Below are 71,324 nucleotides of genomic sequence, written 5' to 3'. Positions count from 1 at the left end.
TTCCTTCAGTGTTTTTTGGTATGGAGTATTAGATAGAAGACATCTTCTGGTTTGACTTTTGGGGTCTGTTAAATGACTGTTTTGCAATGTGAATGATTTCAGCAGACCCACCTGCCTCTTTCTGGATAATTTAGCTTCTGATGTGGTTCTTACAGAAGATGTACCCTTATAGAAATGTCTCGTAGAGGCTGAATGCTACAGGAATAGCTTTACCTAACGAATTTAACAGTGAGCAATTGCTCCCCTTCGAGGTGTGTGCATTGTTAGCGAGCAGGCTGGGGGAGGAACAGCGCTCTCAGAGACTTGGATGGAATAGCTCAGACACAGCTGGGGCAAGGTTTTCATTTTTCATAATGGCTGTATGGGAGACACAGTTTTAAGATATATTTTCACCTCCTCAAAATCTGCTTTTTGCATTTCACAGTTCTGTCAGCCTAAACCCACTAATCCTCTAATCACCTTAAATTAGCTCAAAAGCCCTTGTTTCTCTGCTCAATTCTTTTGATGCATTTAAAAAGTATTCTAACAAGAGTGCTCAATGGATTGCACTGCTATTTTGAAAGTCTGGCTTTTCTGAAAGCTCATTTTTCCTTCAGATACATCAATTTCAATTGCTAGCCTGTCAGAGCTGAAGGCTTATTTCTGTCCTCTCATGCGAGACGTGTGCGTTACACTCCCACTGAATGTGCAGGTGAAACCAAACAGCACCGAGGAGCAATGACTACGGTGCAGCCAGACCTGTCTCTAGGCCTGCAAGCGGAGAGCGCTAGCAAGAATTGAAAACAAAATACATTATTTTTACAACTGCGGGCAAAGCACACTAAATCTTCCTCAATTCTTTTTTTCCTCCTTGTTTCCTATGGCATGGAAAATCAAGCGTCTCCTGTGAGTCAGTCACTGTTGTTGTGCGTTGTTTGGTTCTGCTATTTCCTTTCACTTGGATGTTTTTTAATACTGTGAATCAATACAAGATTGTAGTTACTCCATTTTGACGTCAAGATGCTACTGCGTTACAAGAAAACCTGCCATCTCATAGAGGAATGATTGTGAACGGACTGACTGAAGTCTCTTGGAGAACTTTTAGCCAAACTAAATTTTTTTTACCATAGCTAAAACTTTTAGCACAGCTAAAAGTCTCATGAACTGTAAATCCGTGTAAGATTTGCCTGGCAGGCAGTGATACTGGTTTCCCTGCTTGCACAGAGTGGGATTAGACGGCTGCGCTGGGGCTTGCTCTGGAGGGACGTGAGAGTGAGGAGGAGCCTGGGGGGCAGAGCGAAGGGGCAGCAGTGAGCTCCGCAGCCCGTCACCCCACATCCCTGCTTGGGCGTAGGGAGTCACAGGTGCCTGCTGGTTTGGGGCATTTTACTTAGGAGAAGAAATGTGACCGGTGGGGAGAGAGCCCCTCCCTTCACAACTTAGTTTTGTCTTTCCTCGCTTCTGGAATGGCGAGATCTTACAGTTAGTTCTGGGAAGAGGCAAAGGCGATAGGAAACGATGCCGTGGTCATGCTAGGCCAAAGAGAAGGGCTCCGAGGGTGGGATGCGGGTCTGGTGGTGTCGGTTCTGCCGTAGTAACAGTGTCTGCTCGTTACGGTGTCACAGGCGGCCAGACTCTGAAACCGCCGTGATATTGGTGTAGTGGCCGTCACTGCTGTACCGTCTCTTTCTCTTTCGTGAAAAATAATTTAGAGTCAAATAAAATATTTCATTCCACCTTGGATGACTCAGACTTGAATTTTCAAAAGATCTGAAAATCTTTGAGTTTAATTAGAAAATTCCAATTGGAATTAGCTCCATTTGTCTCTGATCTTTTGTTTCAGAGAGATGCTCATGGTTTTACTCTGAAATGAAATGTTTGGACTCTTTAGACTCTTGTTATTGATTTGGCAGAAATGAGGCACCAGTTCTGGATGGTGAATGTATATTACTAAAGTACACTGCTATATTGGACTTTATGGTATTTTAATAAAAGCTTGATACCAAGGTAGCTGATGGAAAATGCTGAGGGTTGTCAATAATCTGTGGACCAAAAAAAGATGGGAATCATAATTGTAGATTAATAAAGGAAAGTAGAAAATCAGGGTTGACATGTCAGAGGTATGTTTTTTGCTCTAAACAAACATATATGTTTTATATATATTTTTTTTCAAAATTTACTGCCGTGATATTCCCCTCAAATAATTGGATTGCATGTGAATGGCAGGATAACATGTAAAAATGTTAACTTTTTGTATTTGCCAAATAGCTTAAGTGAATTTTACTATTTCCTTAAAATTTTTGCAGTCTCGGTGCGTGGGTAACAGGAGAAGAAAGGAGTTCAGGCAGCAGTGAGACCTTGCATTAGAAATAAATTGTAGCCTGGAGGAATTACGCTTTATGGTCAAATTTTAAAGCCTTTGATAATAAGAGAAGTAGAGAAAATGGATTTTACATTGCTGCAGAACGCACAGTATTCTGTGTCGATAACCTGCCCTGAATTACCCTGGCGTATGCAGGATTTAAATATTTGTAACAGCAGCAATCCTTTGGAAGTCTTGCTGTTTGTTCGGAGGAAATCTCCATACTTTTCAGCAGAAAAGAATATGGTTCATGACCCGATCTCCTTTCTTCTGCTTTTTTAAAGAGCCCTCCTGGGAGCGTGCTCCGGTTAATCAAGGCTTGCACGGCTTGCTTCAGCGCAGAATGATGAGATGAGATTTAATGTGGTGTGAAAGACATTCAGCGCAGGAGAAGAGCGGGGGGAGGAGAAAGTTTATGCTCCTTCCTTGTCAGCATAATTTTGCCCCTGGAATATCTATTTTTTTGCTGTGCACTAGGATTTAGAGCATGTGAGACAAGCGTGTTGCTTAGCAACGGGAGGTGAACAACCTGTGCAGAGGAGTAGCGGCAGGGTGAGAGGAGGGAGCGGGAATATATATGGCCCTTGTTCAGCTGCTTGCTTTAGAAGGGAGACAGGAGATCACTTGATGGGGCTCTTCTCTTCTTCTGCGTCTCTCTCCCCAAGCAAGCAGCCTCGCGGCCTTTTGCACCAAGCAGGATGCACCCAGCGTACGTTTTTTTGTGGTAAAGGAATTTGTTGGCTTGCAAACAACAAATATTTAGGATCCTTGGAGTAAATAAAATGCGAAAATGCTCTGCAGAAAGCGTGGTTGCTGGAGTGCAGGTGGTTAGGGCAGGGAGCGCTTGGGCTGACCTCTGCGACGGGTTGGGACAAGGAGGGGGGAAATCCCGCCCGGCAAAACGGGGCCGGAGGCAGTGTGAGACGAGTCCTTTTGATGTTTGCAGATACTAGAGAAGGCAAATCTTAATAGCAAAGTCTCATATTAAAAATATGGTCTCCCGTCCTGCATTTCAGGAAATTGTCTTCACCAATCTATTCTGTTTCGTGTTAAGATCCGAGAAGAGGAGCTGGGTATCACTCTGCCAGCTCCTCTGGCAGAGGAAGAAGTTTGGCTCGCCCCTTACGGATCAGTTCAGGAGAAAAGCCAGGCAAGTTGTCTGTTCCGGGCTGTTTTTTCTATAGGTGCACACAGAATCACTCAGTCCAAGCTGGCCTCTGATTTCAGAGAAGGCCACTGACCTTGAAAGCCCCCGAGGATACCTGCGGAGCAGGTTCCTCTGACGGGGCTGCGTGGGCTCTGCTGCCCACACGGTGCTGCTTGGAGCGCACATCTGTATTTAAGTGCATACGCTGAAATACAGGTGCTCTGCCTTGATACGCAGAAGCAGGGCATGGAGAAGGAGGCTGCAAACAGTAGGTGTGGGTTAGTGCAGGCAGAGCTGGTGACCAAGCGCTGAGCAGATGAACAGTTGGCTCTGAAAGTGCGTGTAGTGGACATAACGCGAGATGCTCCAACGCTGGGATCAGACTGCTTACCAGCCCACAAAATTAGCCCTTTGCTTTCTTGCCTCCTAGAAAATGTCAGAATAAATAGTTGTTTTAGGTAGTGGGTCTGGAAAACGTAACAAGCTTGTGCAAGGTGGAACGTGAGAGGAGTGTGTTGCAGAGTGGAGATGCTCTGCTTGGAGTTACTCTGTCCTCAGCTCCCCAGCCACTGGCTCTTGGATCAAAGTACTTGCTGAGCTCAGCCGCGCAGGTAGGAGTTAGGCCGGGAGTGGTTCCTGGAGGAGGTTCCACCGTGGCTTTTTAGGTGAAATCCGACATGTGAACTCAGCCCAAAACATTATATCGAATGCAGAATAAAGGTGTAGCTCCCTAGTGGGATACATTCAATGCGAGGTCACTGTCAGGTAAGCAGCCAAATGAGTTTGGCTGCCACTGCAATCCCAAGATTTAGGCCCACAAAAGTGTGTGGCTTCCTAATTCCCGTTGATCCCAGCAGAGGTTGGGCAGCTGCGTAATTCTGGTGGTGGGAGCCGGGGAACCTTCTGCTGGCAGCCCTGCGCGAGCGTGGGGGAGCCCTCGCTTTGTTTTGGGGCGCTTGAGGAGTTTGGTGGCTTGTGGTATCTGAACTGCCCAGTAGGTATTTTCACGGTTCCTTCTAAACTATATACTCATTACGTGGATAACATGGCTGCTAATGACTGTGGTGAACTGCATTCACGGGGGCTTGTGAGAGCCTTTTGTCCGGCATCATTAAAAATATATAGTGTAATCAGAGTCTGACTGGTATTGAAATGGGAAGAACCTGCAGCAGCCGGGGGGTTTCCAGTCCTCTCTGGCTTGGGGAAGCGCTAGTCGCGGCAACGCAGCAGCGCGGCGGCTGCTGGGAGTGCCCACGCGCTGCTGATGCCTGACGGCAAGGGGCGCGTGCGAAGTGTTTGCGTTGCCGTACGTCGGTCGGTGTTTCATGCCGCTGGCGTGGTGCGGTAGCGTCTGTTGCAGTGCAGGAATACTGAGTTCTGTTCCTTTCTCTCCTTTCAAGGTACTGTCCTGCAGTTAGGCAGACAGACTGCCTGTTATTTCAGTGTCTTCCTCACGTGAAAAGCTTTATGCTAGCTTTTGTGGGAAGCTTGGAAGGGCCTCTGGGGTTCCGAGTGGAGAGGCCGGCGCCTGTGCCTGGGTGGATGGCCCCAAACCGAGGGAGAGGTCCACCGTGGTATAACTTTGCACCGAGCTCCCGGTCCTGAGAAGACAGTTTCTGGAGCTGCCCACATTGCTCTTTGGAGGGGTGAAAAATTCTAGTGTCCTAAATGCCTAACAACCATAGGGAAAGGAAGATGAGGACAACGTTGTGCTAAGCACTAAATCTAGACTTTACTGTAGAAGCAGCCCTGCCTCTGCTTTGGCGCTGGAAGGCCGGATAGGGAAATGAGGGCATGATACCCTTCTGCTTTTAAGACCTTCTTATATTTTGAGGGGGAGCGGTGCAGAGCACCAGAGCGGCATGCCAGCTGAATGTCAACGACACGTCATTTTGTCTTGTCATTTGTTGAGTCATTTGTTGTTGAGGTATTTTTCTAGATTTACATATAAACAATTCAGATTTAAATTCACACAATATATTTTCACAAATAATTTCAGTATACTAGCTTAATCTCCAGTATGTTCTATTTAAAAAGATAGGTTTTTTTGAATGTTGAAGCTGGTGTGATTAAAAGATTTAGATGAGTGGTGTGATGTGCTTTATCTAAACTGCCTTTTTAATTTAAAATAATTAAGCATGAACATTTTTCTCAAAAGGCATACTGCATCTGATGAAATCCAGATGTATTTTTGTCCGGGTTTTAGAAATGTTTGTTTGCAGAGAGTCTTACTGGTGTTGTGTGTATGACCTTGGCGTGTCCTTAAGCTTTGGTGACAGGGTTGCTGGGAGGCTGGTCCAGGCGAAGAGCCCCGTGCACGTACCACGTCCGCTGCGTGCCAGGAGGCTTGAAAGGTGCAGAGCACTTTCTGGGTTCTGCTCTAAAGGATTTTCTGGAACTGTTTGTTTCTGATAAGAACAAAAATTTCTGTTGCTGTGTTTTGGATTTTTTTTTTTTTTTCAGAGAGGAAAGAGGAAATTGGTGGCAAAATGGAAACAGTGAGAGAAAAGATTGGTAGGAAAGGACTTGGCATTCACCACCAATATATTTATAATTTGCTTAGCAGAAAAGGGTGTAAAGCACAAAAGGCTTGTGATTAAAAAAAAAAAAAGATGCAGTAAGAAGCTGCCAGTGTTATTGTTTCAGATTAAGTTGACTGATCAAATAATGAGAACTAAAAAGTGTGATCTGCGCTGCTCATAAACCTAGCTTGGATTAATTAAATCTGCCACTTCTTTAAATACATGTCATGTTGTCATATTAAGGTTTCTACCTAAAACAAAAGGGTTGTCAGGAAAAACAGATTAATTTGGTTTAAAATCAAAGGCATAAGCCGTAAGTCAGTAGATTTTACAAATTCCAAATGAAGGCCGCCGGTGGTCTGCGAATGCGGGGAATTTATGATCCGTTTGCAACCTGCTGTATGGGCAGTATCCTGCTTGTCCTCCAAGCTTTCTAGGGAATTGCATTTTAGTTTAGATGAAGGTTGTGCTTGTTAATGTTCGACTCTGTGCTATCAGTTCTGGTTAGCTTCTAGTAAATAACTGCATTATTTTCCTTTCAACACTCAAACAAATTTTGATAATGCCAAAACCGTAATCTGCGATAAACCATGTGGAATTACCTCTCTCTTAATGAGCAAGACCACAAATGACAGTGAAAAAGAATTTGTGTATCTGAATTTTGTGGAGCTGGCGAGAGCAGCAAACTGAGCAGAGACCAAGGCTTTCAGCGCCGTGCAGTTTTGCTGCCCTGGATACCAACGTGAAGCAAACACAGTCTGTTTAACTGGTGCAGTTCCAGGGCCACTGCAATAAGAAGGGATGCTCAGGGCTCAGCGTGCGTATTGCAGAGACGCAGTGCACGTGTGATTTAAAGTTGTCATTATTGCATATCGCTTGGATGTGCTGCCCATGTGCACAGTAATGATGTGATGCAGATGCAGGTAGTGCCGTGTTTGGCACAGGACTTGCAGCTGATGCAGAAACCCAGTCACTGGAGGAGGGAAGGGAAAAGTCTGTCCAAACTGGAGCCCTGGGACCTGAGCTGTGGGTGCCAGGTGATGCTTCGTAAGATTACGTTGCATGAAATTCGTACTAGAGTGGGGTTTCCACGGAGCGCAGTGGTAAAGCATTTCGTAATGGGGAAAATTGATTTTAAATGTATCAGAGATATGAACTGTGTTCTGGTAGGACACTGCGGCGGGAGGCAGAGGCTGTCTGTGCAAGTTCCGCAGAGCCAGCGTTGCGTGTTTGGCAGCAGTGCGGTAGTTCACTCCACAGGTACTGACTATTCAAGCGCTATTTGGGAGTCCTTATTTCTGCAGACGTTGTCTGGTACTGAAAGAAGGAAAAACACCCTTACGGGTTTGCGTGCCTATTGAAACATCACCGGTTTACTTTTGTCTAGTTTAACTTCATCTGCATTAGAAATAACTGGTAGTTTGGGCCACTAAGACGTTTCGCAGCTGTGTGAGAGCACAAAACGCAGTTGAAAATGGGCGATAATCATGATTTTCGAGGTATTTCTGGAGGAGTTCTACAAGGGTCAATATGAACTGTGATGTAAAGATGCATGGTGGGTTAAATATTGATGAGGACAGGGTACTTGAGCAGAGTGATCTGTATTGTGTGGTTAGATGGTCCCATTCAAGCACAAAGTACTTATATAAACTCAAAGTTATGGATGAAGGGGAATGGCCCAAAAAGTAGGGCTTGGGTTACTGGGGACTAAACATGAGCTCCTAGTTTGAAGCTGTGCCAAAAATGACTGCTGCAATCTAGAGTGGATAAATATGTATGTGTGCAGGAACATGAATAATATCTTTGGAGCTGAGTGACTGGATGAAGATCCAATAATTATTGCTTGTCTGATGAACTCTGTGACAGGCCTCTGCTCTTCATTCAACCCTGATGGCCCCCAGTGTACCTCTTCTCCTGGTGTTCTTGCTGATTACGCTAATGCCAAGTCTAGGTAGCTGGATAGCTACAGCTACTCAGTCGCTCCACAATAGCTTTGGTGAGAACTGTGTAGTTAGGAACGCAAAAGCTAACATAAGCTCAAAGTCTGAAAGTGTTAAATAAATCATGAAATGTAAGGGAAAACCTGTGCTGGTACCCCCTTGAGAACTCATCAAAGTCTTTGCAGTGAGCGTGGTTAAACGCTGGAGCGAGAGGGGCAGCCGGCACTGTGGAATCTCCGTCCTTAGAGATGTTCAGACCTTGCCTGGATGCAGCCCTAGGCAACCTGACCTAACTTTGCAGGGAGCCCTGCTTTGAGCAGATTAGACTAACTGTCCTTTGGAGGTCCTGTCCAACCTATATTTCTCTCTGATAGGTTTCGGAGCGTATAGTGTGGTGGTTGTGTCATTATCCACAGTTGATCTTGGAAAGAAAGTGATGAGCATTCTGTCCTCCAGACTGTGTGTCCTGGATGCACTGCAGGAATTTTGGTGTGGGACAACACAATGGGTAATTATATGGGGTTTTGGTCTTATGTGTGAAAGTACTGAGTTTGTTTTCAGAAACATAAGTAAAGATTAATAAAATAAATGAGCATTAGCAAATATAAAATTTTAGTGGAATTCAGACAACAACTGGAGAGTCATACCGCTACGGTTGTTTCCTCGTATGTGCCCTTGGATCAGGTCACTATAAACTGAGTGTTTTATGTAAAAAATAACAACAGCTATGCGAAATAGCATCAGTAAAAGCAGTGAAGTCAGTGGTAGATTTGCTTGTTTCATGTTTGTTAGGAATTCAAAATTTTCATATTTTACTAGGATTCATGAGGTTCCCAAATGAATCTGGGCTTTCCTGTATGTAAAATTTAACTTCAAACCTGACTTTTATTTTGAATAGAGTGAAATTAATGGATTTTATGTGTTCAGCATAGAAAATAACATCAGGTGTTTGCTTTCTCAAGCCCAGCAAGTAAGAATCTCTCAAGAACAAAAAGAATCTGCAAGAGAAGCTGGATACCAAGTCATCATGATGATGCTTTAATGATAAGAGGAAGGTATGTTAAGGAAGCACTAAAGAAAATATGTAAGCAAAATGAAGCTGTCATTGCTTAGCTTTAGTGATGGTCTCATTTCATCAGAAGTGCAGAAAATACACCCATTCATGTAAATAGAAATCTTGTTTATATATCCAGATGTAAAACTTGATCTCTAACAACCTCACTAGTTTTCCCCTTTCTCAGAAATGTATTTCTGTGTTTCATACTTTGTGTGGCATGTTGCTTGGTGTCATAGATATGAAATGCAATGAAATACAGCAGAGCACTGTTATCTGACTAAATAACTGCACTTCCACTGGGAGGGAAGGCTATCATTTAGATGAAAACCAAATGACAGTTTTTGAGAGAGAGGAAGGTAGAGACAAGATAATCAATGAGTGGCTGCACTTTGATGTGTTAGACCTGCAGCATCTTGTTTGAACACTGAGCCAACTTGTGCTGTAGAAATCTATAAAGCGGTATCATTGCTTTACTTGAATCCTTTGCTACTACAGAAATACCATTGAACAGAAATATAGGAAAAACACTTTGTGTTTGTCTACAACAGCACTCCCACTCTGCTCCCTAAATGAATGGATTATGAGTTTAACCTTGTGTGTCTGAGTAAGATTGCAGCAAAATATTCTTGTGGAAAATAACTTCAGATCTCTCAGACTGTAAAGTCCAGATGTCCTGCTGAAGCTGATTATAATGCCTTGCTCAGCAGGTGTTTTAACACCAGGCTCTTGTCTTTGATCCAAGGCAGAAACAAGTGGGGTAAAAATTACATGGCTGACTGGAATTCCAGAAAATATCTGATGGTCAAAGCAAGTTCTCTGTTCTCCTGAAGAGCATGCTGTGAATGAAACTGGTATATTAATCGTCTGTAGCAGGCTAGGAGAAATTATGAGAAAATGAAAATTCTTCAGTCCTTTGACTTTTTTTAAACTCCAGGACAAAAGTGGCTGAGGCTCATACCCTCAGGAACTTCGTAGTGTTTGGTTTTCAACTCCTGCTGGTTCCCAAGACTTTAAATTTGTCCCAGCTGCAGAGCTCATGTGACATGGTTATTAGCTTGATTGGTAGACAAAACAAGATGGATCTAAGATTAAAGTAGTAAATTATGGTGTTGCAGGGACTAGTGTAACATACTTTTTGTGAAATGGATTTACTGAGCATGTGGAGAGGACGGTCATGTGAGAAGGCCTATACTTTTCACAAATTCCTACCTCCTGCCCCCCCCCAAATTTGTTCTGAAATTTAGTTGTATAGGGACCCATAACACATTTTGACGTAATAAAATCCAGGCAACCCTCAGTTTTCATTAAGAAGGCTGAGCATGGAAGGGAATATCTTGGCCCTTTGTCTGCTCACTGCAGTTTGAGAAAAGGATTTTTCATCTGTGTCCTTCAACAGATGACATATCGTGGTGACCGTGCTTTAGTGTGAACTGAGGAGGACTTCAGGGAGTCCTCAGCACAATCTGTGATTCTCAAAGAAGAGGGATGCTGAGACACGCTGGCCTTGGTTTGCAGTTTTGTGGTGGTGAGAAGGGGTTGGTGGAACTGTTACGCTCAAAATCTTGTCTGTGGACAAAGCGGAGATGCATCTTATATATAAAGCCAAGGATTTGTTGTTAGTATAATTGAATTTTAATGGTCTAATTCAAGAATCATTATGAGTCTGGATGATGTTGGTTTTGATGATTTTTTTCTTCCTCACTCTAGGATCCACTTGTGGTCATTTTTTATATGTTTGTAACATGCTTTTACACCTTTGCTCTTTTGTCATTGATCTGCAGCTCTGTGTTACATCTGAATTTACTATATATCATGCCTTTTGTGTATGTTAGATACTATTTCTTTGTTATTTTTATCTTTTTTCTTTTGCCTAAACCCAGTTTTGTCCAGCTCCAGGTCTGCATTTCTTTAACTGACCATTGGTGAGCTGTTTATAGCCTTGGGGTCTCCAGTGCCAACCCTGTGTCCCTTCTCTCACCATCCCATGCCCGTACTCCTCCACGCCTCCTTGTCCTGTGTCTCCACTTCTCAAGGCCCCTGCTGTTGTACCGCACCTGTATTTCTCTACACTGCAATATGATGTTAGAGTTATAAATATCTCGTTCTGTGTAGAATAACTGCTCCTTACTGCTATCTATCTAAAACTGTGCTTGTACCGTATGAAGATAACAAAAGTAAAATGAATTAGTCATAGACACCTGGTCAGTTAGAGAAATTGCTGTCACAGCTAAACCAAGTAAACCAAAGCTGTAGGCAGGTCAAGAAAAGTTCACGTAGAGGAAGCCTGACAAGCCTCACTCCTGAGGCCTTGCAAATTCAGCACAAAGCTTATGGTCTGTTACAAGCAATGGCAATACCATAGTACAGCGCTACCTGGTTCAGGAACGGTAAGTAGTTTCTTGCAAGCAGTGCTTGTTAGTACCACAGTAGCAGTGGGAAGACACAAACGAGAGTGAAGCACCATTGTATGAAGTGCGTTGGAGATAGGTTGGAAGAGGACAGCCGCTGACCTGAGGAGTTTAATCTAAATATTGACTCAGGTGAAAAGCAAACGAGGAGGAATCTGGCTCAAACATACAGGCGGTTGCCAGAAGTTTGCTTGAGGTCTCTGGGCTTGAATCAACACATACATGTTCCAGTTTTACTTGTTAATGGCCAGATTACATATGTGCTAACACTCAGTCTGGTGGGAGAAGTCTTGTTGAGTCAAGTCCTAAAAGGACACAGTTAGCCAGGTTAACCGGGGCAAGAATCTTTTGCTGTTTGAAAAAGTGGAACAGAGTGCTGCAAGCTGTACTACCTATCATATCTTTTCTACAGGGCATGGCTAATGTGTTTTTTATGATCTCAAGTGCAGATATTTGTAGGAGTATCTTAGAAAAAATACACTGTTCGATGTATCTTGTTTAAGTGTGAATAACCCTAAAACATATGCACAAATATGAACTCATATGTATATGAGGAATATGTGCTTGCAAACTGCATATGTACAAAGATGCATCTTCTAGACCTAGCTTAAAGGGAACTTGTGAAATTGCAGGGACAGTTCTGCCCATGTCCATGCTGGTCGGCCCCACCAGCAGCAGGAGGGCTTGGGAATTGTTTTTCACGTAGTCGGTGACTGCAGTTAGTTGTGGTGGTGTTTGGAGAAAGCGGTGAGTACACACGCAGTGAGCTTGATGATGCTAATAACGAGAGTGTTTTTTATCTCTGTTAGGCTGTAAATGTGTATCAGGGACAAGAATGGCCTGGCAAGCCATCAGGTGTGATGGAGTGATGGGCTTTTCCTCCCTGCTTAGAAACGAGGAGTATTACAAAACTGTGAATTAGGAAGCATTTTCTTGATTTCAGACATATCTGATAGAACAGTGTGTCCCTCTGGGAGTGCCAGATATCTCAGTAGTGCTCAAATAAAAGAGGCTAAAGGAAGAGTTATCGAGTGGAGAGAGAGAGAGAGATCGAGAGAAAGAAAGAGGCAGGGATTAGTTTAGAAGTTTGTGGCAACTTGTTGAAACCTGCAAATCCCCACCTGTGCCGAACAGAATTTTTGAGGGTAGGACAAAGAGCGGCAGTTCAAATGTATATTGACTCCAAAAGCAGCCTATTAAAGGTAAGATTTTTTTTTATCTTCAAAACAGAAAAACACCATGAGAAGCGGCAATCCACTGGGTGGGCAGGTGACGGCAGTTAAATACAAACACAGTAGAGTGTTATCTCGTAAAAAGCCACTTGACAAACAAGAAAGCAATGGGGTAGAAGGAGCATCTTTGGGGATGGTCCTGTCTACCAGTGACCTGGAGGAACTGCTACACATTCACATGAACAGTCTTGCACCTAGAGACCATGGACAGGAGCTGTGTAAGCAATACTGTGCTATGGGTGTCTTCATGTTGAATTGTGTCTGATACAATAACATTTCTCTTGAAATATTTTGCTTGATCCCACCTTTATTTGAATTCTGAAAGAGGCAGTTTTGGTTTTTAGTCTCAATTAGCGCAAAAAGTGTTGTTGATTGAGGGCATCCTTGAAGCCCCCTCCTCCCCCCGGGCTGTGCCGCGACGGCGTGCCGTGACGTGCAGGGGTGTGTGTGCTCGCCGCGCTCCCTGAAGCCCTATTGCCGCCTTCGCGCCCCGCTCTGTCCGCCTGCGCGGTTTTGTTGGAGCAGAGGTGGCTCTGCTGCGCCTGGTACCCAAGGCAGAGCAGGCGCCTTTGCAAAAGACAGCGCTGTGCCGTGCTTAACAAGGACTCTCAGCCTAACTGCACGCCTGCCTTTTAGGGCCTTTTCCCACCAGTGTGCCCCCTCACATGCCCTTTTCCTGCTATTTGTCTCCTCACTAGCTCGCTCTGTCTTTGCTCCTAACAAACCGTTTCCATTTTGCTGTTTGCATTGGCCATAGATTATGTCTGTGCCGCTGTCTGTGTTGTACATTCGTATTTTGTGTGCTTTGAGGTAAATGTTGTCTGCTGCTCTGGGTCTGTGTGTTGTCTGGCCTGGCCAGGCCTCGTTCCTAGGTACTGCTGTAACCAGCCGTTAATAGCAATGGTGTTTCTAGCGTGAGCATCAAACAGCATGAGGTAACGCTGCGGAAAAAGCTCACTGCAGATCGCTTTCCCCCCGTACACCTGTGGAGGCTGACAAGAAGAGGCTTCTTTAGCTGATCGTTGGTTTTAGTTTTTTGAAGTTCTCAAGGACATTTCGGTGCCAAGCTTCTTGCTCGTGTTGTGTGTCCAGCCTCACGTATTTCAAGGCGGGCAACCAAAAGGGAGGTCCCCAAAGTCTGCTGGTACCTTCTGCTATCAAAGGGTGCCTGATGCTGTGCGGGGTACGCCCCACGGGCTGCAGGCCGCGAGGGCCACCGTGAGAGCCGGGACTGCCGCCTCAGAGCTCCGCTGCTGCCCGGAGCGGCGGCCGCTGTTGCCCTGCTGCCTCCTGCAGCCGCCCGAGCCCCGGCGCGAGGCCGGAGGGCTGGCCCTCACGGCTTGAAGACCGACGGCAGGAGTAACAGAAGCAAGAACGGTTCGTACTGTGCTTAGCAAAGCAAGTTCTGTAAAGATAGATAAGTAAATGAAGGCCCTGACAGTCTGATTTTTATTGAAGGAAAGGTGGCTGAACATAAGTGCCTGCTGCCACAACAGAGCGTGCGCTTTCCCCCTGCACGCGCCCCTCGAGGGAGGGGAGAAGGCAGGAAAGCATCGCCGCAGGCCGCTTCACGCCAGCGAGCTTAGCAGTTAGTGGGGTCCTCTGTGTGTGACGTGACTTTTAACTCTGCGGTGAGTTCGTGTGGATCAGGAACATGTTTTACTCTGGTTCTTCAAGAAAAAAGAAAGTACAGTGTTTAAGCCGTTAATGCATTTAAAAATGTGTCATATGCAATGATTTATTCACAGTATTTTCATTATAATTAATTTCTCAAGTGTTAGATATAGAAGAAATATTTGCATAACAAAATCTTTGTAGTTTTGACTTCTTTAAAAATAAAATCGCGCATTCATGATCTAAGAATTTGTAAGAAGTACAAAGTGATCTAATACCAGTTCTTCTGTATCAAACTGACTTTCATTTTTAATTACAAATGCTGCCATCCTTAGCTCCTGAATAATTAGTTTCCACCAAGCTGCCTAATGCATGTGCCCGGCTTTGGGAGAGGGACACGCGTCGCTTCCCTGCTGCCCGGTAAGAGGCCAGGCCAGACTCCTGCGCTAGCGGTGGGAGAGGCGATGTGAGCCCGGCAACACAGAGGTGGCAGCGCTTCTCCCTGGGTCTTGGACGTTGCCGCTTCGCATCCTGCTGTGGCAAATGAGGACGCTGACAGCTACTACGGGGCACTGATTATTTCGATCTGCTTGCCTGCCATCCCTGGCGTGCAGACAGATAAATCACACGAGATGAACCATGCTATTTGGTGTGGGAAACAGAAGTGTGGGCCGTTACTTGGCCTAGACTGCTCGATTCTTAAGGAATGTTGCAGAGCTGTATGGTTATGCGCTCCTATTCAGTTTTGTATAGCTGGGAAGTTGAGCTAGTATTTACTTGTAGCTTCATCTTGATCACCAAATTCTCACCAGTTTTAATGACAAGAGGTTTTAGAATTAAGAGATAATATATGGATAACCACAGAAAAAAATAGGTATTTTTCCCTTTTTTTCTCTCTCTCTTCTACTGTATATGAAAGATCACATAATTTAAAGTACAGGAGACTGGAACCATCCGTGGTGGGCCTGGTTCTTGGGGTGAGCAGTAGGCCTTGGGAAACAGAGATTTGTGTTCTGGGTCTGTGTAGGTAGGTACGCAGGGAGTAAATGCTTCTGTAAGATTATTATTTCTGAAGACTCAACCCCTCATTTAGCTGGGCATTACATTATCGTAAATTCAGTAGGCGATTGCAGCTTAAATATCACCCCAGTGGATCCATAGATGCTGCTGGTAATGCCCTTCTGCTAGCGACAGCACACTGGTGAGTCCACACGGGCCAGGCGAAATTGGTCGGCTTGCGATGTCCGATAGCGATGTTTCTTAGCCTGCGTCTGTTAAACCATCAATCTGTTTTGTTTGTAAGCGCTTGCCGGAGGCACTTAGGCAGAAAAGCAAACAGGGAGATGAAAAGGAAACAAACATTAGAAGTTTAGTCTAACTTTTTTTTAGCTGTAAATGAAAACCTTTGTGCTGACATTACATACACTTCTTCTGCAAACGGTAGCTGGTCTTTTGATGTACTTTCTTGCTTGCTTGATTTTTCTTTTTCAAGCGTAAGCAGTTATAGGAGCAGGTTCAGCAGCACCCACTGGGCTGTGTAGGTGCAGTGTGCGGGCGAAGCTCGCGGGGTGGGGAGGAGGCTGGGGTCCCTTTGGAGGCCACTGCTTCCCCTAAGGTTCTTTCTTCTGCGATGGAAACACTCGGAAGGAGTATCCCTTGCACCTGCAATCCTTCTGTGTATATAAAATAAATAAAAATTAGGAGCTGTGACTGTGAACACAGCCCTCCTCTTGCAAGCATACTGGATTTTAGGATGAAAGTGAAGCCTGTCCGTCTGTGGTACAGAGGTGTCAGTTGAAAACATAGTATCCGGGCACACTCCAAGACCGCAGAGCGTTGGTAGCGGCACAGTCACAGCCCTCCCTTTTGGGTGCTAGCTATACGACTACAAGGTGTGGGGGGACCGCGTGCTGCAGACGCGATGGTGGCTGATGGAGGGAGGCCGCTGGTGCCTCCGGTGCGCTGAGCCCATGGCGCTGGTCCGTCCGCAGGCGTGGAGCCCGCTGCCGCTGCTCCTTGGGGGGGCAGCCGGAGCCGGTGCTGGGGGCAGTTGTCGTTGCCTTGTTCAGAGCTCCCTTCTCTTTGCGGTGTGCAATTTCGGGTATTTTACCTGCCTTAGAGATGCTCCTAATGCTCTAGATCCAATTCCTTTCACGCTTAGGCTGCTGCAATCGATAGGGCCGCCCCGCTGCACCTGAGAGGAGCACCGGCTGGAAGGTGGTGAGTCTTCCTGGCACGGAGACAGAGACACGCAGAAATAAGCGTTGGTTTATTATTGGTGCTAGCTCCTCATAAAGGCTTACAGATTGTACTGATAACGCATCTGTCAAAGCTTTTCATACCATCTTTTATCTTTTTCTGCAACGCTCTCACCCAAAAAGCACACTATTATTTTAGTGTTACCAGGGTATTAGTGTTACTCATAAGCAGTTCTTCAGAGTACAAGGATGGAGACTGTCGAGTGAGATACTTGAGAAAAATTCCTGTGGATTATGATGAGTTCCTCTAATGCGAAATCAGAGCCAGCCAATCCTCCCTGCCTACAGAATTGTTCAGCAAATTCAGCGCTCCGTTGGTGGACATCAGTGCACTACTTTTGAGCCCTATAAATATGTTCAGTATTTTAACTAATACAAACTTGAATGGAAACATGGGTGCAACTTTCAGAATTCATGCACATTTTGCTAGCTCTGTGATTAGATATCAATGAATAATGAATAATTTTATCAAAAGAAGAGTTAACATGCAATTAGAGCAAAGAAAATCCAACCAGCCATACTCCCTGTGCAGTAATTCAACAGTAGAGACAATGCTGTTACTTCCTTCTTTTATCTCATGTTGTGAGCTGAAGGGCATGCTGATACCGGTCTTGTATTTTGTTAATATCGTGGGTTTTTTTCTTCTAAAGGTGAGGCTTGAATGGCTAGAATTGTATCTGTGAATTAGAGAGATGTCTTATTTATTGGTGCTTCAGGTGGCCTGCCCTTGCCCCCAGAAGTCGCAGTAAGGAGATGTTTTGTGAGTGGTGGACCACTGGTGACTGCTGTGCAGGAGGAGATCTGGCCGGCTCGCGCCGAGGGGTTGCGGGAAGAAAGCAAGCTGAATCGGCAGTAGGTGCACGAGAGCCATGACCACGTTGTGTGGTTATGGAGGGACGTCCTGTTGAGTTTCTAAGGACTGGGACATCTATGTTCCCGCAATCCAGTTCTCACAGTTTCCCTGCGGGTTTGCAGAGCCGCCTGCCACCCTGTGCCTGTTCACAGCAAGACCTGCACGGCCTCTCCACTCGGTGCCGGGCAGTGCCCCTTCCGCAGCGTCTTCTGCGGTCATTGCTCCGGGTGCTGGTGGCTCGGGTGGCTTGGTGGCAGCAGAGGGGATGCTGAGGGAGTCGGGGAAGAGGCAGAAGCCTATGAAGTGGGAGGTGGTAGTTGTGCGCTTCGGAGAGTCGGGCTGTGGAGAAATGTCAGAGCTCCTGTTTGGTTGCTGTTTGACTATCTAAGCCTGGCTTGGTGTTTCTGAGCTACAGATAAGTAAGAAATCTTTACTAAATGATTTTTAACCTTCTCAGGTTCCTAACTGCACAGAAAGTATTTCTGGAAATACTTGCAAACCTGCTCCAAACTTTATATATATGTAACCACTTTTAAAAAATTATGTCCTTTGGTCAGTGCCAGGTTGTGGTTAAGGACTGCTGCGGGCCTTGCTTCGGGGTTTGCAAGAGTTCTGCGTCCTTCCAAAATTGTTCATTGTGTTATGGGCAGTTGTGATGACACAGAGAGATATCGAGATAGAGCTACTGAGAGAGAGGCATGGAAGCCTCTGCCAGCAAAATAAAATAATATATTTTATTATGACTGGATAATCTCTCTGAACTGAGCTGTTTTCTCTTCATGTAAGCATTTTACGTATGAATCTTATACCTCTCTAGAGGTTCACAAATGTTAGGAAGTATAACGGATGTTTGGAGATACATTATGTGATATTTGCCTTTCTCCACTGCCTGTTCTTTTGAGAATTTCTTGTACATACGTAACGTAGCTTATACCAGTCTAAAGTGCTGTGTTTCATGGAGCTGTAGTGTTTGCTTCACATGAAAGTTTGTATCAGCTGAATTTTGTCCCCCACACCTGTTGATAGAAACAGCTGAGCACTTCTGTTAAGGCAAAGAAGAGGGGTCATAGCTGTCATGGGGAGTCTGGCACTGACAGAGGAAAGGGGTGCAGGCTCTCTAGTTCCCCAACGGCAAGGGAAAGTCCTCAGATGCCTTCTGAATTGCAGTTGTGATGGTCTAAGTGAGGAGGTGCTTGTCGCAGCCCGGGGGCTGTGTACAGGAACGTTGTAGCTGTCCCCCTGTCCTGGATGTGCCCAGTGCCCAGCACGGCTGCTCCGGCGAGCGACCCGGCTCCCAGCTGCTGGCGGAGTGCAAACACCGAGCGTCCAGGCTGACTTTCTTGTTTTCCTCCTATTTTTATGAAGCAAAATACTTCATATGAATTTTGATTCTGAAAAATATCAAATGTCTGAATAAATTATTTGTAAAATACTCAGACTATAAACAAAGTTCTGCATAATAAGAAAAATCTTGGACTCTGAAAAGAGGCTTCATTGATGCCTTTCAAGTCTAGGTGGGCCTTCTTCAGCCTGTTAGCTTTTTAAAGACCTTGTAACGTTTCTTTGAGCAGATTATCTCTTGTGTCCCAAGACTTCATGGTTTAGTGGCAAAGTTGACAGCATAATTTAACGTATTAAAATCACAGCCTGCTCTTGCTGCAGCTGTTTTCCTTCAGCATTGGAGAAAAACAGTAAAAGCAAATAGAGCATTGCTGTGCTATGCCGCAGGCTGCCCTGTAGAGATACCAGAAGGATGACTTTGATAGAGGCGTCATTCAGGATTTGGCTGTCTTTTTTTTTAATGAAGTATGGAAATGTGTTCTGGGCAAAAAGGTTTACATTTCATCAGTGGAACAAATCACAGGTTTAGAGAGGGTTCACTCGCTGTTGCCAAAGATTGACTTAGCACTGGAATTGCATCTCAAAGAGCGAAATGGTTTTGCTGGGAAAAGCTAACAGTCCTCATCACTCCAGTTGCATACAGAAGTATGAAAATGTAATGTGTGAATTAGCTAACCATAAGACTAAACTAATAGTATGGTTTTCCATTTTAAAGTATGGATTTCTTAAAATGAAACTGTTTCACAGGAATCCCTTAATTGTTTGTGAATTTTGTATGAAAAATTAAAATTAAATCTTTGACACAAATGGAACAGCCCATGTTGAAGCTGCTTCTGATCAAAGCGTGAACATACATGCAGTAAAATTTTGATTCAGATTACTCTTTTGCTTTATATTTGTACTAGAATGTAAGTTTTGAAACAAAAACATTGTAAGGAAATGTTTCATAAGAAATACCGATTTTTCATTTATATTCTTGCATTGCATCTTTAAATGTGTGCGCATAAAAAGAGGCACGGGTGACTTGCATGCCTTCAGAATAACAACGTGAGCGAATTCGGAGTGCGATGCGCTCTCAGGGGAGCTGCACGTTTGGAAGCTGCCGTTTGGGTAAGCGGGAGGAGAGAGCAAGTGTGTTGGCTTGGCCGGCCGCCTGCCCGTGGCCCCGCGTGCGCTCTCTGGAGCTCGCTCAGGGCTCACTTAGGGGGTGCGTTTTGCTGAGCCGTTTACAAGCAAATCATTCGCACACACGGAAAATACTGCGGTAGCCCCTCGCCTCTCAGGGGAATATTTGCAATCGTAGCCTTTGCGCAGCCGTGGTGAGAGGCCAAAGGCTTCGTCCCAGCCCTGGTGCTGTGAACGTCACACCGAGAGCAGTGCCCTGCTACTGGTCCCGTTATGTGCCTCCTGCCAGACAGTCTGTGGTGTTAGAGGAAGCAGGATCAAATCTCAAGATTATATCGATTATATGAAGAACTAAAATAGCCCAAAGCCTTGATTGTTTTCAAGGAGCTGTGCCCACGCAGCGTCCAGCACACGCGCGTGCCTCCGAAGGCTGCCGAGCCGGGGCTGGCGCGTTCCCTCGGCAGGTGTGGCACAAACGTGACAGCTGGGGGACAGTATAAAACGTGATAAACGTCATGGTAATGTTTTTAGTAGTGTTAGTATCAGGAGGTTTAATTGTTTGTTTGGTGGGAGATCGACATGCTTCCGATTTATTATCATGACTTTTACTGACGGTTTCTGGAATTAATTCTTTCTGTATCTCAGCTTCCTCACGAACACACAGATCCCTGTCTTACTAAGTGATGGTATCTCCTAGCGTGGACAGACTCTGCTCACGTGGTGTTTTTCAGACAGCGAATGGACAGGGAAAACACAGGGCTTTGGTGCTGAGAGAGATGCTTTTGCTCTTGTCTCATCAATATGACCACCTGTAAATCACCTCTGCTGGCGGAGGCTCGCACCGCTCAGACAGACAGCCTACGCCGGGTACCTCCTTCAGCAGGGTTCCTGTTGCCCTTCCTAAAGCCAAAGATTTTGCGTCTGGTGTGTAACAGAGAGGCTGTAGAGCCACTGTTAGTTGCTGAAGTTAGGGGCCAGACACCAGTAGGCTTCTAACTAACTCTGCTAGACAGCCGTAGTGGGTATGATATCCACCTCTGCACAGAAACCCGATGTCCCTTTCCGAACGATCACAGGAGGGAGAAAGGGGCTAATTCAAGTTGAGCCCTCACAGGTGCCCTTTGGGGGTGTCCCTGGGACGGACAAAGTTAGCCTGGAGGTACTGTGCGGTAGTACTGGGTATTTACCATTCATAGCTGGCATAAATCTTGTGAGATTTACAATATTTGTTGGGGGGGAAAGGGGAAGAAAGGGGGAAGAAGATGGTTTCTTATCTGTGAACTGTAAGATTGTCCAGAAATGAATTTTTGGAGGGAGAAGAAAAATCATAAGGAAGGTTCCTGTGAAAACCAGAAGTGGAAGCTGGATGTGGTGGGGCCTGGCTTTAAGAGTCGCTGGCCACCTCAGAGGGAAGGATGGTCCTTTCCTTGTCAGTCCGGATGCACCTTCCGTGACCTGTGATGGGCAGGATGATTTCCCCATCTGCTGTCCCTGTAACATCGGCAGTTAGGGAAATGGTATGCTGGAGTCAAGCCCAAGTAAGTAGGTGATGGTAGATTACTGGGTTAAATACTGAGCTGGATTGGGTTTTTTTAAGAGAGAGTTTTGTTTTTTAAGACAAGTCTTCTTGGCGAAGACGGTGCATGCAGCATGCTCTCTAGCTGACTGCCATGGCCGGCGGGCAATCAGTGGAAACCAAGCCAGCACGAACATTTGTAGACACACAAGCCATCACCGAATAACTGAGCTGGGTGAAGAGTTACTCCCCAGGAGCTTTTCTGCAGGTGCTTGTCCCGCTGTCTGAGCTTGCCGCTTCTCCTATCTGCCAGCTGAGCTCCTGTCTGAGTGCTCCCGGCCAGCCTCAGCCAGAATGAGCCAGGGTGCTTTGGGGAGCTCAGCTCAGGTTTGTTGGTAAGCTGCGTCGTTTGGCCTGGCTCGGGCAGGCCCACCGGCCCGACCGGAGGTGGTCAGGGCCGGCCCGGTCCGAGCCCGCGACCTGGTCCTAAGCGAGCAGCTGGCTGACTCCTCCGCGGCGCTGCAGGAGAGGCGGAGGGAGAGGAGGTGTTTCGCCTACTCTGCCGCTGTAGCGTGACCCCGCTGCCGACACACGAGGGGACTCGTCCGGCACCGAGCGGTCGGACGTGCTGTAGGTTATCGCACCTCGCGCAGGCACGGGGGGAACTGCTGGGAGCTCGCACCAAGCAGCTGCCGCGCCGGCACGTGAGACTGAAATGTCGTCTCAGCCCCTCCTCCCGCTCCCCGTGGCAGTGGAGCTCCGTCCCTCATCACTGCTGAGCCGTGGAGCCGGGTTTGTCATTCACAGCAGCAATAAGAAAACAAATAGAAATCAGTGAAAGGACCTTTTGCCCTTGCTTGAAAGCTGTGGCGACAGGCGACGTGCTGCTCCTGGCTGTGTGTTGCACAGCGCCCAGCGCACGGAGGTCGTGGCCCGGGCGGGAACCTGGCGGCTGCTCCGGCAGCAGCGAGGGGGGAGGGTACGCTGCGCTGAGCAGATGACAGGCGACCGCTGTAGTCATAAGAAGTGATGGGACGGCAAATATCTATGACTAGCTGCTCTAACGCAATCATACAAGTTATGATTTTTTTCCTTTAAAATTCACCGATTTTGTGAGGGCCCGTTATGGCTGCATCCGCCCAAGTGGTCTGAGCAGGACTGGTTTAAACGGAGAGCCCGGTCCGCTCACTCTGAACTGGGACCCTCAGTCTCATTTTACCGAAGAGACGAGCTGGCCCTGGGACACAGGCCTATAGGCGACCGGCCACCCGGCTTTCTAGCATTTGCATTTATTGGGGATTTTAAGGAAAGTGGATTCCTCTCCTGTTTTGTCTTCCGTTACTTACATCAGTCACTAAAAAAATGTCCGTGGCTTCTTTGAAGACTTAGCCGGTTTTGGCATGTGTAGTTACCCTGACAAAACGCCGGGCAGCGCGGCGTGCCGGAGGAACATTGCTCTGACAGCCCGCCGAGCTCCGTGTCTCCAGACTCCCGGTTAACGCACCGTGGCCGCGGCCCGCGGCCGCCTCCTCCCACGCTCGTCCCCTCGCCGCGGGAAGCGCCGGCGCCCGGGCCCGGAGCCTCCGGCCGCGCAGCAGCAGCAGCAGCAGCAGCAGTAGCAGCAGCGGGACGCGCGTGCCGCCTCCTCGCCGTGCCCCGCGTGCGCCCGCAGACCGCGCTGCGGCCTGTGAAGGTGGCTGGGGCTTCGCAGGCGCCGTGCCGGGAAGCAGTGCCAGGCAAGGAGAGGGCAGCCGAGAGGGGCGAGCGTGCGGGCGCGTGCTCTCGCCGCGACCGGGCTCCTCCGAGGATGCGACGCTTGGGAGCAGGATGGTGCTGCGGGAGCGGTGTGCGAATTTGCATTTTTACCTTACCGCAAGCTGTAGCGAGGCTGTCCCTACAGCAGGAATTTATCTGGGAAGCTTTTAAATTAAATGTTTCCTCAAAAGCCAGGGATACATGCAAGTAACACCCATCTCTGTGCTAGTTTCATAATCTCGGGGGGTTTATAGATAAGATAAAAGAATTAAATAAATCAAAGCAGAATGTGGAAATACAAAATAACCATGCCAGCAGCCTCTGGAGAAGCCAGTGTGGCCTATGAAGGCAAAGATGAGCAGGAAATAAAACATTTCATAAAATATTTAATATTTAGTATGTAAAGCACTAAGAAAACTTATTTCAGCATATTTGTGGAAGCTTTATGCTTGTAAAGAAAGGGAAAGACTTAAAAGCAGCACAGTTTCTCATGCTGACAGTTGAGTAATTTTGAATGATGGAATTTGATGCAATTAGAGCTTCTCTCTCAGCAAAGCGGTTAGACGGGCGCCTGAGCGTTCGCTGCGGTTGCCTTGTTATTCCACTGGTTAAAAAGCTTTCTGTTTGTTATTTAAGTGCAGACATTTGAATTTATCATTTTTGTCTCACAAAAATGGTTCCATAAAGTAGTGCTTTGGGATTGAAATTCCTGTCACAGTGCACTCCAGTTTTCTTGGCTTCAGCTTGCCCAGTCCTTAAAAAAAAAAAAACCCAAAACCTAGGATAAAATCAATTTACCTTGCTAGTTTTTTATTAAGTCTCCCTGGGAAGACAATGATGACATTAATATGTTGTAAACCATGTTGGTTCAGAGAAGTACGAGCGAACGATCACTTCTGTGTGTGCTTTTAATGAGTTTTGAGCATGGGCGCAGCAGTAGCCAAGCGAAGGCGATGCCTTGGGTTGCGGCCCCCGAGCGCTGTCTGCGCCAGCGAGGACCGGCCTCCCGGGGACAGCTGCCTGTCGCAAGGTGTTCCTCTGTATTCCTCTGCAGCCCCGCGTTTAGGCAGAGCCATGCCTGTCTGCTGTGCTGAAATGCAAAGGGAAGCTGGAAGAAAAATGTGAAAGTGTCTTAAAGGCTAAAACAGCTGTCACCTCTCTCCTTTCCTTTGTTTTACTGAGGGATTTGCATTCATAAAGATTTTTTGTTGAAATACTTTGTTCTTTTAAACAATCTCTAAGGCATCACGATTTCCAAAATTACCATGCAAAGCACCTTATTATAAGAACAGGACACTAATTAAAATAATTCCTTTTTTAAAAAAAACCCCATGAATTACAAATAATTCATGATCATTTTGATGAAGAAGTAAGTAAATGTAAATTTTGATGAAGTAAGTTTCTGTTTCAAAAACCCGGCACCCTCTGCTACAAACTGCAGCGATTTTTTATGGCAGCGAGAGAGATCTCTGGGCTGGGGTTGAAAATGTGGCAGGCTCAGGCCTGGCGTGTTGCTCATTCCCTCCTCGTGACGGGCTTGTTTGGCTGTGCTTTTTCTGCAGCGGCGTAGCTGGCGCGCGGCACGCGCGGCCGTCCATGGGGGTAGCGCTCCTTCAGCAGAGGGCTCACGTCCTCTGTGGATGCGGCTGGTTCCGCTGGAGGGTAACATGTAATATTATTGTATTATAGACTGTAACAACTGTGTTAAAATGAAAGTTTTATTTCACAGCATGTATCGGTTAGCTGATGGTTGAGATCTTTCTCCCTTTATTTCCTCATTCTGAAAGGAGCGGGGGGTTGTTGCTGCCTTCACTTACTGCTCAATGCCGGCAGGACCTGGTTTACTCGGTCATTTTTCTGACCAGAGTTGGAAACCCTGAAGTGTCTTTTCTAACACATCATTCATGTAAATGTAATGGAAATTGTGCAGGGCTGAATGCAGCCCATGGGTTCGGATAAGGCATCAAGTTAATACTGTTTTTTTCCCCGTTGTGTTAGCTGTAGCAGGAGCGTCTGGGGGTTTCAGTGCGGTTTCAGTGTGTCCGTGCATTTGTGCTTGCTGCCGGCGTGGCCGCTGCTGGGTGTGGGCTTGAGTGTGATGTGGGACACTGGGAGGAATGAGATACCGTGAATGGTGTTGGCAGGTCTTAACTGTTGGCACTTGTAGTGTGCCTGTTGTACAGGATGCTGTTTGCTGCTAACGCCATACCTCGGGCAGATATCGTGTAAGTTAGTAATGCAGTGAAACACTTCAACGCAGCCGCTCGAGTGAGTCCCCAGGGAGCACAAATTCGTCTCTCTCTCCTTGTGAACAGATGAGCCTTAATGGACCTGCCTGCAGCCCTCTCCCACAGGTAAGCTGTAGTGGGGGAGATTCAGCTGTGCAAAAAGGAAGCTTTCTTTTCGGGCTTGTTCCCAGGTTGCGCTTTCTTATTTCAGAGAGGACGTTGGGCCTGATGAATCATTGGGGTCAGCGGCAGAAGCTGGATGTCTTCCTTGGAAAGTGGAATAGAGCAGAGGTTCCTTTAGTCTAGCTAGTCTGGGAAGGCTGAGCTAGAGTGGTGTCTAACCAAAAGCCAAGTCTAATTGAGTAATTCTGAAGCAGAGCCTGGCAGGCAAGTTGTGCGTGCCTTTCGGAGCCGCCACGGGATAGCTGGTTAACACGGGAGCAACACGGGCTGGGAAAGGTCAGCACTGATCCCTCCTGCACGAGGAAGAAGTCCGTGGAAAGATCAGAAGTAAAGGTCATGCGTTGCTGGCGTATGACAACTGATAAAGAGCAGGTTAAAAATGGTGAGCGTTGTCATTTTTAGGGCAAAGTTAGTTGCCTACAGTGTGAGTTGGTGTTTCTCTCTAGTGTTTTGATTAATTGTTTCGGTCATTCATTCAAGGAAGCGTGTGCAGGGCAGTGCAGCGAGCTGAAATGACCTAGAAATTATTCCCTAGCAGACCCTCATGCTCCAGCTTATCTCCAGCGAGAGATTTGTTGTTTTACTGATAGATCTTCATCAAAATGCTCCTCAATCATTTCCAGGGTAGTTGTTTCAATTCCTACAACACTAGATGGTTTTATATTTACAAGCAAATATTTAATGACTTCCTGCTTCAGAAATTGAGCGTGCCGGGACAGATATTTTGCTCGTAAAGCCCCAGAGGAGACCTGCCGGCGTGCTGCCCAGAGAGGCGCAGCCTCAGCAGCGGGAGCTGCTGCGGCTTTCCAGGGATCAGCTCCGGCAGCATCGCGGTCTGGGGCACGGCCGGGCTCTGCGGCATCGCTCTCAGCCTCAACAGCCCCTGGTGCCCCTCTGAGGTGGCCGTTGTTTGGGAAGAACCGACTGGGTAAAAAAGAAACAAAACCTTTCATGTAGTCAGAAGCCCAAGACCCTTTTTACTCAGCCTGGAGGCCCTTCTTCTTCTTTGGGGAAAGCTTTGGGGCCCACTTTTTTGGGCCCTGACTTGTGGTGTTTAGCCTGTCTGCTTTATCGAAGTCCTCAGACATTTACCTGTAACAAGTTCTCCCACACTTGGCAAAATCTACCTTCCTGTGGTGCTCCAGTGCCTTCCAGAGCCCTGTGTTCATGGCTTTGGAAGTGCCTGGCAGGTAATCGAGGAGGGAGGACACTGCCTCTGGTTTGGTGGCAGAGCAGGTGGCAGAGCAGGAGGTGACGTCCTGCCTTTATTGGATGTAGTGAGTTCTGAGCTTTCTCTGTGGTGGTAGCTCTTCATCTGCAGGGGAGATGCAGAGGTAGAAGTAACTGTGTGTTTGGGTATGCTGGGAAATATGGAAGTGCCAGAGATGGCTGGAAAACCTTTTTGTAGAATAATTCTAGCCTCTTTGGCTTTTTGCTCTTAAATCGTGTAGATGTCCCTGGGTTGCTTTAGCGTAGTTACAATATATAGAAGTTGTATTGCTGCAGTGTAATAAGGAAGTGACTTGCTCCACCCAGTGTCATCCCCCTCCCGGCACCAAGTGGGTATCCAGTTTGGTCAAGTGTAGAGAAGACTCCAAACACAAATTCAGCTTGTAACTTTTAGTCATTTTCTGCTACTTTTAGTCATTTCACTGTTACTTTAAAATGTTGCATAAATACCCAGCTTCTTAGGAACTTATTTCCGAAAAGAGATGAGGCAGATATTTCGGGATGACTAAAGCACCGTTGCTGCCGAAACACATTAATTTGTGTCCTTGTGACGATGCCTCATCCATTCTGCCCTTCTCTCGGGCAGTCTTGGACACATTTAGCATGGTCGTGTACTTATGACTCACAAGTAACTCACCAGATTATTTCAGCCTGTTTGATATTCAAAATAATAACTGAACATTTGCTACTAATTTTAATGTGAAACCATTTACAAGCCTGGAAAACATCAGATGTTAGGCTGAAAAATAGTGCAAGCCCTCCATCACCAATTCATACATTTTAAAATAGGAGCTGATTTATGAATGAATGTGTTTGCAGAGTGTGTGTATGCACAGGTACACCGATGGCTGTGTACTGCCTGGGGCTGGCAGTTAGGGTTATTGGTTCCCTGTCTTGCAGTCTGCATGGCGAGGGGCACGGTCGTGAGGTGAGCTCTTGTCCCAGCTGCGGGGCCCCTGCCGTTGACTCGTGAAGTGTTCAGTCGGAAGAGTAGAGCAGAATGCAGCAACACCGATCTGTAGGCCTGAAAATGCATTGGATTTCTGTGAAAATTGAAGAAAATTGCTCAATGCCCAGTAAATGTCAGCAGGAAAGACTGGCCGAATTATAGACTGGCCTTAAAACTTGCTGGGAGTATAGGAAGGAAGGAGAAGTAGCAATACTTGATTACATCATCTTCATAAGAGAGAACTAAGCTCTGTAGCTATGACTAAATATTGTTTCACTTGACCCTGTTTTTTTACTTCCCCTTTGTTCTCTGATCTTCTGATCTCTCTTTTTTCTTTTTTAATTTACAGGAAGAAGAGAGACAGTGAGGCATATTTAGAATGGAGAAAAAAAATGGAAAAATTGTTTGTATTTTAAAAAAATCTGTTTTAAATGACTGTCTAATCAGTCATCAGCTCAGCTTGTCCTTCTTACTGTTAAACAGAGAGTACTCACGAAGATAATTTTGACTCTTCTTTTTTGCCGTCACTTCCTATCTGCTGAAGAGCTGCTTAGTCTGCCTGGAGAAGTGAAGTATACCTGCCTCTCTCTTAGCCACCCTGCAACCACTCTAACTGTCAGAGGAAGTGATGAAGCAATGAATATCCAGGCCTGAAGATACAGGCCATGTGCAGTAGGTAGAGCAGAATTTACCACTGCCTGTTTCAGGGCCATCTCCTTCCTCCCTCGTAGCAGACGGCCGTGCGGCAGGGAGGAACGGACTAGCTCAGCCTGGCCTAGGCGCTTCCCGGGCACCAGGGCTGTTGCAAGTCAGAGCATTCAGGTTGAGGAAGAGAGACTAGGACTAACTAACTGGCCTAAATAACAGCACGTGTGGATTTTTCTTTTTTTCAATTTACTATCCTGAACAGCACGAGAAGTTGGGAAAGAAGTGGGGAAAAAATTAAAAAGAACCTTTGGAGTATAAAGCTTTGTGCTTGCTTTCTTGCTCTGATAACTGAGCTGTGAAACTGGTTAATTTTTGGTAGTTTGGAAGATTCATAAACACTAAGGTAACAGTAGCCATTTACAGTCAGTTGGCAGCTCCTGTAGCTTGCACTTAGCTCCAAGTTCATCAGTTTGCATTGCTGAGGAACACAACTTCTGTGTCATTTTCCTCATCATATTTGTCTTTTTTTGTTTGCAGGTAGCCGTCCAACGGCCTCTGCACTCCTCCTCGCTGGGAACCTCTCCTGAAGTGGCAGGACCAAGATAAGATTGTCCCACTGTTCTGGTGCAGTTCCCTTCTGCTGCTCCCAGGTGGGTTCAGTTGCAGCTGCCAGATGTGGTCATGGAACGGCAGTCAGGAGATACCACCTTCTGCTTACTGCCAGGCTAAGGTAAGCATGAGATTGTCTGTACCTCACACCCCATGCCATGTACCACAGCCATGCCTCAGGGTTTAATATCCCCTGAGTACTCCCCAACACTTGAATTTAGTTTAAAGTTCAGTAATCGTAATAGTTAATTGTAATAATGCTATTGTGGCCTAGGCAAAACAAAACAGAAATAATCAGGCTTAAAACAAACAAAAACCCAAAAGCAACATAGTGTTATTTTAGAAAAAAAAGCACATGTAGCTGAACTAATACTCCTGACGAGTGAGGACATGGATTTCTCTCAGGGCATCCTGCAGTCCTGTAGGGAAGAAGTGACCTTATTTGCATTTTTCTTGTTGAATTGCTGTCAGGATTTCTGCAGAACGGCAAGAGAAAATTCCTCCAGGAGACCATGGAAATATCACAGCACTAACTCAATATCCTTCAACTAGGTTCCTTTTCCTCAGCCATAATTTCTTTGCCCCTTGCAAGGCTAGCTGGCCAGCCACCCAGCACTAAGCATTATGGCCACTTCTCTCAAATGCAACTGTTGTCATTTTTCTTACACTGGATCCTGAAAGCAGCAGGCCATGAATGCAGTGTGTAACTCCCGTGATATAAACATTAAAGATTGACAATTTTGAAATTACAGGAAAAAAAAAAATTTAAACTAAGTTGGTTTTTTACCCCATTTACATAAATGACAATCTGTGATTTCCCTACCTGCTCGTGCCCTTCTTCTCCAGCCTTTTCTCAAAAACAGAGCAAGGATCCTCCCCTCCCAGCCTCCCCCATTAGTACTTGCACATTTGCGTGTGCAGCATTTTGAATTTGAAGTTTATGATTTTAGACACTTTTATTGGGAGCATTTTCAATTCTAATCACATCCTCTAAAATTATTTAGAATCTTTCCCAGCATGATGTCCTGTCCCAATTTTATAGCTATGTATCGAATTTAATTATCTAACTCCTCAGCAAAAGTATTTCATAGACCCAGATGTAAGAGAGGCTGCTGTAGAACTTGTTTGAAGTTTTCTCATGCTTTAATGACAACTGATACAGGGGAAAAATGACTTCTGTAGAAATGTATCAGTTTAGTTTAAGGTCTCTGTTTTGCCAGCCCATTGGATTCAGCTAGGACTGGTAACCTCTTCAGTAGAGGCTTAGAAATCAGAAATTTGAGGTGCTGCAGTTCACAGCCCAACTCATTAGCAGAAATGTTATTGATGGAGGTTTATATTAAAATCCAGGCTTTTCACGGTGACTGCTCAGAATTCCTGGGCTGCTCTGTCCCTGCAGGGTAACCAAAGGGGCAGGATGCTGGGTAGGGGGTCATAACTAACTAAGCGACTTTTTTTTTCTTTTTTTTCTTTTTTTTTTTTTTTCCTTCTTCTTAATGAACAGGACAATTCTCTGAATCAAAATCATGACCTGCTTGCAGCAGATTTCGGGGACAGGAACAAGCGTGGGCCTGACCACGAACACTCAGAGGCACTCCCTCTCGCTGCAAGACAAGCTGTGGTGCGAGCAGGTTCAGGGGCTGTGCAAGACCTGCAGGTAAGAAGCTGAAATGCTGCAGCGTGCTCTATTAGATGCTACATCTCCTCTAGCAGTGTAGCTAAACGAACAGATGCGTCAGGTAGCCTGAAACATATCAGTCATATTCTGCTTGCAGGAATTTTCATGAAAACCAGACAATTCTGACAACTTCAGCCTGCTGATCCAGTCATGTTCTAGTTGCTCTGCACAGCTTTGATTCTTGGTGTTCTCAACCACACTGATACTTCTCATACGAGCAGTGGCTCCAGTCTGGAGACTTGTCTACGCCAGCTGCCCTGCTTCTTCCCCCGCTTGCCTCACTCATTCCTGTGTTTTTCCAGCAGCTTCCACCTTGTCTTGTCATTCTAGCAAGCCAGAAACAGTGCAACTGCTTTTAAAACTTTTTTTTCCTTACTGCCTGGTGGAGTAATAAATGTGTTTGATCTAGACTTTAGGTCTTAACTCATCAGTAAGTCAAACAAACACGAGCTAGCATTCCTACTCACCCCAGGGATTTAAACGCAGTTAAGCCAGCACTCAGTATCTTTCAGATTGCAAAGCAAATCTGATTAAGTTTAATGAATTAACTTTTTGCCATCTGAATATTTGCATAATTATTGGTGGAGTTATGAAATTGTTTTTTAAATTGTATCACCTTCCACTGAGAGGCGGCAATGAGAGGGGCAGAGCTGTAGAAGTACCTCTGAGATAGATAAACATCCGGTAAGTCTTTCTCCTGCTACAGCCCATGTTTACTGTTTCAGGTACACTCTCATCTCTGCTTTTAAACTTGCTGTATAATAATATGTGCATGCCAGCCAAACAGTAACAACATTATGCATAAATAGGTCTGATATAGGGCTTTGATATTTAAAAACATTATCTATATGATATTTGAAATATTTAGAACTTGTTTCACCAAAAAAAAAAAAAAAACAACGTTGGGTTTGTCCAATGAAACACTGCATAATTCTGAATTTACTGTATAATATAACCTTTATTCTTTTTTGCTCTAAACTCTTGGAAACTTACATAACAATCGTGCTTTAATTATGACACCATTTATAGACATTTAAAATGCATCTTAATTTATAAATATTTTACATTTGGTCCATAGAACAGGTTGAAATTTACTAAATTATACTGTACTCTTTTAAACAGGCTCTGTATATATTTTTGAATATGTATATATTACATATATATTTTATATAGAGATAGATTTGCTTGGTGTTCAGATAATTCCTTATTGCAAAAAGCATATATGATCATACAATAATTTTTTTTTTCAGGGCAAGTACTACAAAAAAAGATACAGCTATTCACAGTTTACACACAGTAGTTCTACAACACTATTTTGTGCTATATGGTACGTTTGTACAGCTTTTTGCTAAAGAGCAGGTCTGTCAAACATCTGTCATAATTGTTTACAATCAAACATTAAATACTGCATTTTTCTTAGAACAACATGGGACTTGGTTACATTAAACAATAAAGAGAAAGCTGGAATTTTTATCCTTAGTCTAATGAAATTCACAATTATAATGTGTATGTATCATGTATAATGTGTGTGTAGGATGTATGTTTTTCCTCTAAATCCCAAAGACTTACAGGACTTTTGCATTTCAGCTATAGCCATTTAGGATGTAGCTTAGATTTCAGAATATTTTACAATTGATCTATGTATGAAACAGTTTAGAATCTACCAAACAATACTCAGAGATTTTATGATGTAGTTTGAAATACATGTATATTATATATATATTATTTCTACAATAATGTGCTTGACATTCTGAGAATACCTTATTGCAAGAACATATGTTTGTCACCTTCAGACAAAAACAACAAAAAACCCAACATTCACAGTTAACATGTTTTTCACGTAGTAGTTCTACATAAATTGTGCTATCTAACATTGTACGTTGCACAAAAATTTGCTGAAAAGCATGTTTCATTGCACAGTTCTGTCAAAGTCATTTACAATCAAACATCAAATACTGCATTTTCCATAATCCTTTGTGTCTGTCTTATAGCTGCCAAACAAGAAATACCATACAGGGCTAACTATTGCATTTTCCACACAGGGAAAAACTTCCATTAGCTGAATGGGCTTTCCAGCTATGTGGCAGATACAGAGAGAGCCGAGAGTGGAGATTTTTATTGAAATAGCTTTTCCTCATGCTTTCATCATCACAAATAATACGTAAATAAAAATAAAACTGTTTTCAAAGTGCTAAAGATCTATCTTTTATAATTTGCTTATTAGAAACTGTTAAAGTCCTTTAACAGATTAAACAGAACAGTCATGAATTAAACCCTAAATTAGAATTACAAGGATAAGCTTCAATCTTTAAGCCGTTGTTTTGGTTTCTATTTTGGTGGCAATGTAATACTGCTATAACAATAAGAGTACAGCTCAAGTACTCTGAGCTTGAACTGCAAATACTTTCTATTACTTTTTTCCTGGGAATCTTTAGGAGCTCTTAATAGTTGGATACTACTATTCATTTTACTAAAAAGTTAGAATTCATATTTTTGCCTCTAAAATCTGCAATTCATGTAGTATTGATTCACAAACAAAAATATGTTCTTTTTATAAGAAATAGTATATTTTAGTTTAAAAGAAATTCATAATCTTATGTGAAAATTATCCTGAAAGACTAAGTATAGATATTGTTTATAGCCATTCTATGCTGTATTGCTACAAATAGCCATATAACTTAATTTGCTCTAGGAACATTTATAAAGGCTGCATCTTCCATGACTCCAAGTTAACTGAAAGAAGTCTCTTCCCCCCAAATGGCATTTTTGGAACAAATTTTAAGGGCAGACTTTTTCCACTGGAAATCACCTGTTTACAAAATAATTCATTCTTGTGTACAAAACAATTTCAAATTTAATTTTACTCCTGCAAAATCAGAAATAACAGTCTTGGGATTCAGCGGTAAGAAATACTGATAAACTACTAAAAATCAGCAGCACAAAACTTCAAATTGTTGTGCTAAAAGGTAGATTAAAAAGGTCTTGCACATCAGTTTACAAATTCCAAGATATGCAACTATTATTGTGAAAGGATAAAAACATTAACAGTCTGTGGATTGCCAGAGAACACAAAACACTGTCAACATCTGAGCTCACGCAATGGTTGGATCATACTCATGGCGATTCCCTTACAGTGGAGATGACCTTTTTTTCTTTTTTTCTTTTTTTTTTTTTTGCCACTAGAGGTAGGTAATTATATTCTCAGACATAAATTTGTGGTCATATTCAACCATATTTTTTGTTTTTCTGGAGTAGCATTGGTACTTTTACAATACAGAAGTTTAGATATAGGCTTCTTTGTTTGCAGAGTTGCTCTGTTGGGCCTGATCTGGCCCATTTTCAGGATGACTGATGTCTTCGCTTGGCTGAATCATTACTTGGATGCGCTGTTTAAAGCAAAACAAAAGAAGTAAGTGAAGCAGTCAACAAGTGTTTCTAAGTTTTTGTGTGTTTGTTTGTTATTTTTAAAGGCAACCCCTAAACATTTGTCTCTAGGCACTGTGGCTACAGTGAAGATTTTTGTCTATTCCAGGGGCCTAAACGCGTAAGGCTTGGTCTGTAAATATTTTTGGACAGTCCTAGCTGTGTTCTGAACATGACATTTTGCTGAAAGAGCACAAAATGGTAGATGCCACCAGGCATTAAGAACGGAGCATGGTTAGGGGAAAAGTTTTGCCAGACTGCAGCATAAGGCAGGAGAGGAGGAACGCTGCTAGGAGCCCACAGGTCAAGCGTAGAGGCTACAGGTTTGCAGCAGGGAGCGCAAATCTCAGAAGTGACAGAGACCCTCCCCAGGGAGCAGAAGAGACTAGACAGACCTGGCAGCAGCTTCTAGGAGTTACTACCTCCGAGGATACAATAGGTAAGGTAGACTGCTGTTTTAAACCTTTCATTTCTATTTGTCTTTTCTAATCCTTTTGAGTTTTCCATTCATGAAGCTTATCTGCCTAGTTCATATTCTTACCAAGAAAGAGCACCCAGTTTGGATCGCCAAAGCCCACAAGAGCTGTAAGCTCTTCCTAGTATCTAACGAAAACCCTGCTATGTTTCACAGCAACAGTTCTCTATTTGTACTTAAGTACTTGCATCAGAAGAAGGGAAAGATATTCAAAGAAAGAGTATGAGCTAAGAGCAAGCATATTTCAACACAGAAAATGTTTTCTAGACTTTTGTGAAGTATCACTTAGTCTTTTAAAACTTGCTGAAGACAAGTGTTTGGATCCAGATCTGCGCAATTCATGAGGCATTACTAGTCAATTCTGCTTAAGATCATCTGTCTCTTTGCAAGGACGGCTGTGTCAGCTGATTTCAGAGTATTCCAGAAACTCCGACAAAATCATTTTGACAATCTTTGGTTCCCACAGTCATAGAGGACAGAGATGCATGGTTCAACGCTCATGCTGAAGAAGTGTCTCATGCACAGGATGGGATTATTGTCTGGAGAGGGAAAACTGAGGGATGTACCCAGATTTAAAAAATTAAGCATGGCAGTGGTATGTGATAACTAAAGAGTGAACTGATCAGTAATCTTGGTAACATTTCACACTACTTTAGTATCATCTGCCTGAGGACCTTAAGATGGATTTAAGCCATACAAGAACGCCTGACATGGGAGGTATCATCTCCTTTTTAACAGATGGAATAAGGAAGCAGAGAGAACCTAAAAACAAATGCAAAGAGAAAAAGGCCTCAAATGTTCTTTTTTAAAAAAACAGTTAAAAAACTATTCATAGAAATTCCTTAATTAGAGACTAAAGGAAAGGATAGTATAATCAATCATAAGGTATGCTCCCAAGATTTACATCGGCTTTCTCTCAGCTGCAATAGAGCAAGGCAGCCATTGCCATCTAGAACATTTTTGGCTGTAATGCAGAACTGGAGCTCAAATCTGGTGACTTTGCAGAAAGATGCTAAATAGTTTCAGTGTGGGTAGACTCATGGAAACCAAGAGCTACGCTGGTTTATTTGTGAAAGTCTGACTCCAATTCCTTAGGAGCATCACCTGCCTTGATATATGACAGCAGCCTTCCTGCCTTTATAAAATTTACATATTTTACATTTTTTATTTTATAAAATTTACATATTTTATAAACTGCTACTTTGTTTTCTAGGTATAAAAAACTGGAATGTAAACTGCCAAAACTGTCAAAACCTGGAAATAAGGGCCTCATTTAAGGCAGGGAACTCAGTTTATCAACAGATGGTACAGACACTGTCTTGTCTTTTTTCTGTTTGGTACCTGTTTTTTATATTTTTCAGCTTGATGCAAAATAACTGGGCTAAGCCGGGGGGGGCCACAGTAAGTATATAACTGTAAAATTACTTCCCAGCATCTTTTTTTTTTTGTCAGTACACACAAGTCTTGCAAAATGGAATCATGCAGGCAGGAAAGAGAGACTTACCTGTTTTAAGGAGCCTTTCAGGGTAAGGAACATGTATGCCATATAGCCTGGTATCAGCACCATAGAAGACAAAGCCATGAACCAGCCAACCCCTTGGCCCCATTTCGGGAAAACGTAACTTCCCATTGTGAGAGGAGTCATTTGGACAGCACTGAAGATAAAAACTCCCTGAAAAATACAGTGGCAAAAAAGGGTTTGGATGAGATTTCCAGTGTTCTGTGTTCAGGAGTTCTTTGGGGTTGACTTGGACCTCGGTCCCAAGACTGCTTCTACATCTGGGTAGAGAGAAAACAGTTCTTTTGCTCCCTAATGATAGACCCCTAGGCACTAGCTTGTAGAGGGGGCCTACAGACCAGTCTTCCAGGTGGAGGATTGCAGAAAACAGGCAAATGTCAGCCCCCTGCGCTGATTTGATTCCCTACTAGCTTATTCTCTAATGTGGGAATGTGCAGATAACTGGATTGTAAATTCTGTAGTTGTGAAATTGTTTAATGTTTCCTTAAGAAATGTAATGGAAATCAACAGATTTAATAATAGTTTCAGTACAGCTCTACCGCACAGGTCAGCACAGACTCCTAGACGCTCAGTAGAAGCAGCGCTCTTCAAAGCCTGTGCCTGTGGTGACCTCTCTTGTGTCACCACCTCGGAGTGCTTGGCCCAGAGGCTTTGACAGTGTTCAGCTCCTCTGAGCACTCTCATAATGGGAGATGAGTGCAGCCAGAACGCAACCTGCAGCTAAGTAAGTGGCTACAGATTTGCCTGTATAACAGAACTTGTCTTATGAAATGCAAGAACCACTTTGCATCTTTCAATAACAAGAGATGAGAGGATAATTTCCCAAACAGCTTGTTACCAAAATTAATATTTTCGCTGCATTTTCACATACATAACCTGCCTCCCAGATTATCCATGTGTGCTGGTACTTGGAATCCACTGGTACTAGTAGAGTCCTCAGATAACCTGCACAAAATCAGAGGGAAGGGGGCTATTGGGAAAGATGGGGAGTCTAGGGAATACTTCCCCAAAAATACCTATATTCTGTAGCATTGAACTGCATCAATTGTGGGTTGCCTTTGAGTTGTTTTTCAAACAGATTACCTGAAAACATGGTATTTTTTTCCTTCAGGTTCCCCAGGGAGACTTCTGTCCCAGTAAATGTCTAAAACAGCTTGCATCAGAGAAGACCTGCTTAACCGAATCAGCAAAAAAGAAGCTCACTCTGATCCCAGGTTGAACCCTTGTGTGGAAGACTTTCCCAGAGAGGAGAATGTAAAGTGTGTTTTTTTTATTATCATATCATCACCACCTTTGAATTTGTACTGGAGAACAAATTCTGTTGAAGACTTTACAACACAGGAAAAAATTTGCTAAGTTTCACATCCAATATCTTCTTCCTCTTCCTATGATACTACTGAAATAAGCAAAATATGTTTTTAATTTTTTTCTGAACAGTTATTTTCAGAAAAATAAAAGGCTTCTTCATTTGGGTAGAGATAAATCAAGGAGCCCTCAGTAGAAACAGAATTCTGTGCCTCTGTTTAGTGCTGTTTGTTTGCTTTTCTATGATCTTTGGTGACTTATAAGAGAATAGTAGAGAAATATCAGTGGGTGAGAAGTATTGTGTAGTGTAACAGTGTCTATTTAGTTACAATTTTTATAGTGCATTTGGGTTTGCTACATTATGTATAGTAAGTTCAAATGTCTTTGCTTATTATATCCAAAATATACTATATGGACTTAAGTGGATAAAGCTTAGAATCATTGTAAAAGACTGAACTATAGTTCCCAGTGCACAAAATCCTTGCAAAGTTTGCTGGAAAATCCAATAGCAATATAGTGTAAACTGGGTAATATGTTCCACAGAATCCTGTGAAAGCAGAATCTCAGTTTATAATCCTAACGTCACCATAATAGTGCCTGTGGAGGAATTTGGTTTACAAGAAGTGAGCATTTTTGTGCATTAGGCTTTAGAGAGGTTGCTAAATCCTCAATTTTGACCATTTCTTGTATATTTATATGTCCCTTACAGTTTTCTATCTCTGCTAATCAACTGAGCTCTTGGTTAGTTACCATTTCCAGCGGATTAATACAAATCTTGAAATTGTGCAAGGCTTCTTTTCTTTTTCTTAGTGCACAGGCTTCCTTTGTTGATACCAGTTTTTGCCTATTGCCTTCAATGAAATTGCTAATGTCTTTAAATAAGGAATGAGGCCAGAATTAGTGTGAACCTAATGGGATGGAAATTGCAACACTGTAGTACATGGTCCACACCATTTATATTGTTCAAATCATATAATAACAGTTTGTTTCTTACTGCCACAATGATAGGAGTAAAGAAAGACCAGCAGAGTTTCCACCAGATGCAGGGTCTGTATCCCACCATCTCTTGGATGTTGTCATAAAATCTGTTAACACCTAAACATGGAAGTTAGAAACAGTTTAGAAACTCACCAGATAACTGATTCAACTGAAAGTTGAAGGGGTTTGAGAGACTGTCCTAAATGTGCCTGTACAGGCTCTGACATAACTTTTCACCTATATGAACAGGAAAGAGCTACGCAAACTCAGTAGCACCAAGAATCATTTGCATTGTTCTCATCCGACCACATCATAATTCATTCTAGCTACCAGTAAAATATTCTCATGCCAAGGTTGAGCAAGTCTGTATATCTGAAGGTCAGATGCAATAAAATACCCTGGGTTAATTTCAGCTTTAAGTCTTTTTAATCTTGTCTAATCTTGAGAAACTTAGAATGGTATTTTACAGAGCAAATTAAAAAAAATAAATCCATCCCTGCCTTAACCAGCAGCACAGTCTTCACTCTGTATTGGTATATACACACAATATGCATGCAGAAATGTGTCTGAAGGCAAAGAGTAGTTCTACTATTTTTATTATCTACCAACCCTCCATCATCTTCCAAAAGGTATGTCTATCATATTATTTATAACCTTATATTTAATTTCAATGGAAAAGCTCCATTTATCTAGTTCTGAGTCAGTTTTGTAATTCAAACCAAAGTTCTTTACCAATTCTGGAAGTAGGTCCTTGGACTAGCTAACACAGAGCTAAGGTTAAATGCACAAGTACTATGGCAAGAATATGATATATATATATATATTTAGTCATCTTTATAACCACACACAGATTGTCAGCCCAGACTTCAGGACATTTTAAAGCAATTATGCAAGATACAATAGGCCAAGGAGCTGAGCTCTCACTACTAGACTCCAGAGTGACAGAGTCGTTTCTGGAAGCGAAACATAGCAACTTAGGTCTCTGGGACTTTGTGATGTTGAGAACAGCAGTACCTAAATACATCTGAAGATCTAGGCTTCCTAAGGGGTGGGGAAGGGACATGCCACCTCTCTATTTTTCTTGGGACACTTTAGCATCTAAGGATTCCCAGTCTAATGCATAGGGTACTTTAGAGAGGCAGGAGCATCATCCACAAGCCACTTTCAAGTCCTCAGTGGAGTTCCAGGCACATAAAGCAAAGCAAATTTCGGTTCCACACAAAAGAACAAATTAGCTGATGAAGTATCCTTATGATGTGGTAAACTTGTAGAAAAAATAAAAACACATTGCTTACCATAGCACCAGGATATGGAGATGCACTCAAAGAATACAAGGAACAAGAGACTCATTCCACTGGCAGAGTAGTAGTCAAAAAGCTTGAACACATAGATTCCACCCTATAATGTATGAGAAGGAAAGGGTAAAATAAATACTAGGCATTCCAATGTCTAGACAGCTTAAAATGCAAGCTACTATTCCTTAACTAACAGTGGTAAATAACTTTAATTAATTAACATGAATATGTTTTAAAGTTAACAAGTCTTACCACGCTTGAGGTCAATACTGGCAAAAATTTAGATTACTGCTAGAATTCAATTAACTGGTTTGATTTTTGTTTGTACTCCTTTTTGGCCAAGAGTTTAATCACTTCCCTGAACCAATTTGCAACCTAACAGATCAGAGGGAGCAATGGGAAACACCTGTAGCTACCACTTCTTGGACTAACACAGATCATAGAGACAGATATTTTCTTGTCACCTGAACCATTAAGTAAGCCGCACTGCATCCAGATTACAGGCATTTACACTCACAAGCTCTTGACTGCTGCCTGAAGACTTCAGATAGTGTTGATGATAGATCTGGGGGGGGTGGGGTGGGGAAACACACTTGACCACTTAAGGTTATTGTATTTCTAAACAAACATACACAATAAATTTGCAGTGGCAGTGAAAAAAAGCTTGCACTGCTTCAGTGTTAATGATTTCTGATTAGGGGCAAAAGGTGGGGGCGGGGGGGGGGGGGGGAGAGAGAGAGAGAGAAATATTCCCGCCACCCCCCATTGCTATAGGTCAGACATAGCATTGCATTCTTTCACAGAACCTACCTGAGTAATGTTAGACAGTCCTATCAGATATGAAACAATGCACACAACGGCAATGAAGATTTCTCTTCGATTGCGTAGTAACTTTGGAAATTCATCCACCAGGGCTGTTATGAATCCTTCCACAGTGCAGAACTGCAAGAAAAGTTACAAGTAAAATACAGTGCAATGCACTGCAACTGCAGGATTACATTTAGGGGAAAGTTTTCAATAGCACTCATCACCAGCCTAAAGCCACATCCATTAAATGATAAAGGAAAACTCACTTGACTTCAGTGGAAGCAATGCTTCTGAATGCTTTGTTTCTGTCTAAAAAGATCTGTGAAACAGTATTTCCAGCTAGAAAAACACTCAGAATTCAAAATTATGAACTAGTATGTGCTTTATTAAAATAAAGTGCTCTTTTTTTTTTGTGATAGAATATGATATGCCTACAGTTTTAGTCTTTGACCACAGATTCTGCAAAAAACTTACCCTTTCTGTGGTTTACTCACATGCATGAAAGCCAATAAAAACACACACACACACACAAAAGTCTTATTGGACTATTGCTTGGTAGAGTAAATCCATGATTTTCTATAAAAGTGTTTTCTACACAAGATTGATTCTCATATGTTATAAATCAAATACTTCTTGTAAATCCTACCGTTGCATTGACTCTTGGAGCTACACTGAGGACATGTGGTCCTCCAAGTGTAAAAGCACTGCAATACTGCAGATTTTTTTTTTTTATATGCATGTATATATATATAATAAATGTTTTCATTATGATGGCTGAAATAATGAAAATCTGAATGTATGTATGTGAAGTTTTACTCATTTGCAGGACTGCAGTCAGAATTTAACCAATATGTGTAGTTCTTCTTATGAATTATAGAGCATGAAATGTTTCACTGATGAAGAGAAAACGAAGAAAGCCTGACAGCCGTAGACATATCTTGTTTTTAATAATATTAGACTACCTTTCTCAGCTGTTAGTTGCCTAGAGTCGGGTTCTTTCAAGAATATTTTTGACCCAATTAATTTTACAGTAGTTCCCCCCTAGACTGAGCAATAGGTTTTATTGGCAAGCCTGAAGCTTATTGAAAAACAAAGAAATAGAAAACATGAATTTTCAGTTTCTTTTCATGTTGCAGGATGAAGTGCCCTCTTGCATTCTTATATTTTGCTTCACAGACTGAAGTTAATTTGGATTTAGAGAAAATCATGGATTTACTCTACCAAAAGACTAGTTCTGTACCAAACTAGTAACTCTGCATATTCCTTTATGTGCTATCAAGATTGTGCCAACAACAACTTTGGGTTGCTGGTTTGGTAACTGAAGCTGATTACAACCTATTGTTTTCTCCTTCAACTACTAGTTTTTTCCTCATTACCTCCTGTTATTCATCCGATTATTCCAGAAACCATTCTGCGCCACCAACAGCTGGCAGTGTAAAATACATAGAAAGAGGCCAACTTCATACCATACAGTTGCAGACAACTTTCATCGTTATTGTTGTTAATTTTTACACCATTTTTACCTGACTGTCAATTCCAAGCATAAGCAACATGGAGAAGAACAGTATTGCCCACAAAGGAGAAATTGGTAACTGTGTAACTGCTTCTGGATAAGCCAGGAATGCCAGTCCAGGACCTGGTAGGGGAAACAGGAGAGAAGCCATCAATGTGATTGGGCGCTAGTATTATTTTGCTTGTAGTGGTACACACATTTTGGGTTTATTTGAATAACTCTGAGCCATGGATGCACTCAGAGCTGACCAGTGATTTCAGCTGAGTTAGTAGTGTTCACAGACCAAGAAAACAGCATGTGGCTTGCTTTAAGAAAAAGAAAATAAAACCAAAAGCAAACAAATGCCCCTAGATGCAGTTCAGAAGCTGCCCCTCAGAGACCGTGTTTGTATAGCAAAGACGGAGAATGCTATCCTTAGCTAGGCTTACGTCTGCAGGTACTGATCAGCTTTCTCCCCCTCCAACGTACTTACTGATGGCAGTAATGCTTTTCTTCTGATTTACACAAAGTAGTTCAGAAGAGAATCAATGAGAGCTCAGAAACAGAGGCCACTTTCCAAAATTTACAGTATTCCCATTTGCTATTTCATACCATGAATTCTTCTGCAGTACACGTTTTAGTAAGCTATGTGGTTGTAAACAGGCAAACCTTTTCATTTGTATTCCTACTAACTGCTGATGGTAAGCTGTTGGAAGGCGAATATAAATTCGTATTGCAAAAGAGGGAGGTTTTTCTTGTCATGGAATAGCTGGAAACGAGCCAGCGTCAGGCGAAGAGTGAAAGCTGTAGCAGACCAAAATAATCATAGAAATAAAAGGAGTACGCCTCACCTAAGGTGGATATCCTGTTTTTCCAGTTTTCATTAAAAGTCTGTCTGTGGCAACTGGCTTGAATGTAGCTTTCAAACAAGTGAAGCAAGGATTAGCATTAGACACCTGAACTGTCAAAGTACATGCAATGCAGATTTTTGAGACCATTATGTACTAGCAATAACAGATATGACTTAAACATCTTCCTGACGGCAGTAGTGAAAGAAAGAAAGATAAGGGAAATATGTCCTTGATTTTTCTGTGTTTACACACTCCACTGAAATGCAGACTACAATTATTAATAATGTTGTTCAAAAGAAAAAAAAATATTCTGAAAGGAAAGCCCATTCAACAAGATTGAGTTAGGCACTCTAGATAAGATGCCAGGAAGAAACAAATCTTAAGATAAAAGAACAAATGAGCACAAACAACACTCATCTTGAAAAGGGAAGGATAATACCTTATTGGACAAGCTGCTGTAGTTTGAATAAATGAACAAGCTTTCAGGAGTAAGAGGATTCCCTTAGGCAGAATAAGGATGTACAGTTAAATGTCACAGAAAGATCCTAGTGAAAACCCAGACCTGAATTGTAACGAATCTAGTAATTCCAGATCCTCACGCCACATGCCTGCCTGGTTACAACAGTGCTGACAAACTGCTTTGCATCTGCAGTGTCCTCACTTTCGGATCATGCTGTATTGCATGCTGAAGACATGAGTGATCTCAGGTGTCGTCCATAAAGAGACAGTGATCACATACACTTAAAAAAAGAGCCAACAGTATTCATTGTTTAATGCAAAGAAGTTTGATTTTATACTAAGAACCCATTTTTTTCAAGTGCTGCCTCATAAATTGATATGCAAAAAATATAGTGGTTCTAATATCAGGTCTAATGAAGAATATAAAAATCAACGAGCCACATCTGCTTACTGCATTATTTCTACAGCATAACTGTCAAGTTAGAAAAAAAAAATCCAAAAGCAGAAATCAGATCGGAGACACTGAGAAAAGTTATTCAACTTACATAAAAGACCTCCAAATAGGAATTCCCAGGAAATTCCAGCTATTATCTCTTATCATTGTGTACACAATTGGTAGATTTGTGTCATCCTTGGTGAATGACATACTGTTAAGTATTTTAGTGGAGAATCAGATGCTCTCCAATTCTATGCAAACTTCAATGGTTAGCTGTGAGATAAAGAACTAAGTCATTACTTCTAAGGAATGATATGCAGCTTTTTCAGAATCCAGTGGCTGATAATTGTGAAATGTGAAACTTTGAAGAGGGAAAAGGACAGGCACTGCCAGATGAGATCAGAAGAGGTATTCTGCATTTTTACACCAATACTGAGACCTTATTTAATCTTAGAAAGCAGGACAGCTCTGATTCTAGTCCATTCCTGTCTCATCTCTAACCATTCTCCAAACATTATGAGACACAGCACATAATTATGACAAATCAACACTACTCACCTGCTGCGTTCTTTTGGTATCCTAGCCATTCAGAAAGTTGACTTAGTTGACTACTATGGTAGTTTTGGTCTAATTGCCAAAGAAGATTAAGTTTATCTATTTTTTCTGTCCTCTGCCTGTGCCCTTAGTAACTTCTGCATCTACTGAAAAATTTCAACCAAATTTGATGGAAGTACACTTTCCAAAGATAGTAAATCTTAGAAGTTTCATGAAAATTGTGGATGAGTAGAAAAGAAACACCAAATTAATATTCCTCACTGAGAGAAAGGTAGTCAGAAACCAACAATTATATAGTCCAACAGGTAGCCACCAGCTGAGCGGGATGGTCAGCACACAAATAAACAACCAGCATACCCACATTTGCACAGTTTCAGAGTAGCCAGTGCTCTACCATCTTTTGCCAGACTGGAATGTAATGGGGACATAGAAATAAGTTATTTGTGGAGGATGCTAGGTTATAAAAGATGCAAGTCCATAGGAAAGCAGTTTTATTTAAATTGTGTTGCTCATGTTGCTTATCTAATTGAAAAAGGTACTTTCATCTTTTCCCATAAACAAATTACTCTCATAACTATTAAAGATTTGTTTGTTATTCTGATGCTAGCCTAAATTATTTTTAAAACGTAAAACCTACTCTGAGGAGACAGCTACATTACAAATGTTACTGATATCCTCATTTCTTTTTCTCTCCCTGCAGACAGAAGAGACTATTAGATACTGTTAAGAATTGGTGGGCCTGAGAGAGAAAAATCTAATAGCAGATACTATTTCTCTATATGAAGCAGCTACAGCTTTTCAAAATGAGATGAAGTTAATTAATCTGAGCTTGTTTCAGTAAGTTTAAGTGATTGATTGTCCTGTGTTCCAAGGTTGATTACACAGAACTGAATACACAGAAAAACGCTACTGTTTTATACTGTCTAATATGGCAGTAGGATCATAAGCAGTCATGCAAAAATACAAGTAAAAGAATGTCACTGCAATAGTCTTGCTAGTCTCCAAGGAGAGAGAGAGAAGCCAGACTGTTGGCACACTTTTGGGTTTTTAAGTTGTATCAGTTTGCATCTTCCAGCTTTACCTTATGACTTTCAAGTTTCTGAATCCGAGAATCCTCCAGGCACACCTGGACAGATACAAATCTCCTTTTTGCAGTTTAAAGTTATTTGTTTTATCTTATTAAGCATAGTAACAACAGCTTCTGTTTTGTTATAACAGCTATGCATATTTAACTGCTTTCATTTCTTTTTGACCTTCAGGAACCACAAAATTTACAAGATAGCCTACTGAAAATTCAGATTACATCTGGAGGTATGTCCAAATGAAGAGTCAGAGTGTGTGTGCATGCATGTGTGTGTGTGGTGGGGGAAAACTCATGCTGTTTCATTGCATAAACTGGCCCGCATTTGCCTTAAAGAGTATTTAGGTTCACCTGAAACTCAAAATTACTTTAAACCAAAACCTGTGCGAACAATTAAGTGCAGTGGGTCTTTCTAGTTCCAGTTTCTAGGACTCTAAAAGATGAACAGAAATGGTATGCATTAGAGAGGTGGAGATCAGGAAAGCATTTGCAAACTTAAATTTTACATTCTGAGAATAAGAGCCCTGATACGTGCTGGTTTAGGTTAACTCAAAAAGCTGTAAAAAGGATTGCAAAACAACATGTCTCATGATGCTAAAAGCAAGCATCATTTTCTGAATTTACTGGGAGAAATAGAAGACTTAATTAAAGGGTCAGTCAGATTGCCACATACTCATTGGAATTAGTGTCCACAGGAGGTCATACGCATCTTTGAAAAGGCTATTAGGTACCTTAAAAGATATTTAGGAGCTTAATATATGGTATAGAAATATTGTTTTGTTTGCAGGTCTTTATATAGTTACATCTATATCAAACACATACACCCAAGAAGCTTATTTCACACACCATTGACTTTCCAGAGCATTTTCTGACAACTGCATATGCCATCATAAATTTTTGGCTAATTTCTTGGCATGTGTATTTTGTTGAAGATTATTCTTGGGGCTTAAATTCCCTTAGTTAGAAAAGCAGAGATTGTCTCATCAGTGCAGTATGTTTGCTAGTAAGACATATGTTGTCCACCAGTAACTACATGCCAAGCTTTACAGTTATCACAACCCTCCCTGTGGCCAGAACTGCTAAATGAGTATCTGGTACAACAGCTGGGTTAGGGCAACCATCTGCTCTGCTACTCTAAGCTTTTTCATCTGGAAGAAAGTTCAGGAACTGCAAATGAAGTAAACAGAATCCTTCCATGGACAACTTACTGTCCCAATTAAAAATGATTTTCTTAATAAAGGGGTCCATAACCAAGCCTAGGAATTGACTCATAGCTATAGTTCTGGGCAGGTAAGAAATGGATCTGCCTCCAAGGGCTCAACCTCAAGAAACAGTAAAATGAATTTAAATACCGAACAAAATTACAGAGTACTTTTTCCTGAAACATAATGACTATTATTCGTACTTTCAGTTTGCTTTTAAGAATTTCAGTAGCAAAAGACTCGTAATCTTATGTCACAGCTAAGCACTGAAGCAGCCGACTGTCCTGCCACCACTTGTAAATGCAGTCGCTGTAAGCAGAATTCATTAGTATTCATTGCGTCAGTCCAAGATGAGTCCCCAGCTGACTACCCTCCACACCAAAGGTCTGTGAGCACTAGTCAGGCAGACAATCTACTCAGCATTAAATGATTTTGCTGGTGCTGCTTTAAGAGGTTTGAAACGATGCTCTCCCTGCTGCAGTTGGTGCCACTGAAATGACTGGGAGCTGAGGAATGATTTGAGGGAAGGTTTTTAAACAGTTACGTGAAGCAGTTAGATGCAACATACAAACAAAAATTGATGCCACCAAACATCTAAGAGAAAGATATATTGTATACCTGATGCTGCAACATCTGCAATAGGTCTCTTTGTGACATTTGCCATGAATCCAACAATGGAGAAGATGACAAAGCCAGCAAACATGCTTGTGCATGAATTTATGCAGCAGACTATGATGGAATCCCTGAAACAAAGGTAAGGTGCTTTAAGCAGTAGATAAAGTAATGCTACTGTACATCAGTATCTTACTGTTATTCCTGTGGAAAGATTTTGTAAGCTTCATGATTTAGGATTTCATAGTTTGCATTCCATTTCGCACTGAACAAGACATACCATCTCTCCCATTAGTGTAAATGGGGTTATACATCTCATTCCTACCTAGTTAGAACATTTAATTTTCAAATTAGAGACTGTACTTTATTTCATTGATATAGTACGCAGAAAGACAGAATCCGGCTCCAGCTGAAAGAGGAAAGTGCCATTCTAATATGTGCAGTCATCTGCTTACCTGTAAACATTATTATGGAAAGGGTTGTAACTCCCAAGGGCAATCAGTGAACCGAGACCCAGACCATACGAGAAGAAAATCTGTGTGGCAGCATCCAGCCAAACCTAATCGCAGGAAATAATTTTTTTTAAGATCTGTTTCTGTACTTGAGGAGCAGGTCATATTTCTGAAAAGTGAGCAATTAGCACTGAAACTTTTGTGTACAAGGATTAAATATTTACCTCAGAATCTGAAAGCTTACTGAAGTTGGGAGTTATATAGAATAAAATGCCTTCCTTTGCTCCAGGCAGTGTTACACCACGGAAGAACAAGATAAGCAGCATAACATAGGGATAAGTAGCAGAGAAGTATACCACCTAATGTGAAGAAACAAGACATTGTGAGTGTAGAAGGAAGAACGGTCCATGCATGTTATTTCTTGAGAACATTTGCTTCCCCCAAAATACAACAGCAGCAACTGAAGCAGTTTTAAAATTGAAGCATTTCTCAAGGGAAAGCTTAGTACAAAAGGGACAGTACGTAGTGCAGAATTCCCTGAACACCACGTCAGGTCACAGTATCGGTAAGCCATTGCTGACCATTTTCCTGGAGGTGGAATATAGTGGATTAGGATGGTTTTGCACCAGGGGCTCACGTTTCTCTTTTTTTTAATCCAAAATGAGGAGCTCCCAAAAGTACAGGGTTCATGGCTCCAGTACTCCTACTCTGCTTGTAGGACATCAGTTAGTTTATTTCTTCTGCTCTCAGACAGCTCGTCTTATATTTTCCATACTCTCCATCTGTGTTTATGATATAACTGTCATACAGGTTCCTATTCTCTTGGCTTTTCAAAAGCCCTATAAAAAGTCACTATAAAGGCAGATTCCAAAGCAACAAAGTCAGCCTTCCTTTTGCCACCTTCTTTGCAGATAGGAGAAATGAAGCAGTTAGGTCTGAAATTCCATATTTAAACCACTGTTATCCAAGCTAGATAAAATGTTTATCCCAGGAATGAGCAGACATATTTTTAGGCAATTTAATATAACTGTGGCAAAGCCAAGCACTTATGAAATGACTGTAAGTGAACACATCATTTGAGGCTGTGATCAGAGCTAGCTACAGAGGAGCCAGCTTTCAAAAACATGATGCTGCATCCATGCAAGTAAGACAGCAATGCAATGCTTCACGGAGCTTTTCCAGCAAGACAGACTGTCTCTAGTGTCTCTTACCTCATGAATTTTCAGGATATTTGAGTAAAATGGACAGTTTTAATGTATTTGCACTACTTTTTAATCTTACCTTTCCAGTCCAGCCTACCCCCTTCCAGATACAAAAATACACCAGAATCCAGGCAATTGCCAGAGTAATTGCTAGCGGCCATCGGATTTGCCCTGGTTTTTCCAGTCCATCGGTCATTTGGTGCATGTTGCGTCTAGAATCAGCAAACAGAATGGTGTATTTGACAGCTGCTAATTCAGAAGACAGTACATGAATTACGACAAGCTGAACCTTGCATATGCACAGAAATGATATACAGAAAAATGTTTCTCAGCTTACTCCCAAAATTCAACCACGGCACTTGTCATGTTGGTAGTATTTGCTAAGGTATAATTGGAGAAGCAGCGGTCGGTGTTCCATGGGTTCTCACAGTGTTTCCAAGGAAGAGTCTGTTTAAGAAAGAGGAAAAAACAAACAAACACTTTTAAGTGAGCATCACCTCAGATATCTCTCTCTCTACTAGAAATGACAGTTGATTGGAGAACTAATATTCTTCAAGTCCTGTCATGCACTGATCACCCTGGGGCGCACACCTGCCCCATAAGTTGTTTAACTTTGTATCAGTTATGTGACTCAGGTATGAAAATATTTCCTCCTTTCCCTAAAATATCAGCCAAAATGTTTTGGAGCCTGCTGCGCCTCTCAGAATGTGGGAGGCTATTGACAGCTCTACAAGAAACAAGGACAGCAGAAAGGACCTCCAGGAGATCCTATTGCCTCCTGCTGCACTAGAGGTCATAAAGTGTGATGGTTAGTGATCAGAGATTTCCACCTTCCCTTCAGATCAGGAGATGTTGAGAGAAACATAAACTTTCTATTTTCTACATGCATTTTATACAAGGGTCCATTATGTTAAGATATCTTTCCGAAGTTCTGAGAGGCAGAACCTGTTTGCACATGATATGCGTTGCAGTAAATCTCATTTAGATATGACATAGATAATTATTTTGACAGTTAATCTTGGGAAAACTCTCAGCCAGAAAGTGTGGCAGGGTACTCCATGTTTTGAATACAAGGATAAGAGGCTTCAGGGGAATTAGAAGTCAGTATTCACCTGACATGGGCCAGTGCACCACTTCTAGACTACCACTGACCTTTCACACCAGTAAAAAAACCTGAGGATACTAAAGCAATGATTAGGTCATTCCTGGAGAGTAGTTATGCAAGCTCGGTCATTTAAAGGGCTAGTTTTTTAAAGCTGAGGACAAACAATCAAGAACAAAACATAGTCAAAAAGTGGAGAAAAAAAACCCCTTGACCAACAGTGCGTTAACTATTGAGACTTATGTAAGAATGCTTCCTCAGATGGCCAAAACCCACAAATGAGATAAGGTCCACTCAGTTAATGAATCTTCCTGGGGGACTCTGGGGGAGATGAGGAATAAAAAAATGGCAGCTAAAAATTAATTAAAAAGGAAAGAAAACAAAGTGAAGATAACTGATGACTAACAGATGACTGGTCATTCAGAGCTAATCACATCACCAGAGCTTCCATTCCATTGGGATTTCTTTAATACAGCTCCCCACCATTGAACCAAAACAAAACGATACCATTTCACAAAGACCATTCCTAAGGTTACTATTGAAATCTGTTATGCACCAGCATTTCTCTCAGGGGGATGACTGGCTGGCTATGGGCTCAAAGGCAAAGGGCTACTGCTAGTCTTGACAGCACTCCCAGGACTAGCAGTACTAGTGTAAGTGAAGCTGAAAGGATACTGATGAAAGATCTGTGGCCATGAGAATTAAGAAAGATGAGGAAATTTAAACAAATAGGTAATAGAGAGAATCTTGTGGCTCCAAAACAGGCTTTCATTGTGCTTCTCCACTGATATTCTTTGAATGGAATGTTTTTCTTCAGTTTTCTATCCCACATTGATTATGGAGGGAAAAAGAAAGGGTTTTTTTTTTTTTCCAAATAAAGTTTAACTTTAGTAAGAAATAATTCGTCCTACTGGATTCATATGCATTTTATATTAATATCACACCTTTACATTGAGGTAGAGTAATCAGCTATCACTTTGCTTTTCATTAAACAGACAACTGCCCTCATTCCACCCACCATGCACTTACAGTGGTAAAGGAATTATACAGGTAATATATGGCCCATGAAATAATCACGATGTAGTAAATATTTAGCCAAAAGGAAAGGACTGCAGCAGCTAGTCCCACACCTGCAAAGAAAGAAACAAAATAAGGTGACTTGTAGTAATGTTAGTTCAAGTGCTGCAGTTTGGCAGAGTAAATGCAATGTACAGTGCAGGCATCATTTACTAAAATCCATAGAAATCAAGTTCAAATTTTAGAAGTACCATCATAAAAAGATCACTAAATTGGGTGATGGTTTGTTCATCTCTAAATTTACTCATAGTGCCCCGTTCTCAATGTGCTGCAGTGAGCAGTCACAGCTTTTGCTGGCTGAGATTTTACAGGACTTTTTCTTACTTCTAGGGAAGAGAGCTAAATCAACTCATTCACTGAAGCACCAGTCTCACAGAAACTTCTGACAGAGTCACACAAGTTGTGTAGGCGTTACAAGACCAGCTAGCCCTTTAGTACACTGGCAAAAGTGTTTAACGCTCTATATAATGCTATGCCACCTCAGCCTAAAGAAATTAGTCAGGGGTTCCCCAATGAGAACGCCTTCTCTTCTATTCCACATCGAGACTTTAGGAGTATTTTAAAACATTCAGGCTGGTGACAATTGCCACATGGCACAAAGTGGGGAGATAGAATCAAAATATTGAGCATTATTTGAAGCAAAGACTATACGTTGAATTATGCCACCTACAAGCAGCAGTAACTCGAGCAAACTTACAACACTTAGCTATGAGAAAATTTTTTAAATCTATCTAGGTTTTTCCAATACAAAGTTTCCTAGAACAAAATCTACTCTAAACAAACTTTTAGCTCACCCTGTGGAAACTGTTAATCCTACTGTGTGTGAAGCAATTTATAACTAATAATACGTTACTTGCTTCTCTGCTGGTCCAGAAGTCAGTTCAGGAGCTCTTAAGTGTCAAAAGAGTTTAGGATTAGAGGATGAAAAGAAAGGCTTGTGAGGTTTGTGGGACTGTGCAGAATCTGGACTAAAACTTTGAGGTTCCAGCAATGAGAAATCCGAAGTAGGTAAGAACTTAAGTGTGGAGTTAGTTTGTCTTACATAATTCAGTATGAAATTACCATCTTTGTTAATGTCTAGCCTTTGCATTTCAATACAGAACAATGGGAGATACCTACCCTTGTGACCTGGAATAGAAAGAATATTCACCAAATTGCTATGTACTGAAGCCACCAAGTTCCATACCTGCTCAGACAAATACTGCTAGATTTAAAATGCTATTTTGAACAGTCTTCACACGTTTCTAACAAAAATAAAAGTTCAAAATTAAGCTTATTGAGATTCTGATGCCTGGCAATGAGTAATACTCTAGCCTGTTTCAAATTGCCAGTTGCATCTCAGAAAGTTAGAGGTTTCTGTAGAAAATTATGTTTTAAGTGAAAAATGAGGCCACAACGAAATGTTGTCCTTGCACTGTCATTTTGTGCAACTTCTGCAACTCGGAAGGAAATGTGAAGTAATCCAATTTCATACTATACCTTTGAACATTGGAGCAAGCTTCCACACTCCAAGGCCTCCTATAGATGTATACTGGCCAAGGGAACACTCCAAAAGAAATAGTGGCACTCCAGCAAAAATTAAAGTAAGAAAATAGGGAATCAGGAATGCACCTAAAAAGAAATAATAAAAAGTCTATTAAAGTGGGAAAAAAACCCACTGTTGTTTCCAGTGCTTCCATACGTATTATATCTGAAAACAAACACACATTTTTTTCCTCTGAAGTGTAACTTCTCAGAACAGAACCACCTTTCTCAAACAGTATCTTAAGGTATGAAGATAAAGGAAAAAATATATTTTCCCATCATTTAAATAATTTAAGTAGAAAGCTAAACTACAAGCACCATGTACTTTGTTGCCTCCATCTATCACAATGGCATGCAGATAGCATAAAGGCTTTAACCAGAACTGGCTGTTTCTAGCTCCTGCATCATTTAAAAAACAAAACAAAACAAAACACCCACCTGTATAAATGAGAAAGCTATTAAAAACAATTTCTGTTTTACTGCTAATTTTGATAGTGAGTTCCAATATACAAATATTGGAGGTTGAAAGAATGAATCAACAAGCATACCTCCGCCATTCTTGCCACAAAGGTATGGAAATCGCCACACATTCCCTAAGCCAATGGCATAACCTACACAGGACATAAGAAAGTCAAATTTTCCTTTCCAGGTATCTCGGTCTGGAAGATCTGTCTTCTTCTTCTGCACTTTTACTACCAAGGTTTTAGGCTTGTCATTGGTGATCGAAGCATCACTGACTTCCGTGGAGATTTGTCCATCTGCAACTTTCGTTCCGTTCGTCGCCATGTCGCGGGGTTTGGCTGGCGAGGCTCTGGCAGCCGGACGAGAGATTTCAGCACCGGTCCACGTGGACAGCAGCTTTGCGGCTCGCGGTTACCCAGCTCGGGCGTTACGGGGGGTGGGGAACCAAGGCGAACCAGCCCTCCCCCAAATCCCCCAGGCGCCGGGGTCCACTGTGAGCTCGTGGGAAGTCCGGCACCAGCTTCCGTATCAGTCTGTAAAACACAAGATCACAGAACTCAGAGAGGCTTCAACAGTCCTTTAGGCAACTTAAATACTTCTGCTGCACAGAGACCTTGTTGCCAAAAGTCTTATAATAAGGGTGTCCTATCTAAGCGCTTGGCTCTGCCCTGGGGCTTTTTTCTTATTGACTCGGTAGAAAGAGGAGCAGAACTAATACGGTGATACAAAAAAACCTCCAAGGCACAGTTACCAATTGTTTTCCTATAGATCTCTTACGATTCTACAGAAACTAAATAATTTAAAAATGCAGCATACACAGTATATGTTGACTTTATGTTAGGCTCTATAACACACAGCAGAGAAGAAGAAATCATAATGAAAGCTAGGAATGAGGCTGTTCTGGGACTCATAAATGAAGAAAGCTGTATTTAATCCTTGCTCTTCGATAACAGGAATTTTTGGAGCACTTCTGCCAACAAAAACAAGGGAATTTAACTCATCTTTTCAGAGACGTCATCTCCACGGGCAAGTATGTATTTCTCTTTCTTGAAAAGATGCATCAGTAATGAAGTTTTTCTTTAATAGTTTAAGAACTTGGACAATGAAACCGTTCCATTAAATGCTCTACTTTTAAAAAGCTAAAGGGAAATTCTCATGGTTGATTGTAAAGTTCCCTTATTTACAACAACAACAACGACGACGTCACCATCATTATAGCCACCAAGAAATAGCACTTGCTACCAGTAAGAGTGAATTTACGGAATTATGAACAGTGTACATTTATCTAAGACACATTCATCCAAAATACTCCCAAATGGATTAAACAATAAACCATCTTAAGCAATGGGACTTAATCTTGAGTAATTATGTTACCTTTCACACATAGTTATAATTAGTTGTTAGCATAACACAAATGATTCACTAGTCTTAACACTGCTTGTAATTTAAGGTTGTAAGGTTGCAAATGTAAGGTTGTAACAGGCTGTAATAATCATTCCTTAGTTTCTGTGGACTCCACTCTTACACCTTTTCAACAGCAATTATTGGTACTAAATCAAAATTCTATACAAATTCAACTCTAAATAAAGGAGAATGAAGGAAGCAAATATGCATTATGAAAAATAACCTGGAATATTTCCAGTCAACTCTGAAGTGTGTGCAACTCCTATAGACTTCCAGAGCCCCACTTCAACTGGAATAAACAGTGAGATAGTGTCTATTTTATGCCCATTCACAATCAGTTTCTTACTTAGTCCCTCCCATTACCACCTTTTCCAATTTGCCAGTCACGAGCCCTCGAATAGGAGTTTGCAACAAATAAAACACATTTCACTGTGATGCTACATGAATGCTACTTACTAGTAAGGTATGGCAGTGTTAGCAACATTGGCCATGAGTTCACTCAAAGATCAACGATAATTTTATTTACAGACTTAAATAAAGGAAGATTGAGTTCATCAGCCATTCACTTGTAAGTTATGTCAAAAGAAATACAAAGAAAACATTTAAAGACTCTGCTATAAACAGGGCTTTTCTCAGTTCAGCTCACTGTATGATCATATTGCTTGCTTATTCTCTACAAACTCAAGGCCATATCCAACAGTAAAAAATACTTCAATTGGGCACTGGAGAGGAATCAACTTTAGGTTTGCTGACATGAGGACAGAAGCAAGGATGACACTCATAACCTCTCTTTCTCTGTTCTACTTAAAGGCTGGACTCAAAGTGGGAAATTACACCTATTCACTTTACCCTCATCACAGGTCCTCCTTCTTAAATGCGTGGGCTTATCTTGCTGTACTTCAATGCAAGCCTGTCCAATTTTGTGCAGCAATAAATGCCACTCCCAGATATAACCTAGGTTCTGCTTAATATCTACTGCTTGGGAAATACGTATCTCTTAAAGACAAATCAGCAAAACTCCTAAAAGCATTGCTGAGACTCCCAAAATCCTGTGTGATGTAAGAACACAGGGTTCTCAAGATGTCTGATCTTGATTTTTTCCCCCATCCTATACCATGCTCACCTTGGTGCTTTTACTGGGGGCAGCGTCCTCTGACCTTTCATCGCCAGCTTTCTCCATCAATTAGATGAAAGTATTTACTTCAATTTTGGGGCTTGGGAAAATTTTCTTCTTGTGAGACATGGCTGGCACTGTGCCCCTATCATAGATAGAGGGTACCCAAATCTGAGAAGATGAAGTAGAAAAAGCTCCTACTTCAGTACTGTCATCTTTGGGGGAGAAAACAGCCACTAGCCTCCCTCCCCATCCCCTTTGTATCAGGTTGATGAAGGCTTTTAGAGAAACATCATGCCAACATCAAAACGTGCCATGACAAGTCAGAGCTTGGCTTCTTCAGGGCCTCGAAAGTAGGATGGAATTCACCTGACCAAACGCGAACATCTACCAGGGTCTTTACCTGAGTTGGTTGCTCCAGACTTCCCTTGTGATCAGTGAAGGCTAGCAGTCCTACAGACAGCGAGGTTCACCTGAGATTAGGCCTTGACTCATCTGATTTAAAGCACTATTTCTCCACACTGATCATAGAGCCTGGGTGTATAGCTCAAATGCACACATCTGCATAGTACGTATTCAGAGTTAGGTTAGCCAAAACCCACTCTTAATAACCAAGTCTTAATTTCATAGCAAGAGCATACGATGGGCTATGATGGAGCAGTCTGAGCCTTCCTCAGGGAACAGTCATTTCAATTACTATGATATCCCCTTAAAAAGCACAGTAAAATAGGGATCTTCAGGGTGTTACTGTAATTGACCCAAACCAGAACCAGAGCCTTCAATGCAGCTCTGAAGTCCATACTTACAGGTGTTGTGTTTCATTTCTGCTGCTCCAACAGGAAAATCTTTCGCTCCTTAGAAGTTTGAGAGTTTCAGCCATTTAGAAGCACCACAACAACCGCAGATCACTGCGTGTGTGAAGTGAGGCTCCTGTTGTGAGGTCGGTTTGAGATCACTTGGGAACTCTGACCTTCCCCTCTAGGACATATTTATAAGTCAAGATGCAGACAGCCCCAAGCGTGCCCTAGCAAGCGCAGCTTGCCAGCACCACCTACTGATGAAGATACAGAACTGAAAGCACTACTTTTCAGCCAACAGAGGCTGCGAAAGTAACGGATCCTTGGGATGTTCTAGTACTTTTACAAACAATTCCTGTATTAGATCAGATTTTTTTTTTCGTTGGCATTCATATTTGGGCTGTGTTTTATAATACTCAGGAGCTTCCAAGTGCTGAAAAAGGCTGATTGCATTGAGAATGGGTGGGAAACTCCCCTGCCTCCCCTCCCCACCAAGCCCCAATGCTATTTATATATTATGTGACTGATGATGAGGGAGAAACTCATCCTCACAGCCAGCACTGCAGGAAAGGGTCAGTGCTGAAACTCCAAACTGAACCACCAAGCCCACAAGAACATCGATTCACTCCCTCATATCTAGAAACAGGTTCTGCAGCTGAGCACTAGGCATGGGACCGGCCTCTGCTGTTCCAGCCCCAGGGTCAATCCAGGATTCTCTGGCAAAGTCCTATCAAACTCTGGGGAGCTTTGGGTATGTATTAATGCCTCTGGTGAATAAAGCAAGGAATTCAGTCCAGTGTAAGAATCCATGGCAAAGACAAACCAGGGAGTTAGCTAGAAAATCTTCAATAGTAAAGTGAAGAAACTGGGATTTTGTGAAGAGTACTCCTGGAGGACGCTGCCCAGATCCATTTCAGTAGCATAGTAATGCTCAGTGTAAGAGAGAAGCTTCCCAAGATGCCCAAGAAAGTGTGTGTGGGGGTGTGGGGGGGGTGAGGGAAGATGGGGCAGGGGTGGGCACGCAGCCTGGTGTTTTTGATATTAAAAAGGAGTGAAAGTGTGGGCTACAAACAAATCACATGGTGAGGTGCTTGACTTTGTCACACTGCACAAACTTGGGAAATACTTTATTGCATACACTACAAGTATTGAGAAACCTCAGGTACTACTAAGCCATGGACTCAGCAAAGGCTCATTTTCAGGGAGTAGAGGTGAGGACTGGCCAATGTGCATCTGTCCTGACCTACCAGTGCCAATGTCATTATGCCATTTAGGGACTCTGCTGGAGACTTCAATGGCAGTAGTGTGAATGTATCAACAATTGTGCATATATGGTCATATAGCAGACCACTATCAGACCAATGGAAAAATACTTTCAGTCCACAGTTTAAAAGTATGATTTCTCCCATGCTATAAAACATTCTTCTCCAAGCCTAAATAATAATGATAAAAATTTGCAATAAGCAGCTCAGCCCCTAACTTTCAATCCCCCCCCCCCCATACACAGTAGTACTTCACAAAGTATGATTTACATCCAACACTCCAGAACATGAACTGGGGACAAGGCAATAAAGCTCTGTGGAAGGCACTCTCTAATCCGATTAGGCAATATCTCACATCATTGGGCTTTGAATTTAAAAATGGTCTGACATGGAATGGGACAGAGAGGCTTATGTAAGCTCTGCGGGTTGGCTTGGAGAAAATGAAAGACAAATTGTAGTTTTCAGCCAACAGAGCAGGTAGCACGCTTGCTATGCAACGTTACGCTTTGTGGGAAGAAGATGGAGAGGTCCTTTGAATCAGTCAGTTTTGATCCCCCAGGTCGTCCATGCCAGCACTCGAGTGTGCTAGGAAGGGCACAGTAGCTTCCCACCACATTCCTCCGTGCACAATAGAGCTTCCTTGACTTCAGTTACTAGGGTTGCTCAGCCAAGAGGAAGGAGAAAGCCCTCTAAATCAGGGGTTTGCATACCATCTGGCTGTCCCGCACCACAGCCACATTAGCGAAGAATGGCTTGAGAGTCTCAAGTGCACATAGCAGCCAAGGTAACAAGCACAACTAGGGAAACTAGAACAAAGAGAGTGACACTTAATTAATAAAAGCATTTTTCTTTCTCATGGTCTGAATAAAAGTAGATTCGAAGAGTTTAAAACTGGCTGCATATAATGTAAGTGCACAGCAATATTGCTATCATCTTTCACAAGTGATATCAAAAGACCAAGAAAAACAGAGCAGAAGCATACACAGCCAGCTGGAAAAGACCATTTCCTTTAAATGATGAACTTGTGTTCAAAGCTCTGGGAGCTTCTGGGGCTCCACAGAAGTCAAGACTAAGTCAACTCCATTCAATAAAATCTGAGGAAATGCTGTTATATAAAATGTTATAGTGGCTTCATACAACTTTGACGGCATTACTCCTCTAACTTGAATGGGACTTCAGTTGAACCCACTGTGGCCAAAGTCACTTGTCCTTACAGTTCTAGTTGTATTGGACAATCAAGTCAGAAGAACAACATATACATGCCAAGTTTTATGTCAAAATGCATATCCCATGTCAACAGTGCCTTGCAGTGTATGAAATGGGACAGAAATACGGTAAGTGTTTGAAAGAGGACAGCTGAGCTCGTTAGACTTCAGTTCTGTGATGCCCACAGGTAGAGCTTGGTTTTAGTATTCTTTCATAGGAGGGATACTAGTTAGAACCGGGTGTTACCACACACGCTGCTTTACTACATACGCGTATGCGTTGAAAAATGGTGCTACTAAATTTTCCTACTGGTACTTTACATATTGTGTAAAAATCTGGCCCTTTGAATCAGTTATGTGGACCTCTGCAATGTGTCCATTGTGTTCATGTAGATTTTCACCTTTCATCGTGCTCACCGGCCCAGCCAGCCAGCGTGCCAACCTTTGATTTCTTAATGGAAATAGTTTTCTTTTATGGGAAATTGCAGATTGAAATAGATCATCTAAAGAAAAAAAAAAAAAACACAGAGACAAAACAGAAACATTCCTTTTTCTTTTGGTTCACCTTGTTTGAATTTCCTTGTAGTTTCTTGTCCATGAAAAACCATCACACATTTTGGAAGTGTTTCTTAGTACTTGTCCTCATATTTAATTTCCTAAAGATGGTTACATGAAATCTGGCATGTTAAAAACTGCAACATCTGCCTGTGGAATCCAACTGGATCAAAACTAGTCTTTAGTCATATCTGCATCAGCATCACATTCCCCAGCTAAGGGGTCAGAAGAGCTCTGACAAACAACACTGAGCAAGTGCAGCAAAACCGAGGTTAACAACAGCTTCTGCAATACGAAATAACAGCAGCAGCAAAACTGATCAGAGATAATATAAATGTGGGTAGAAAAAGCGTGGTTATTGCAGAAGATGAACTACCAGCAATTTTACTTTCACCAGAAAAATATGCAAAATCTAAATACCACTGTTTATATTTGCACTTAGATTTCACCCAAAGGAATTACACAAGGATTGGATTTTGTGCAGACATGTTTGTGGAAGAGCTTGGTAGCAACAAGCCCTTATCTGAAAAATACTGTTAGATTTTAGGTAAATTTAATGCCATGTGCTTTTCTGTAATGGTTTTCTTGTGTTCAGCTTGCATGAACTACACAATGTCTGTTTATATTCTTCCTGTCTGATATAATATTAAAATGATTTCACCCAAGTCCTCTTGATTAGCCAGTGAAGCACACTAGGTGCTTTGAAGATAATGCAATAATAGCTGAAGGAAATTAGCTGGATTTTAGTACTTCTGAATTTGGCCCAAAATACAGTTGTATGTGCTTTCCAAATTAGATTGCTCACTGGTGCATAGCAATTTGTTATTTTCAAGTTAAAAACTTCCATTTTCCTCATACAAGTCTACATTTTGACTTTAACATAATTTTGCCTCTGGAAAAAAAAAATCAGATATGCAGGAGTAAGAATGCCACAGATCTAAGCATTTGCCTTATTACATTTATAGAGCCAGCTATGTTTCTTTCACTATTGGTAACAGCAGCACTTGCAGAAAGAGATCTAAATTACACACCCTCTGAACATCTGGTTGTATAAGCCCTGTGTAGATCCCCTATGCATCTCTCCAATCTTTTTTCTTAAATACTTATACAGCATATATTTACTTTTCTGAGTTATTTTGGAAAGCTATGCATGCTTAAATAGGAAGCAAATCCGAAAAAGTTGCTAAACCTTCAGGTGGTCTAAACTAGTGCATCACTGTCCGTCAGAGAGACACTGAACAATGTGGTGGAAAATCTTTAGGAGGTATATAGAAGCTTAAAAGCTTCATGAAAACACGCATGCTGCACTACAAAGATCTTATTTTATGAACAGCATTCTGTTTTGGCTGGAAAAAAAATATATGAACGTTTGGTTGAATAGAGAATTATGCAATGAGCTTCAGTAAGGTATAGTTACAGTGCATTCATAAGGCATGCAAACCTGTCCCAAAATCACAGAGCAGTGGAGGCTGGAAGGCACCTCTGGAGATCATCCAGTCCAACCCCCTGCTCAAGCACGGTCACCCAGAGCAGCTTGGCCAGGACCCTGTCCAGATGGCTTCTGAATACCTTAATGATGGAGACTGCACAACCTCTCTTGGCAACTTGCTCCAGTGCTCAGTCACCCTCAGAGTAAAGTTTTCCTTGTGTTCAGACGGACCTGCCTGTGTTTCAGTTTGTGCCCACTGCCTCTTGTCCTGTCACTGGGCACCACTGAGAAGAGCCTGGCCCCATCCTCTTTACGCCCTCCCTTCTGCTATTTATATGCACTGATAAGATCCCCTTGAGCCTTCACTTCTCCAGGCTGAACAGTCCCAGCTCTCTCAGCCTCTCCTCCTATGAGATGCTCTGGATGTCCTGTACAGGAGACTTCCCTCTCCAACACCACAGTCACTTATGCCTGAAAAGTTACTCAAAAGCGCTGGTTGGGCTGGAGGTTGCTACATTTCTTAAACATAACAACACAGCTAAACATAAATATTGTGACATGACTTAACATACCAAGTATAGTCATCCCATTATCAAGATGTAGAGCTGGCCCCAAAAACTTGGCCAGATCAAGATGCGGCTCAGATCAAATAAATAATAATATATCTAAAATAATATGCATACAGGAAGTAGTTTTGAGTGCTTTTGAACTGGTAAAGCTTGGCCAAGCTTGCATCTCACAGTGGGACCTAATATGGTTGATATCTGCTGGAATTTTTCTTGAGGCTGGGACAGTCATAGTGACAGGCTCTTATGTGAATTCTCAGACGTCTAATATAAGCTAGTAAACTGCAGCTTTTCAGGAAAGGAATTAATTTACATCTATTTGATGTTATGAAGCTTATAAATAGAAGTCTCCAAGATAATAGGTTTTTCTCTGTCAAATTTGGCTGCCACTAGTCAACAGGTTCAGGAATTACTGGGAGAAAAGCAGCAGACAACAGGCTGACAGAACGACTGCATAAGCCTTGTTTCCTCGGAGAAGTCGGGTGATACAGTAGTTGCAGTCTGTAGCTTTACAATCTCTTATGAAACAATAAAATACCAGTCTCTCCCCCCAGACTATAACACAGGCCCAGAAGGTATCAGTTTGGTCAGTGAATCCTGTTCTCTGAAACTGCTATCAGTCAACAGATATTCCCTCGTTTCTGCTAAGCAATGCTGATTTCACTCACTACTAGCACATTAAGTTGCAAAACACTTAAGTGTCTTAAAACAAACCAAAGACCTGCAGTGAAACACCAAAAGCCACAACAGGGCTTGTTGAGAGCAGGGAAAATCAAAAGCACTGCCAGCATCCTGGATCCCTGCAATCACAAGTTACTCATCAACTAAAGCCATCAGGTCATTCTTGGAAATTTGCTATATCCCATTCTGCAGAAGGTGGTGAAAATTCCCAGTGGGCCCTGCCAGCATAGCCTAGAAGGAAGATTCCCTCCTCAGCCCATCTGACAACTGTTTTTAAGTCTCAGAAAGTTTTAGGCCAAGCAGGTACCTACAGCAAGCCACGAGGAGCACCAGCACATCCTGTTTGTATCCTGAGCGCAGATGTTGCTGATATAGCATGCTTGGGAAGAGAGTAAAACCCCAGCAGAATTAAAAAGAAATCACGGTTCAGGAGGGAGTCAGGAGATAGTTCTGTGCCTATATACTATCCACAGTATTGACCCCCTTCTGGCTGCTTCTCTCCGCACCATATCCCCTTATTAAGGCACATGCTGGGCTGAGCTAGCTCCTAAGGTGGCCACTGTAGGCAAGCAGCCGACTGCTTCATACGTCTGTTTTCCTACTCAAATTAGGGAGGGGGTAGAGTGGGAAGAGGAAAGGAGGAAGTGGCAGTAACTTCATTTCCTAGCCATGTGCATTTGCAGATAAAGATTTCAACCATACTGAAGAAATACACTGACATCCAGTCTTTCAGGCTCCGAGACATGACGTGAAGCCTGATCTGCTTACTGCTAGCTCCAGCTACCAGGAACAGAAGAAATTTCCTCTGTCTTGCTAACCAGCAGAGTCTGCATGTGAAGGAGAGAAATAAAATAGCTTCCTAAAAACATTTGGTCTTGCGTCTATTCCAGGTGTGCCAATATTTCTGTAGTACTTTTCTACCTCAGGGACACGAGTTCTCATGTGAATCCACAGCAGTGATAACGGATGGCATGTGTAGCTATGGCTCGAATGCAGTCACATCAGTAACGAGTTAAAAGAGCAACTTTTCAATTTCCAGTCTTCCCACGCAAGAATAATTCAAGTCCTTCAGAAAGAAGGATGAAAAACAAAAGCCAAACCACGTGACCAGAACTGCTCACATTTCTGTGGCATACAGAAATCCCTGCTGAGACAACCTGCATAGTTTTGAGCCCAAGCCATGAGTGTTTACTCTTTGAGTCCAGCTTCAGCTCCGTACTGAGACTTACGCTCATCTTCAGTAGTGCACAGAGCTCTGCTGATGTGAAATTCACTCTTGATGTAAAAGATACTAAGATCTAACCTGCAGAAAGAGCTTGTCTTTTAAATAGTATTCCTACCAGGGCGTATTATGGACTGATTCTCAGATAAATATATATCCTTTAACCTCCCACAAAAATGCTTCATATTTCTTTTAAAGCCGAGATGGAGCTTACTGGCAAAGGTACACCTCTGCAGCTCTATGCAATTCTGTAATCACCCAGAAAAAAAGCACAAGAAATAACAAGCAAACAAACAAAAAACAAGCAGAAAATGCCAAAGGCAAAATCATGAAAAGGAATGACTACCTAGCCCTTATCAAGTTTTCTTTTGTGCTTTTTTTGGGGGGGGTGGAGGGGGGGTATGAAGGAGAGGACAAGGAGAAAACTGGGTTTTTTGGACAGCTAGTGAGTTCTGTTCCTGTCATTATTATCAGGACAGAGGTAGAGTAAAAAACACTTGTACTATGAGTGCAAAATTATCCTGACAATCTTGGAAGTCTGAGTGAAGCCTATTTGAAAATTTACAGTATTTTCTTAAAAACCTGCAATGATTTGCAGGTGTCTTCCCAATATCCCCAATGGACAATTGATCATGGAGGCGGATTCAAGCAGAGAGAAGCTTTTCCCACTCATCAAGGAATTATATCAAAACTAAGTGACCAATGAACATCTCTGACAAGGATCTTATGCTGAGTAACATTATTTTGGGGTGTATTATTGCTCAGCTCACATTAGCACAATTTGCCCCTGCTACTCTTTAGTAACACATAGTTTACAACAGAACCAAAAGACCTTCACAGTGTTGGGTACCTACTTGCTTAGACACCTTTGTGATTTCTACCTTATTGAACACGGTATTTTCTTTGTTGTTTCCTTATTCAGAGATACAGAGAGAACTGTAAGGTTTCACAATAAAGCCCTTGTCACAATTTCCATCATTAGCTTCTAGACTCCACTGCAACAAAACACCACAGTTACCATCCACTCCAACCACACATCTGCTTGTAGCTCCACCACAGTTAGATATGAGCTACCGAACAAGCTTCCCTTTGGAGAAGCTGCCTAGCTAAGGACAGCGCTCCTGTACTTATTTGGACTCCTGTCTCCAGACGGTGATCCCATCTGTCTGATGCTTTATACAAGAGGGTAATCATTGATTTACCATTGTATAAAAATGCATCTGCCCACTGTTCCCTTCTATTAGTTGGGTATCATTCACTGGCCCTACCTGGTATTAAGCAGCCCTTGTGCTGTTCAAACACGAAGGTCTTCCTTCAGAGCCCACATGGGTTTTAGTGGGTAAAATGAAACTGCTAGGGCACATGGAGAGGTTCAGAAAAAGGTCATGACTGGTGACAGTGAGCTCTGTTAGCGGTGACACCAGCTCTGTTCCTCCCGCGTGGGGAAAGACTGGGGCACGTTAACCGGCTGCATGTGTCGGCACTATGAAGGGAGTTCCTAGGGGCTTCACGGGTGAGCCCAGCTCCGCTCTTTCAGGAGACAGCAATGAAACATTTGCCGCTGCTGGGCTAGGAAGGGGGATGCTGTAAGGTTGTGCCCTCCCGGTGTTCCCCGACTGATGCCGGAAGACAGCTTCCAGCATTCCCTCACTGACACCCTGGAAAGAACACGCCAGGTCCCTCTCCACTACGGAAGCAAGGCAGTCACACGTAGGGTGGAAACGGGGGTTTGCTGTCCTGCTCTGAACTACAGCAGTCGGACACAGGCCTGACTGACAGGCACCCCCCATCACACAGTTTGCTCCCTTTACATACCCCTCTCCCCACCTGACCCCTCCCCAACGTCATCCCTTTTACCACTCATTTCCTCCCAAACCGGCCGCCCACCTGCCCTTTTGGGGGACCTTTGCCCTGATCTGGCACTCAGGTGTGGCTGCCCCAGCGGTTTCCACCTTGGCCAGCAGTTGCACTAAGCTACTGCAGGGAGGACTTGGGCAGTTGTTATTTCCTGCCTTAAAGGAGTCGACCTTCTGCTGCCCCAGAGGGCTGCAGAAAGATGCGAGTTTTGAGATACAGCAATGGGAAAAAAACACGACAGAGAAGATGAGCAAAGAGTAGAACAGAAAGAAAGTAATTTGCCCAGGCAACAGGCTGGGGCAGAATTTAGAGCAATCTCTCTAAATTTGAGTGCCAGTGCAATTCCCTAATTTTCAATAATAGTGTTGCCACATTTCTCTAACAATATCTTTCTATTTTCAGCACATCCAAAAAATAGGGTATAAAAGATTGTTTGCCTTGTGAAGGCAAACAAAAGGCAGATAAAGCTTCAGCAATCATCAGTGCCTGCCTATATATTTGAGAAAAAAAAAAAAAAAAATCTCACAGCGTGGTTAACCAGAGGTGCTATTTGTTATTTAATTTCTCTCAGTCAGATAAGTGGCATATTATTTCTCTTCCCCAAAATGAGAATACCCAGACATGCTATACCCACATTTGCTGACAAGCAGTCCTCTGCTCCCAAATCTGCTTCGCCATCTGTGTGGCAAACGGAGCTCCATTTACCCAAACGACAAGCGCCAGAAGACCACCACTATGTTGGCTTCAATTCTGAAGCAGCATCTTCAGAAAATTCGGACAGTAGAGTACCACTACTATCCTGTCACTGAATGGGACCAGCACACACTCAGGACTTTTTATCTCTGACAATTGCCTGATACACGCACTGTCCCACTCTCTCCTCCTTTCCCTACACATGCACACACGCGGCTTTTCTCGTACTGCCTTCCCAGTGCAATCAGGGCCCTGCTTTGGCTCTGCTGCCAGGAGCCACACTGAAAGAAGGCGTGTGGAGGTGCTACGTCCCAAAGAGCTGCAGGAAGGAATTTCAGGCTTCTGACAGGCTTTTCTGCCATCTCCTCACACTGCCACTTCACCAGCAGCGCACAGCAAGGTCAGTCTGCTGGACGGACACGGAGGGGGAACAAGCCTGGAGGCACCAGAAGCAGCCACTCCACAGGACGTGGAGGAGGCCTGGAGGGCCTTGCAGCAGCTCTTCAGGCTTCGTTGACCTGAGGAGTTAGGGAAAAAGGGATGGAGAAGCTGGTCCTGCAAGGTCCCTAGGGAGGGTGTCACTGCGAGCTGGACTGGAGCATGGCAGCACCCGCTTTGTGGGCCTACAGAGCTGCTCGAACTGCTGCTTTTGGAGATGTCCAGGAGGCACCGGTCTGCACAGGCCGGCAGATGCAGGCTGTGAGGAGCTAAACTGTCCAAAACCAGTCCACCAGGCCGGTGCCCTTTGGCTCAGTCTGAGTCTGCTGTAGTCAGTCCTGTGACAGTTATCAGATTAGGGCAAATGTTGTTAAAGTCCTACGAAAACTGGCACGCTGTCTAATTCCCTGGGAGCTGCTGTGTCCTGAAGACATACATATTTCCTTTGGTGAAAACATGATATAAAACACCCTGCCTTCCTTCTGTATGTGCTGATCCAGCCTCCTGGGATTTTGGTTTGTTTGAGGTCTGCAAGCATTTCCCATCTGTCACACTGTAAAACTTGTTTTTGAAGCACTGCCGTTTTGGATGAGTGTAGGGAGAAACACGCTGAAGACATTAATAGGTTGTATCTTACTCTGTGTACAGTCCTTTGCCCTACTGTCATTGAACGGGTAGACTCCATACGGAAAAATAAGAAGTTCGTTAATGCCTGGCAATTGTGAGTGCTTTATGCTACGTTGATTATTTTCATGAGGAGCATCAGTTACTTGTACAGATACTATTGCCCCCATTTCCCTGCCTGTTCATTACCTCTTTTAGTTACAATAAATAATAATATTACAGTAAATGTAATCCTTGAATTCTGTTTCATACTAGTTTAAAACAAACACAGTTTAGTTCTAAAAAAATAGCCAAAATATATACCTTTGGCCATATTCAGCATTCTGATGAACTCCTGGTACCTTTAATACTCTCCTGTTTGATGGCAAGAACTTTAATCACCACCGGCCCCAAATAAAGCATGGCCCAGGAGCCTTCCTTTTACCACTGCTGAAACAGCATGGCTTAGTTTATCCCTGCAAGCACAAGGGTAATTTGACAGACTGCTGGCGACCACTTCTGCAGGACCCCGTGATGACTAAGGCCCCTGTGCCACCTCTCCACCCTCCACATGCACCCCAGAACCACCAAACGTGCTCCAGCCAAGCAGCACCGAGATAATCCAAGCCAAACACACACAGAAAGCTTTTTTGCTGGCTTTTCAGCAAGCTTGTTGCTGCCAGCTCAAGAGAAGAAAGCTGCTACCTAAGGGAAAAGCCACCATTAGGAGAAAACAAGAAGGATGAATGGGATGAAGTCCACTGCCATGAGAGGAAAAAGAAAAAAAGACAGAAGAACTAGGGCTGAGATGGCTGAAGGAGAGCTGGGACCAGGAGCAGGAGTCATGCCACCACACAGGCGATGGAGCTGGCTAACTGGGGAGAAGAGTGCAGGAGGGAGCTGGCAGCAAGAGCAAAAGACAGCATGGCAGGAGGTTGCACGGAGTTTAACACACAACGGAAGGGAAGGATCAGCTCGGATGAGAAGGCAGAAGTAGGAGAATGAGTACTAAGACCGGACTGAGAAGCCTAGAGAACAACAGCTAGAAGAGGGCAAGCTTCAGAAGGGCACAGAAAGAAGCAGGAGAAAAGTCTGAGTAGAGTGTGGAAGACAGACCAGGTTATAGCCAGGATGTAAAATTGTCTACTGAGTGTCCTACATTTCTCAGAGCTGTGGCACTCAGAGGCAAAGGGCCCATCTCATCCACCTCTTGATGGTCTACACAAACTCAAACTACTTCTCTCAGCTACTTTGTTAGCTCCAGTGACAGGTCTGTAAGCTTGACATAAAAAATCTCCATTTACACCAGCTTAAAAATCTTCAGTGGGAGATCCATCACAATCAGACATTGCCAATTGGCTTCGCAAAAGTTTAGCGGAAATAGTCAGAAAAACATAATAAAGTGCCATTAAATAGAATCCATAGAAATTTCAAGAATATCCCTCTTAAGACAGTCTGCTGGGTCTCGTCTGCTCACCACGTGGCTCTTCAGGGGCTTCAGGAGACCACAGGGGCTGGGCTGGTAACACGTACGTTGCAGCAGTCTTTACTTACGAGCAGTGGGAAGGCACGTTCAGGGCTTGCTACTAAACTTGAGTTTCTCTCCCCAAACAACTGGGAAATGGAAATTCCAACTCCTCCAGAAAAACCTGATCATCCCCCTACATCAAATGAATTTCTAAAAATTAATTCACTCCTCCTGCCATATCCAGTTTCTAAATATGGGGATATTTGGTTTTATCTTAAATCTGAAAAAACAGCCTAAAAATCTCATGGCCAATTTCTTCTTCAGAGGATGACTTCATGGGATATCCTCTGAGATCAGATTTTCTCTGTGTAACTAGGCAAGCTGTTTTGTATGACATGCAACGGGCCTAAACGCGTGCATTGTCTAAAATTCAGAAAGCCACCCAAAAGAAGTGATCCACAAAGCTCCATGCATCAGATTCAGGGGTAGAAACACATTTTGACAACAGAGAGGTAGTAGGCCACAGCATTTTTAGAGGCTGGGTATGCCAGTCTCATAGAAGCCAAGCTTCCTTTAATTTGTATCACTGTATTGCAATTTGTCCTTTTTCCCAAAACTCCCACAAAAACCCTTATCCAATTTTAGCAATCACACATAACATAGGCCACAACTTCCCCAAGCCTGATGGAGAGGACGCAGCTACGACAGATGCTCTGTTTCCTGGTTTACCAGCCTACTGACCGACCGCAGCAACCACCAACCCTGTTATTCCTAAACAATCCCAATTTTGTTGTTGCCTCTAGATTTTGCACTGTAGCTTATTTTAAATAGCCCTATTTTCTGACAAAAAAAGCCTTTGCAATAGTGATTCTCACACATCACCATATACTGCACTAAAAAACAAACCAACCCCTCTCCCCCCAAGCCCCCGCCGCCAACAGCAACAAAAAAAGAAAGACTGCAGGCACACATTAATGCAGTTAGCCTCTTTCAGGAGAGAGACGGATGGACAGAGAGAGAGAGTAAAGAAAAAAGCCCTGAATCTGAGGTTACCCTTTTCAGCTACAGCTGCAGGGTAAAGCCACATTTTCTTTCTGTTCTACTTTCCTTGACCCTCAAACTTCAATCCAAACTTTAAGTTTAAACGGGATTTCATTCTGAACTGAAAGTAGTTTAAACGGAAACAAGAAATTCCCCACCTTCCCCTCCTGCCAAATCGGGTATTTCAAGTTGCAATACTAAAGTGCCTAGCAAATCTATAAAACTTTCTGGCTTGAATTGATAAGGACAAACAATCAGGAAGCTTGCCTTGAAGGCAGGAGATAAATGGGACAACTTGCTTTCATCTCACATAAAAAACAAAACAAAACAAAACACCCCCAAAACAAGAAAAATCCCCCCCTCCCAACTCTGCAAGCAGTCAATACATGAAAACCAGTCCTTCCTTTTAAACTGATGGCTGGATTGCATTACAATAGCAACAGGGCGATATTTCACTGCTGTCCCACACGATTATAAGGCTGTCTTGAGATAAACAGCAGGCCAGATTCTGCTCTAATAGATCGGCACCGCTCTGAACAAAAAGCACTTAAAGTGTAATAATGCATTTTATGCATTTTGCAGCTATGCATCTGAGCTCTAGTTCTTTTACTAACAGCTAAGCAACATCTCTGGATCAACTTTCTGTAATTAAGTACCCTGCAGGGGTTGCAAATCTTGTCTCTCTCTTATGTTTTCCATACACTGATGGCAGCAAGTTGTCTGCGCAGGGCGACGGGAGCTCACGGGACCCGGCCCGGCAGCACGCGCGAGGCTCGGGGTGCGGCAGGTCCTGGGCACCGTGCTGGTGCTCCAGCTGCAGGCCCGGGGCTCAGCAAACTTGTCATCGTTTGGTCTAGAGCAGTCGTACCCCTCTGGTGGGGGATTTTATTTATACAGCTAATAATATACCCAGGCACTTTTCATCTTCTGACTACAGCGATGACCTAGAACAGCCTTTAGCGTATGATTATTTTGACAGTGTTTATATGTAGGTACAACGGTTTCCAGCATGGCGGTCACGTGCACTATAACCCAGTCACTGTAACTTTGGTTTTGCCTGTCTCTATCATTTTTAGTTGTCAAGTGGCTTCAAAGCTTTGCTATTTTGGTGAGCAGAAACAAAGCTGAACAATCTCCTCCTGTGCTCCCTGTATACCCACTAATATCTCTTCTTGTTTTACAAGGCAGAATATGGGACCATTATGAACTGCTGGCCCTCACATGGAGGCATTCATCTAAAATATAGGAGAAAATATAAGAGAAGATACTTCATTTACTGCAGTAAAAACACAGGCTAAAAGTTTTCTATCTTAGGAGAGAACTATTTTTTTTTTTAATTTGTTTGCAATGGACTTGCCAGGAGACATCTGATATTAACATTACTCATAACAGAATAGCCAACAGATCTGGTCATGAAGCCAGATAACACCAAATGTTGCTTACCCCACAAATCATCAATAAAGCCTGCTACTGTAAGGAACAGAAAAAGATAGATCATCATCTGGGAAGCAGCAACACATCAAGGAGAACACAGGACCATTTGGAACCAAGGACTAACGCTGCAACCCAAAAACCACAATCAATGTCTGGGGCGATTTACCCCTCAAAGCCTACGCTCAGGACTATGCCTACAATTTGGCCTAGAAGTGACACCGATGGCCCAGCACTTAACTGGGTGAGGATAATTAAGCTGATTAGTAGTCCAGACCAACAAGCAGGTGAGGCTGAAAACCAAGTCCCAGGCAAAATAGGCCATCTGGATAAGGTAAGTGCCAGGTTTCTGGCACACAAGGGCCAGCAAATAGGCTCTTTGGAGAGAAATTGGAGGTGCTTGAGAAACCTTGTTAGTGACATGTTAGGCCTGGTTGAAGAGACGGCGTTCAGTCTTCGGTTTCAGTGCACTGCCCGTTCACGTTCTAAGAGGAGACCTGTTCATTCAAAGGCAGCAATTTAATTATTTAGGACAAAATATATACAGGACAAAATCTGCCTTGCTATCAAGAGGCACAGTGATATATGGCACTATATAGTCCAAGCCAGAATCTT

At 42.8% G+C, this 71,324-nt stretch overlaps 1 protein-coding gene and 2 long non-coding RNA genes across 7 annotated transcripts; 2 read left to right on the top strand and 1 right to left on the bottom strand.

Moving 5' to 3' along the window:
• Positions 1-28,053: 28,053 nt before the first annotated feature.
• LOC135329674 (uncharacterized) lies at positions 28,054-31,545 on the top strand. 2 transcript variants are annotated; one of them, XR_010391207.1, is made up of 3 exons: positions 28,054-28,375; positions 28,889-29,077; positions 30,461-31,545. It is a non-coding gene; the product is annotated as an uncharacterized LOC135329674 (long non-coding RNA). The 2 variants fall into 2 exon arrangements; XR_010391206.1 differs by having other exon boundaries at positions 28,885-29,077.
• A 363-nt stretch (positions 31,546-31,908) lies between these two features.
• SLC6A1 (solute carrier family 6 member 1) lies at positions 31,909-53,267 on the bottom strand. Its single transcript, XM_026102526.2, has 14 exons — positions 53,030-53,267; positions 52,437-52,568; positions 50,910-51,010; positions 49,116-49,225; positions 48,858-48,990; positions 47,801-47,935; positions 47,580-47,683; positions 47,131-47,255; positions 41,960-42,072; positions 40,440-40,571; positions 39,630-39,732; positions 38,351-38,451; positions 36,037-36,204; positions 31,909-34,020 (listed from the first exon to the last, which is right to left on the bottom strand). The coding sequence occupies exons 1-14, from the start codon at positions 53,265-53,267 to the stop codon at positions 33,916-33,918; spliced, it is 1,800 nt and encodes a 599-aa protein (XP_025958311.1). The 3' UTR covers positions 31,909-33,915.
• On the top strand, positions 33,937-54,288 carry LOC135329675 (uncharacterized). 4 transcript variants are annotated; one of them, XR_010391209.1, is made up of 5 exons: positions 34,020-34,496; positions 37,163-37,305; positions 45,489-45,540; positions 47,155-47,266; positions 53,131-54,288. It is a non-coding gene; the product is annotated as an uncharacterized LOC135329675 (long non-coding RNA). The 4 variants fall into 4 exon arrangements; XR_010391210.1 differs by lacking the exons at positions 45,489-45,540; positions 47,155-47,266; positions 53,131-54,288 and having other exon boundaries at positions 33,967-34,043; positions 34,167-34,496; positions 37,163-38,839; XR_010391211.1 differs by lacking the exons at positions 45,489-45,540; positions 47,155-47,266; positions 53,131-54,288 and having other exon boundaries at positions 33,937-34,043; positions 37,163-38,839.
• The last annotated feature ends 17,036 nt before the right edge of the window (positions 54,289-71,324 follow it).

Source organism: Dromaius novaehollandiae, chromosome 12 (assembly GCF_036370855.1).
Source record: "Dromaius novaehollandiae isolate bDroNov1 chromosome 12, bDroNov1.hap1, whole genome shotgun sequence".
NCBI lineage: Eukaryota > Metazoa > Chordata > Aves > Casuariiformes > Dromaiidae > Dromaius > Dromaius novaehollandiae.
The sequence above is the reverse complement of the archived record's forward strand: the minus strand, read 5'-3'. Positions and strand labels throughout refer to the sequence as shown.

Bases quoted from the DNA above. Each gene is read 5' to 3' on its own strand.
- SLC6A1 (XM_026102526.2), bottom strand. From the start codon at position 53,267: ATGGCGACGAACGGAACGAAAGTTGCAGATGGACAAATCTCCACGGAA. The intron at 52,569-53,029 runs GTATGCTTGTTG...ATTTCTTTTTAG, and splicing joins TTGTGGCAAGAATGGCGGAG to GTGCATTCCTGATTCCCTAT. The intron at 48,991-49,115 runs GTAAGCTGAGAA...TGCTGATTCTAG, and splicing joins GCCGTGGTTGAATTTTGGGA to ACGCAACATGCACCAAATGA.